This window comes from Hydra viridissima, unplaced genomic scaffold (assembly GCF_058129835.1).
Source record: "Hydra viridissima isolate aposymbiotic clone 2 unplaced genomic scaffold, HvirCarnegie_v1 scaffold_1, whole genome shotgun sequence".
In the NCBI taxonomy this organism is placed as follows: Eukaryota; Metazoa; Cnidaria; class Hydrozoa; order Anthoathecata; family Hydridae; genus Hydra; species Hydra viridissima.
The window spans coordinates 36040115-36112203 of NW_028324300.1; the positions used below are offsets into that span (position 1 = coordinate 36040115).

Below are 72089 nucleotides of genomic sequence, written 5' to 3' on the forward strand. Positions count from 1 at the left end.
AAAAGCACACTCCAAGTTCTTTCTGTTACTATATAAAATGCTTTGACGATACAGTATATAAAGGAAAGACTGTCACTTTCACGGCAACAAGTGAAACAGACGACGTTGCTGGTAAATTTGTAGAGATGTTAGAAAAAGACATTATAGAAATTTACGAAATGACAAAATTTCGAAAAAAGATGGTTATGACTGATGAGGATAGAAATAATTTTGATGCTGCAACCGTGTGTCACATTTGTAAAGAAGGTCTAGGAAAAGAATACAAAGTGCGAGATCATTTTCATTTGACTTGAAAGTACTGAGGTGCCGCTCTCGACAAATGCAATATGAAATATCAAATCCCTAAATTCTTCCCTGTCATTTTCCATATTCTATTTGGATAAGACAGCCACTTGTTCATCAAGAAATTATCAGATGGAAAATTAAATTGCATCCTAAAAAATGAAGAACAGTACATTAGCTTTTCGAAAGAAATCAAAGTGGGAAAGTTTAATGGTAAAGATGGAAAACCACGTGAAGTGAAACGAGAAATAAGATTTATTGACAGTTACAGATTTATGGGTTCCAGTTTAGACGCTCTGTCCAAAAATCTGACCAAAGAACAATGCAAAAACGTTGTCAAATATTACTCAGGTTAGCAGATTGATTTATTGAGAAAAAAAGGAGTGTACCCTTACGACTGGGAAAACTTAAGATTATCATCATGTAATAACATTATGCTATACAATATTTTTCGCTAACTAATTCCCTGTTTCAGTATATTCCGATAACATATGAAATACTGAAATAGGCTTTCAAATAGCTATGAATCAAAATGCTACTAAATTAAACTTACATATTGCAAAGACTACTTACAACTCTTATGAGGAAATAAAAACAAAGGTTTGTAATTTTATATGTATTAAGGATTTGAGAAAAAATCTTATTAGCACTAGCTATCAGTTCTTTGTCTTTTTTTAAACTCTTTTACTTGATCTTTTCTTACAGAACCTGTATTTTCTTTTTGTAAATTATTATAAAAAATATTAATGACAATTCGAGATCCATATTTAATTCCCCATTCTGTGTGTTTCTCGCATGTAAAATCAACACTGCTATAATAAATCTTAAATATTTGTTCTGCAAAACTTTTAATTGATAAAGAATAACTGCAATGTTTGATTAGAATAGGAGAAATAATATCTAGAATACTAAAAAGATGACAAATAAAATCAGACAAGGATTGACTTGGACATATAAGTCCACCTCTGGATAATATTTTCAGATATTCGTTATTAAGAACATCTTGGTCTGTAGAAACCATTTTTTGACCACAAGATAGACTTTTAAATCTTTTTTTCAATTTTTTAGCAATGTAGCCTGCTATAGTAACAGCAACTTCCGTGCTATCTTCAGAAAGCTGACACTCAAATGTCTCTGAAGACAACAATGCAATATCTTGCATAATGTTTTCTAAAGTAGAGTATTCAAATGTTTGATAAATATTTTCATCCCAGAAATTAATATCTTCCTTTAGAAGACTTCTTACTGCCAAAATTTTTTCACTGTTGCAAACTTCTAAAAGACTTACAAGAAATCGACCACCGCTCATTTGTCTATACTTACTAAAGCGTAGCTCCAAAGGATCACTTTGTAACCTGGAAGTAAGAACAAATGTGTAGCTTTCTTCAAGCAAATCATCAATAAGAGATGCAGTTGCACGTAATGTTGTGATAAGAGCATGAGAAGTTTGTTTGGTTAAATTAAAATATTCACATGTTGACCAAATTTCAATCCAATTTGCAATTTCTCTATAAAATGTGGGTTTTTTATCTCCTTTTACAGCAGCATTGCCGAGCTGATTGGATGTATTAAACATCTGCTTTGAATTAAGTGTGATAAATAACTTATGAAACAATGACAAAAATTGTGCTGCATCATTTCTTTCAGGAAAATAACTTAGTATCGCAGCTGTAGTTGTTTCATCAAGAATCGCTAATGCAAGGTTAACATCTTGTTTATTGTTTCCAGGATGAGTGACCTGATAATTGATTTTCCTCGCTTTTTTCAAGTTTCCATTTAATAATTGGTCTTTTTCATAAACTTTATGAAATAAATCCCAAGTAATAAAACCAGCTGGAACTTCAACTTTGTCTCTGAAGAAATCAAACGAAAAAGAAGGAAAAACAAATTTTTTTCCATTCAACAAGTTATTCCTAACATTTTTTATTAAATGGATTATATCATATAATAGATATGTTTTTAAAACTCCATTATAAGCTGGATGATAAATAAATAGTTTTCCATCTCCAGTATAAGATTTATGTAACTCTGAAAATGCATTAACGTTGGTAGAATGATTATCTGTAACAATAGCTCTTACTTTAAAACCTGATTGGTGCAATGAGGTAATGCACTCATCAATTTCTTTTTTCAACCATGGTCCTGTTGTGCAAACTTCAGGTGATGATCTCACAACATAAGGAATAGCTTTTTGAAGCCCTACAATCATAAAAACAACAACACCTTTGTAAAGATTACTTTCTGAATCTTCACCAATATATTTTCCACTTTGATATTGGGCTGCTTTCTGCAGATACATTTCATCCACAAGAAGCACACAATCACTTGATACACAATCTTTTTGTAACAAAACTGTTATAGCTTTATACGCATTTATATCACCACTTTGGATTTTTCTAAGTAAACTAAAAGATGGTAAAGGTAGTTGTTCTAACAATAACTTATAAGACTGTGCTGAAGTGTGACGTAAAATTAGTGCATAGCGTATAATGGATGCAGAATATGGAGGTCTGCCTTGAGGAAAATAGTATCTAATTTCATTTAACTCTGTCAAAATTGAATTCATATCATTGGCTTTATTTCTAATATAGACAGGAAAATTTTCTAACATACTACAGTTTGTTAATTTGCAAGTATGACCACTACGAAACCATTCAGGTAAAGAAATATGATAGCCTTTATATGACAATGAAACATAAAGATCTTTATTTACAGTTATTGACTCAAAAACAATTGGTATGCCTGATTTTTCATCAAAACATAGTTTATAATAAACAACACTATCATGCATTTTTTTAAATGTAAAGCCTGGTGGAGAATGTTGTTCTGTCAAAGAATCAAGATTAATTATTTTATCAACACTTTGAAAATCTTCAAACTCATCTTTTCCTAAATATCTCAAAGTTGGTTTTTCTCGGGGCAACTTTGGAACCCTTAGAGTTGATGATCCACTTATTTCATCAGTTTGAATAGTTGGAACTGGAAGAAGATTCCATTTTAAGGTGCATCTTTTTCCATAATTAATAAATTTGTCATCAAAATGATTAACACAAATAGCTGAATATTTTGATGGAACCCAATCTTTTCTATTAACAAAGTATATCCATCGTTTTCGCAAATCAGATTCTTCAGGAAAATGAAATGTTGACTTTTTTGGACCATTAGAGTAACCAGTTTTACAGTTTGTAACAACACATTTATTAACCATTTTATTACTAAAACGAATCAAAAAAGTGTAACAGTTATTTTTAAATATAAAGTTCACTTACATTTATTATTGGAATTATCTCCACTTAAACAACATCGCATAAAAAAGCAGTTCGACTATATACAGTAATAATAATAGACTGTCTGTGTGTCTATTTCATTATTCCACTCTCTAATGGAATATAATGAAACAGGCAATTAGTCAGAATACATTCACATATTAATCAGTTCAGAATACATTACATATTAAATGACTATAAAAGCATAAACCGATGCATGCAAACAAATATTTATATAGTAATTGTTAAAATATTATAATTCAATATTTTATTCAACACCTTTGTATAATATTCACTGGTAAATATATTGTTATTGTTGTTGTTGTTAATAAAACCTTTCATTCATAGTTTAAAATTTAAAATAAGCCGTAAAAAAACTGGCCTCTTAATTTTTTCCGGAAAATGCAACAAATCAGGCCGTGTAATTACAGTAGGCCATGGGTGGACTCGATTGAAAATTTTTCTGAAACGAAAATTGCCCCCCCCCCCCCCACAGAGTCGTTCTTTTCTAAGCTTAATGACGAAGGAATAAGCAACAATGATTATTTGCACGCCAAAGAGGTCTGGAAAGAGTTTAATTGCAAAACGTTCAGAGACTACCATGATTTGTACAATGTTTCTGACGTGTTGATTCTGGCGGATGTCTTTGAAAATTTCAGGGACGTGTGCAATGAAAATTAAAAGCTCGATCCTGCTCATTATTACATTTCCCCAGGATTAGCATGGAACGCCGCGCTCAAAATGACAAAAATAAATTTGGAATTGTTGAGCGATTTTGACATGGTACTGATGATCAAAAAAGGAATTCGCGGAGGAATAAGCATGATTTCAAACCGGTTGGGAACTTCGAATAGTAAATACATGGAAGATTCGTTTGATCCGAAAAAAGAATCGTCTTTCATCCAGTACTTGGACGCTAATAATTTGTACGGATGGGCCATGAGCAAACCGCTTCCAACGCACGGGTTTGAATGGATGAGTAAAAGCGATCTGGAAATATGGGAATCGATGCCGTGCATTTTAGAAGTCGATTTGGATTATCCTGAAATTTTGCACGACGAGCACAACGATTACCCTTTGGCGCCTGAAAGTATGACCATCAAGAGGACAAACTCGTTTCCAATTTAAAACAAAAAGAAATATGTCCTTCATTGCGAAAATCTAAAATTATACAAGCGGTTGGGATTGGAAATTACAAAGGTGTATCTAGGCATCAAATTTGAGGAAAGCGATTGGTTGAAAAAATACATCGATCTCAACACCAATTTAATAACAAAAGCCACCACCGACTTTGAAAAAGACTTCTTCAAACTCATGAACAATTCAGTGTTTGGAAAAACAATGGAAAACATTGAAAATCGTGTGGACGTAAGGTTTGTAACGAAAAGTGAAGAAGCCACAAAGTTTTCTAAAAAACCGAATTTTGAAAGTCGCATGATATTTGATGAAAACTTGATTGCCGTGCACATGAAGAGAACAAAGTTGGTTTACAAAAATCCCATTTATTTTGGAATGTTCATCTTGGATTTGAGCAAAACTTTAATGTTTGAATTCCACTACGACTACATCAAAAAAATGTATTCAGATCGCGCAAAGTTATTGATGACAGACACAGACTCGTTAATTTACGAAATCAAGACGGATGATTTTTATAATGACATTTCAGAAGATGTAGAAAACAAATTTGACTCGAGCGAATTCGATAAAAATCATCCTGCCATTCAAAGCGTTGGATTCAAAGTTGGTGCAAACAAAAAAGTCATTGGCATGTTTAAAGACGAAACCGCTGGTAAACAGATTGAAGAATTTGTCGGTCTACGGTCGAAATTATACTCTTACAAACTTCATGAAAAAGAACACAAAAGATGCAAAGGAGTTAAAAGAAACTTTGTCCAAAAATACATCACGCACGAAGATTACAAAAACTTTCTCGAAACTAAAAATCAACAACTCAGAAAAATGAACGTCATCCGTTCCCATTTGCATGACATTTACACAGAAGAAATTAACAAAGTCGCACTCAGCGCAGACGACGATAAAAGATTCATCTTAGAAGACGGAACTCACACTTTGGCACACGGTCATTACAGATTAAAAAATAAAGAAGCGGAATCCCAAAGGATAATCAAAGAGTGCAGAAGATTGATTGCAGAAAACAAAGAAATTTTGATAAAGTTTAACGCGACACTCAAAGAAGCATAAAAACTGATCATTATACCCAAAGTCACTTTCGATTTTGGAGTCCCTCTTTAGGTAAGTATTTAAATATTATTGACGCAGAAACAGCATTTATTTTATAAAAAAAACGAAATTCATAGTACAAATGATTAAATTATTGCAAAAAATGGAATTGGCGCAGAACTCTCATTTCTCTACTACTGTTGCCACTAAAGGCAGTGGTTCAACGCAATAAAAAAAAAAAGTGCGGCCGGTGCTAGACTGGAGAAAAACCAATAGGTTCAATAAGGCATTACAAGAGATTCGGACGTCTGTGCTGAAAAGTTTAGGCAGTGGAGACAAATGGGTAACAATCCAGCAATTATCGACCTGCAAAAAAAATATCTCCAGCTGAAAGCGGATGAGACACTATGGCCGTATCAAACGATGATGTTTAAGAGCAAACGGTATTGTCTGACGCGTCTTGGTTTTGGACTTAATGTGGCACCGATGATCATAAAATCAGTAGTGAACGCCATCGTTGAACAAGATGAAAAAGTGAAAAAAGAGACATCTACATACGTGGATGATATTTTTGTTGATGAGAATGTGGTTGACATGGAATACGTTATAAAAATTTTTTCCAAATATCGCTTGGAAAGTAAGGATGGAGAAAGGAGCGATGATAGTGGGACTCGAATACTCAGATTGCCCGTGAAGAAGGTTGGCGACACACTAATGTAGTCGAGAGGCAATCGGCTGGAGGAAATTCTGCAGGCTTTGTCGAGGAGGACGGTCTTCTCCATTTGTGGGCAGTTCGCGATTCACTTACTGGTGTGCGGTTGGTTGCGTGTTGCTTGCAGCCTTATTAAGAGGAAGGTGGTTTTTTTGACAAATGGGTGGGATGATGAGATCCACGACGTGGGGGTGAGGTGTATGCTGGAAGAAGTATTAAAGAGGGTGGGGGAAAATGACCCTGCTCGTGTAGAATGGGAAGTGCGCTGTGATAAGGGCAAAGTATGGGTTGATACTAGCTCTTTGGCATAAGGAGCTCTTGTCCGAATTGGAGGAGTCACTGTTAAAGATGCAACATGGCTGCGTAAAGACAGATCTAAAGTTCACATAAACATGGCAGAGCTTGACGTCGTTTACACGGTGTTAGCATGGCTTTGGCTTGGAAGCTCAATAAACTCTAGTTGTTCACAGACTCTGTAACAGTTTTCACTGGATTTCTGATGCTGTAACCGGAAAGTCCAGACTGATATCAAAAGCGTCAGCTGAACTGCTTATACGGCGAAAAGTGAGCTTGTTCCGGGAGTTGATTGACGACTACATCTTGGATGTCAACGTGAATTTGATATCGTTGAAGGACATTTTGGCCGACTCATTAACTAGAATACCCGGTCGGTGGATGAGAATGTTAAAACTTTAAGATGTTAAGAATTGTGCGGGAATGGCGTTGATAAATGGAGAATCAATTTTAGAAGAACACAAGCGGAATGGATATTTTGGAGTCAGTAGAACTTTGCACTTTGTTTGGAAAAAGTTCCAGACTGCAACAAAAGAAGATGCACAAAAAGTGATTCGGGAGTGCGAACCATGCCAACCCATAGGCCACGCACCCGTAGCGTGGTCGCACGGGAAGTTAAAAGTCAAAGAAAATTGGAAAAGGTTAGGCATGGATGTAACTCATTACAGAGGGGAAAGTTATCTGAGCTTGATTGACTGTTGGCCTTCAAGATTCGCACTGTGGCGTCATTTGCCACACTCGCAGGGAAGCATCGCAGTAATTCGGCAGTTGGAGTCCATATTTTGCGAAAGGGATGCACCAAAAGAAATATTGACGGACAATGACACTGCATTCAGAAGTGAGGAGTCTAGAAAATTTCTATGAAGTTGAGGGGTGCGTTTGAAGCTTAGAGCCGCTTACTGTCCTTCGGGGAATGACATCATTGAAAGAAACCACCGAACTGTCAAGAGAGTTGCAGAGCGATCAAATATTTCCATATCGGAGGCCATTTATTGGTACAACGTCTCAATTGGCAAAGAGGGAGTTAGTACGATCAATAAACTGCACGCTTTTGCTGAAAGGACCAAAGGATTGGACGGAAAAATTGAGCTGTCAATGAATGTGCCTGGAAACTCACAAGTTGGCAAGAGTGTATGGCTAAAGCCACCCAAAGTACGATGTATGACGAAATGGCGTCCAGGTACCATTACTCATGATGTATTGGAAGAAGTGGTCGATGTCGACGGAATGCTGCACCTCGTAAAGTAAATCAGACCGAGAAGCAGAATGCAGCAAACTCGTATAAACAATTTGACAGATGTAGAAATAGATGTTAGCAATAATAGTGCAAGTTGTGGCGAAAACATGGAGACCACGCCGGCAAGCGAGGACAAGAATCATCTGGAGACTGGCGACGAGGTCCGGAAAACCGAAGTGCCCCTGCGGAGGAGCAATCAAAAACGACGGATATCCCTAAGATACTCTGAAGGTTGTTCTTGGTTGTGATCCTTGAGGATCAAGGAGGAGTGTAATTAAATTGCGTGGGAGAAATTATGTACGGCGGATTTGACTGATGTAAGACATCTGCCCAACTTTTAAGCCAATTTTTCCAAAAAAAAGAAACAGATGTTTATTAAAGTCATCAATTAAATTCCATATCTTTTGAACCTTTATATGCTTGAAGTACACAATAAAATAGTAAAAATATAAACTGCCTCACTTGTGCCATGCCATATTGTTTCACGAAAAAACCCATCCTAGGGATATCAACATAATAGTCAATATACGTTGTGCTATATCAGAGGTAAATTCAAGCATTGCTTATATAATACTTGCTTCTTATCCTAACTTTCAAGATGTCGTTTTCAAATTTAGTTAATAATATTTTGCTACAAATCAAGCTTTGTTCTTTGTAATTTCAAAACTTAACTTGCACATACGAGTTTCACCTTTAATAAAACTTCTATAAAAACATCAAATAAATATTTACTATATCAAGATTTCGTTTGTATAAGGTAAGTATGGGTATTAAGGCCCGGCGGATAATAAGGCCCACTAATCCAAAGTTAGGGAAAAAATAAATTGTGAAACTTTTTTTCGACATTAAAATATTAGAGTTATCTGGTTTTATCACTGGCAGCAAAAAAAAATCAGCATTTCTTTACCGCGCGTTCGACAAAGCAAGATTACTTTGTTAGTTTCGTCAAAAATTGCTTAAGTCTAATTTTTAAGATACGTGTTTTTACATTTTAAAATATTTTATTAAGCTTCTATTTTTTTCAATTGCATTTATTTGCATTAAGTACTTATTCGTTATCATTACTCATCATGTAATATTTATGCAAGTGTTGAAACAAAAGAATGCATTATCGATAAACGTAACAGGTTCAAAGCGGGTAATAAGCCCCAAACACGAGGTCAGCGGTAATAATAAAAGAAATGCGCTAAACTTTAGTTTAGCGTTACAAAAGAAATTATTAAGAAAAGTAATTAAAACAAACAACTTGAAACTGACTTTAAGCGTAAATAAAAGAAAATGTGACTGTGGTTGGCTGTGCCAATGCTATGGGAAGTGCTATACCTCCAATGGTGCTTTTCAAAGGTATTCGCCTGAAGAGTGAATTCAGTGATGATTTGCCTCCAGGTTCAACTACATTAATGACGGAGAAGGGGTCGATGACCATCGAATCCTTTCTTATATGGCTTGACCACTTCAATAAATATAAAACAAGTGGAGAGACTCTGTTAATTATTGATGGTGCTGCTTCCCATATTGATATTCGAATAGTTGAAAAGGCGGAAAGCTTTGGGATTCACATCTTTGGCTTACCAAGCAATACTACCCATGAACTGCAGCCCATGGACAAATCTGTCTTTAAAGCTTTCGAGTCCTATTGGGATGAAGAAGTCATGAAATATTTGAGGACACATCCAGATAGAAGAATAACCAAATCTCTATTTGGCAAACTTTTTACACCAGCATAGAACAAGTGCATGTCAACTGGGAATATTACAAGTGGTTTCAGGGCTACTGGGATTTATCCTTTTAACCCAAATGCCATTTCAGATACTGCTTTTTTGCCAAGTACTTTGACAGAAATTGATAGTGCATCTTTTAACACGTGCCTTACTGAATCTGGTCCTTCACCAGCTTCAGTCACCCAACCCAGTCCCTCAACAGTTTCAGTCGATCAACCTGAAATTAATTGTAATGCAAGTTTCAATGATTTAATGCCGAGTCCTGCTAAAAAGAAAAATATGGCTATGGTCGGTCGCGAAAAAAGTTTTAACTATGTTGCTAAAGCCCTAACGAAAGAAGATTTTCAATCTTCTACTTCTAAAGCTATTAATAATAAGAATAAGGGCAAAGGAAAAGCAAATGTTTCTAAAGATCTGAAAAAAGATTATTTTCAATCTTCCACTTCTAAAGCTGTTAATAAAAAGAATAAAGGCAAAGGAAAACCAAGTGCAAAGAAAAGTAAGTCTGTAAGTGTGGATGTGAATGATTTGTTTTGTTTGTTATGCCAGCAAAAGTCTGTAGAAAGTATGCGACAATGTTGTAAATGTAAAGTATGGTATCACGAGGCGTGCATGGGGTATAATTCTGAAGATGAGGAAGAATTAGTATGTCCATTCTGCGAAGAATAATGTTTTTCTTTGTAACATTTCTTTATTGAATTTTTTAATTTTCTGTTGTTATTCACTGTTGTATAAAAAATTGATTCTTTTAAAGTGTATAAATATGCAAGATTACTTATTATTTTATAAATGTGAGATAAACTATGCATTAAGAGAATGTTTCCAAACTTTTTTCTGGTTTTTCTTTATTTATTTTTTGTATTTTTTACATGGGCCTTATTACCCCCATAAGGGGGTAATAAGGCCCAATTAAGGTATGCTACAAAAACATGAATAACTTTTGTTATAATTATTTCCTCAATATGCAGATAAGATTTTTACATCAAGGAATGATTAATCTTAAGCAGCAATCGAAAATATTTTTTTAAACTTAATTTTTAAAGCCTAAATGACCAAAAGTCTGTTAGGTGGGCCTTAATACCCATACTTACCTTATACATCCTAAACAAAGTGCATTGGAACGAGGGTAGTAAATTGGCTCCCTTTATAGCCCTGTTTAGCAAATCATTTTAAATGTTCAGTATTAAAATGTTTTATAAAAACCTTACCCTTTACTTTTAGCAGTGGATCACTAATTTTTGATAAAATAAAAAACAGCTCGTAGATTTATAATCAAATAATTTATTTTTGAAGTTGTAATAGACTTGTTTCACCGTTTCGTTTTGTAAAATCAAGCTTAAGATACTAAGCTAGGGATTCTCGAAACGTTTCGGGAAAAAATCAATCGAGAAAATTGCTACGTTACGATACGAGAGGTTTCGATCAGTTACGAGAGCAACTTTGAAAAATCATCTAAATTCTCGTAACATTTCGGTTACGTTACGGGAAATTCCCGGTAGTTACGAGAATCATTACGAGAATGGTTTGGAGTTTCCCAAAACAGATTTTTCCTAAATTTTCATTGTCTCATTTCCAGAATTATTTGTGTTTCGGGATATTTCGGGATATTTCGAGTTTCCAAAATGATTTGTAAAATTTTATGACAATCGAGCTGTCTGAGGCGTGACATAACCAAAAGCTCGTAAGATCGATTCCTGCCTCCTCCAAAAAAATAGTCCAAATCGCGAAACGTCATCGATTGTTTGTGAGAAAAATGAAAAATTGAAAATCTGAATGGACTGAATCTCAATTGAGTGACGCAGTTTAAAAAAGTGTTACATATTGGCCTAAATAGGATGTTGATTGCCAATGTTAACCCAAGATGGCCATTGAAACAGTGTTTTGTTAATTTTTTAAAAAATAAATGTACTGTGTGTAATTTAAATAATGTATTTTTTTAAATTTTATTACACTGTTTATTTACAATGATCGAGCGGTCTGAGGCATGAGTCCCGTTATCAGAAGGTCGTGAGTTCGATCCCGAACAATCTATGACGTTTTGCGATTTGACTATTTCTTTAACTTCATCACTTCTTCAAACTACGTCACATTGCAAAATCAAACCATCCTCAAAGCAAATTATGACCATTTAAACATTTATTATTATTATTTTTTTCATTTTCTCGATATGTATCGAAATGTTTCAGGAAAAAATGGTTTCGAGATAGATTTTTATTTTTCCCGAAAATCAATTGGTACTCTCGAAACTTCCGGGACCCAATCGAAATAAATTTCCCGAAAGTTTAAAAACCTTACTCTTGTAACTCAAAAGCATTTCGAGAAGCATTTCGGGAAACGTTACGAGACTTGTAACGTTTAAGAGTTTCGTAACGTATCGAAACAAAAATAGTTAGGAGAATTCCATGCTTATAAGATACACCCCTCCACACATTCTGTACAGCATTTACATCTACTTTCTTCAAACAATACTTGATCCGTTGTTTTAATTCATCAACTAAAGTAGCATGCCAATTGTTCTTATAGACCATTCACTTCAAAATTGACCAAAAGTTCTCAACTGGACAAAGTTCAGGAACTGTAAGAGAATTCTCGGTTTTTTGTACTAAAGTGATTTTTTGAGATCAAGTAGCTTGTCACTGATTTAGCATAATGGGCCGAAGCCAAGTCAGGCCAAAACACAAAATTACCCTTAGGATGATGTTTTTTAATAAAAGGCATCAGTCTTTTGATAATGAATAACACTCTTTCAAATACACATTTTGTTAAACAGCAAAGCCCGAAGGAACAAAATAGGGTGTTGAGATGCCTCGAGGTGAAATTGCTAAACATACCAGCATTTTCTTTTCAAACTTTGCCTTGAACTTGTATTTCACGCCACAAGGAACTGCTTTTGGATTGCTTGACCAATACCCAACGTTTGAGTTCTTATCAGATTGAGAAAATGTGAAGTATGATTCATCATCAATTATGAAATCACACCCATAAAATTTTGTACACAATCTGCCACAACATGTTTGTAACTTGGACACTTGCTCAGGAGTACTGGCTGGAATGGTCTGTTTTTTTCGGTAAACAATATTTGTGTCATGCTGAATTGTATACACAAAGTGAGATTGGCTGCACTTGAGCTTTTGAGAAACTTTTTTGGGTGGAAATGCCAGAACGACCATCAATCATGCTTTTCAACTTGTTAATATTGGTTTTCATCATTATTTTAGCTTTTCAACCAGAACCAACAACACGATGTTTTGATTTGCCACACTGAAATGTATCTGTAAATGATTGCTCTTGCGTGATTTACTTTCAAAAAATAATCCACGACGACCTTGTATAAAAACTATGGACATTTTGCTATCTGACTAAAATAACTCCCTTTTTCAAACATAATTACCTTCACTGAGGACGTTGATTAATCTTAAAATGCAATTCTTCTAAGGTATGGCATAAAATACAATGCAAACTTGAACTTTAATTGCTTACCTCACGTGCCGCTCGCCATAAAGATTTTGATGAAACTTTGCGTTAACTGACTGATACCTTCAACTGCCCTGTCTCTTTCAAACTTTTTCTTAATGTGAGTAATGATGATTGCTGCAGCTGAATCTATCTTGGTAAGTTCTAAACCATCCAGCTTTATTGTCACTTTTTGATGGTGCAGTTAAAGGTGACTTGCAAGTGTTAGCAGCGAAACTGGTGTCAATAGAGTTTTTTCTAAGCACTTCGGTATAACTTTTATCATCAAACTCAGAAGAGTCATATTATTTTTCTTTACTGCATTTATTAATATAAAATAAAATTAGTTATTGTTGGAATAGGTAAGGAGTCACTATTTTAGGTTATGTATAAACTCCTTTCTAACTCATCGCACTTTCACTATGTTTTCACATTTACGGTATCTTTTGAAAAAAGTTTACATTTTTATATATTTAGTCTAATATCAGTCCTTTATTTAATGCGTTAGAAGTTTAAATGAAAAAAGAAATTATAAAGAATTAGTTATTAGAATGTGTATACATATTTTGATGTCATTCCCAATTTTAATGTGTTCATTTTTGTAATCTATTTTTCTAAATATACACCTAATAGGGTAGAACGGGGCAAGTTGGCCCGCTTTTTTTCTTTGATTCCAAACTTTTTTGCATTTCGTGTTTTGTTTTGTTTCTTTATAGGAGAAGGTTGCTAAAGCAATATACAATAAAAAAATTTATTATTAAAAGCTTATATTAGAAAAATGTGAAAAAAAAAATTGAATTTTTTTAAAATGCTTTATTTAAGGTGATGTTCCTTGGGCTAATGTGCTCCTCACTTTAAGTAAGTTGACACAAAGGTTGAGGCAGATCGCCCCTCAAAATGATTTCTAGTTATATTTGAGGTAAGAAAGATGAATACCATGAAAACAATTATATATAAATGGGACTAAAAGATCATTACAGTATAAACATTCATAAAATTATTCTTTGAGTTTTTTTTCTACGCAAGTCATATGTTCACACTGATAGCAGATTGAACACTGAATCCACTCTGCACCTGGACGACTGTTTGAGAAAAGTTTGAGGCATCTAAAACACAAATCATTTTCGTTCTCATCTTCAATGTCATCTTCCTCATATTTCTTGTTTGGTTTTTTCTCTTAGCTGGACAAGATTAAATCTTGTGAATTATTTGTATCATCTTCTTTGGTAGAGAATAGTTTAGTAACATCTGTTTTACTTTTTGTTTCAAACCCCTTTTTTTTTTTTCTTTTGATGTCTTCTGTTCATGTTTCAAGGCTATCTTAACTGGGGTATCTGTTAATATAGCAGAAACTCGTTTCCGATTTTTAGGTCTATTTATTCTTTGTTTTCTGGGCTTAGCTTTTTCAAAAGGCCTTACTTCTTCAAAATATGGTAAAAGGTTTAGGAGTGGCACCTGGTATTTCATTAGGGAACAGAGACCCGAACTCGGATCCGGGTAGTTAGGTATTACACGAATTTAAATATTCGGGTAAATGCTCGCTTCTTCTTATATTGAGTACTACCCGATTGTTTTTAATACCCGATACTTAATACCCGTAGAATTCTCGTAGATAATACCCATAGAATACCCGTAGAAATACACGAAGAAATAAAAATACCCAAAACAGTTCAACTCAATTCAATTATCACATTCAATTACAAATAGCAAAAAAAAATTGAAATATGAATATTTGTACTGAAGGAGTTCAAGTTTAAGGATTAGCAAAAAATTAAAAGTAGCCAGGCCATTTTAAATCTGAAATTTCATCCAGTAATTTACTGTTCTCTTTCATGAACACTAGCTGGTTCATTTTGCTAACACTTAAGTTTGTTCTCCTTACAGTACAAATGTTTCCCGCACTTAAAAATACTCTTTCAGAAGAAGCAGATAAGGCTGGGGAAGCCATAAACTGTCTAGCAAGCCTTGCAAGCCTTGCAAGCCTTGCAAGCATAGGGTATTTGCTTGCATTGACCCTCCAAAAGTCCAAAGTGTCCACTGTTTTCTCGGCTGGTGCATAACCAAGGTATTTGTCTACCTCCTTTATAACTTTTTATGCAGTTGATTTCCCTCCTTTGTGCGTATATGTTGCTCCATACCATCGTGTGTGGTGATTGTCCAACGAACTAGCCACCAAGCTGTCGGCATCCAAAAAGTCCGTGGCCTCTATGTTTTGGGATGAGGTTTCATGTGGTGTGGGTTGCAGTGTAGGGTCTCAGTTAACAAGATTCTTCAGTGTTTTCACAAGGGAAATCCTTCCAAGGTTAAAACGTTCTAAACTTTCTGTCATTGCTCCTTTTGCTTGGGTATGCAAGAAATGGGCAAATGTCAGATTTGTCTGGCATCAATATTTTCAATTCTGAGCCTAATGTGTCACCATCAGGCCCAACAATTAGTTCCATGGCTGGAAGAAGCGCAATTATTAATTCCAGCTTGGCTAAGTCTGAATTCCAGCGCGTCGGATAAATCTGTATCAACTTAGCTGTTTTCATTTTAAGGGCCTTTGCTTTGTTGACAAGATCGATTGCCCTCTTCCTTGAGTTGTGAAAATAGTTTACCAAACCCGTCATCTTTTTGTGAAGTTGATTCCATTGTGGACTTACAGTGGCAACAATATAAATAGCACACTTTCATGACCAGTTAGTTTTAGTTTTTGATGTCAACTTTTTTGTATTTATAGCAATTGCTCTTATTTTTTATAGCATCAACAATGTTCACCTTTTGGAACGGAAATACTCATTTGACATTTATAGCTGTCAAAATTGCTTGTTTTGAGCATTTAAGTGGTCGTGTTTACCTTTTGGCGGTCATTTTAAATAGCACACATTTACTTTTTATTTAAAAAAAACTTAAATTCTTTTATTATATCAAAAGATAATCATTCTATTCAGTATTTAAAGAATATTCTTGTAATTCGTTTGGCAAAAAAATTATCTATCAACTATGGGACGAGGTAAACATGGAACAGATGTCTTTTGAGGACAAGTGCAGACATTTCGAGATCTGGGATTGGTCAATTCTGAAATAGCTCGAAGATTAGGTTGTTCTCGTAAGAAAGTTATCAATGCTATTAATTGATTTAACGATACTGGTTCATTAAGCAACAAAAAATGCAAGTCTCGCGAACGAAAGACAACCCCCAGAGAAGACGCAGCCATTGTCCGTATCGCTAAACTGAATCCTATTGTTAGCGCACCAAAATTTAAAAAACAAATTGCTCAAAATTTAAAACTCGATCTGTCTGTCAACACTGCTAAAAGTCGCTTATGCGAAAATAAGCTATTTGGAAGGGTTGCCGAAAAAAAACCATTGGTCACAAAACGTAATCTCGTTAGCCGTTTGAAGTTTGCAAAACAGCACGTACACAAAGATTTAAGTTTTTGACAAAATGTGCTTTGGACTGACGAGTTTAATCGCTTTGGATCCGACGGAAAACAGTATGTTCGTCGTCCCCAAAACCAAGAACTCAGCCCTCGCTATACTCTTAAGACCGTAAAACATGGTGGTTGCAATTTGATAGTTTGGGGCAGTTTTCATGGTGTGGTGTGGGCCCATTACATAGAATTCAAGGGACAATTGATCAGCACAAGTACAAAGAAATACTTGAAAACGTCATGTTGCCATATCCCGAGGAAAATCTCCCTTTGGTTTGGAAATTCCAACAAGACAACGACCCTAAGCACACCCCAAACGTGTTAAAATGTGGTTTAACGCTAAGAAGATTAATGTATTGGAGTGGCCCGCACTGTCACCAGACCTAAATCCCATAGAATATTTGTGGGAGGAAGTTGAGAGAAACATAAACCGGTTAAATGCAACAAATTTAGACCGACTTTGCAGCTAGTAAACCCCTGATATCAAGTGGATCTTGTGGTCGACGCCCCACATGTTGGGTTCAGTGTCACTACTTGTTTTTGATCCCTTTTGAATGTTTGCAGCGCTGTCTGTAATAATGGTGATCCACCTCACTGTTTTGGGAATCAACTCTATTTCTTGAACCTTATCTGTTATCTTGGCACTGGTACTATTTGCCGTATGGCCCTCTGGAAAATACTTCATTGCGAAAAAGAATCTTCACATGCGGAATTTTTTGTCTAGGTAGTGTCCTGTCAAGGTTATGTAAGAATAATTTGTTCTGGCACTCCAGATATCTGAAGTTAAAGCGATTCCTTCAACTCCATCTTTTTCTGCATTTAATAAGTCAATAACTATGTTTTTCATGAACTTATAGACTTTAGGATTTGCTCTGCAACTCAGTGTATGTGCTGAAATTTCATTGTATTAGCCTATGGTAGCACTTTTAAGCATGCGAATGAATGCTTTAGCTTCCACTACTGAAAAAGGTTTCATCTCTTCTACCACCCACCTAGTGATGTCTGTGATCAGCCTTACTTGATGAATATTTTCCTCATCCCAGACCTTTTTACTCTGGGCTTTCCTCTTCTCCAGCTCTTCTCTTGGCATTTTGGTGGGTGGTTGCTGTGGTTTAGATGGTCCAATTAGTGATTGCGATTGAGAATCATCAGAAATAAACACAAAAGAGTCATCAGCCCTCATTCTATCGGCCACGTTTTCTTTCCATTTGTGTGAACAGATCTGCATGTTTTCCTTTGAGGTGTTAGCGCAAAACACTTGACATCTCTGCGTGGCTGTAAATTTTTTATGACACTCTTTGTGGCTTTGTTGTTATTGGTGAAAATTTTAGTGAAATTTAGGGAAATATTCCCATATTTTTGATGGTTTATTCATCTGAAAAGAAAAGAAAAATGTTTATGAAAAGAAAAGAAAAAAATACAAATTACCGGAGTTTTTTAAAAAATTATCCGACAAGCGGGTAGTTCCGTATTTTCGGGTAATTCCGATGATCGCGTATTAAAATCAGGTGGCATATTAAAACATGCTACCCAATTTAACTACCCGACTAGTAAAAAAAATGAATGAAATAAGATCGTAAAGAGAAGGCCTTATTTTGAGGCTTCCCTTTATTTTATAAAATAGTCATAAATAAATAAAAACCGTCAAAATACGCATAAGTAAAAATATAAAAACATTTATTTTATATATATATATATATATATATATATATATATATAAATGTATATATATATAAATGTATATTAATAAAATAATAATAGAAATATGAAAATAAAACTTATAAATGCATACATGCATACATACATGCATGCATACATAATTACAACAAACAACTGGACTACATTCAAACAGAAAACATTTATTTAATTACTACTATTTTAATAGAATATATATAATATAAAATTATATATATATATATATATAACTTTATGGGAAGAATTTAAAATAGTCATAATTAAATTAATAAAAAGAAGACAATAAAGTAGTCATAAAAAAAGTTTTAAAAAAATATAAAACTATTTTACATATTTTGTTTGGAAAAAAAGTAGGAGATATCCAATTTTATTACCCGACTAGCGAGTATTTCCGAAATACCGGTAGTTCCGAGGACCGGGTAACAAAAGCGGGTAGCGTATTGAATAAAAAAGTAAATAAATTACAAAAAAAAAAAATTTTTACTTACTTTTATGTTTAAAAGATGATAGCATAATGGTTAAAAATAACTGTGAAGAATTGAGTATTAAATCCACCTATTCCACATAAGTATCAATAGGTGGATTTAAGAGTTGGTGGAATTAATACTTACATGGAGTATTAGCTCCACCCACTTAATGTAAGTATTAACTTTTAATTAGTTAAAAATTAATACTTACACGGACTGAGTGGAACTAATAAATAGAAATTAATGTGATATTAAAAGAATTGCAGTAAAGTTAAATTTAAAAAAACGCAGTAATAAAAAAATATATACAAATAAAAAATGAGCAAAAATCCCCAATTGCGCGAAAATTTCGGTTCGAGGATCTTATTACCGATTTATCAGGTAATCTTATTACCCGATTTTCGGGTAAAGATATTGGGTAATAAAGTTACCCGATAATTAGGTACTACTACGGGTATTATTCGGGTAGCTTAATTCGGGTGATACCCGACTTGAAGGCTTGGACATTGGGTAATTGAAGTTATTAAAATTACCCGTCAACGGGTACCAATCTGATGTATACGACGGCAAAAAGTCACTTTCTGAAAAAATATCTCTGTCCAAAATTCCATTCGTATCCAGTGAAAAGGAAAAAAGATATGACGAAAACACTAGAAGATTTTAGCCGTTTATAAACTTTTACATGCTACTGTATATATATATATATATATATATACCCATCAACAGATACTGAGTAACATTGTATTTTAAAATACTCCTCAGAACTTAAGCTTCAAACAAGATATTTACCTATAGCACAAATTTCGAAGACAAGTGAACACAAACACATCAAACAAACTGTTCAAAATGCACTTTAACTTATCCAAAATCAATAAAAAGGCACAAAACTGGTAACTGCACTTAGACGTCTGTGATACTTCTGAGGTATGAGGGGAGGAATGCTACCAACCTTCCCTAGATTTCTAGCGCGCCGAAGCGCATAGTCACAGAGCTAACTCAAAAGGGCCATTCTGCCCCTAGGACCAACGTCCCCCGGTCTATCCAACCATTATGGTTACTACTATGACTTGCCGATTCTGAGCCATTGATACTTTTCTATAGTTAAGGAACTCAAGATGGCGTCGTGTTTTTAATTTTCTGCAATCATGAATTGTGCATTCTGGCTCATTGTGATTTGCTATAGTTAATGTTTTTAGTATGACATCATGTTTTGAGTTTATATTTAATCATCATGCCTGAAGAGTTGATCATAGTCCATAAATGTAAAGCACGGTTTTAGTTTGTAGTGTCCAATGGCTAAGGTGTGAATTCCGTCTTGCAAGATGTGTCTTTTGTCATCGTTAGCGCTGAGAGCGACTTTGTTGATCTCTTCGGTGTAAATGTTATGCTGATGTGATCGAATAACATTCATAGCTGCAAGCTTTTCATTTCTACTGAATAAGCAGTCTTTATAATCTTGATGAGTGATGCGTTTATCAACGACTTTCTTTTTAACCCCTTTGCATCTTTTCTCTTCTTTTTCATAGGTTTTGTAAGAGTAGAGCTTAGGACGAAGCCCAACAAACTCTTTAATTATTTTTCCACCGGCCTCGTCTTTGAACATACCGATAATCTTATTATTTAACCCTACTTTGAATCCAACGTTTTCAATAGCAGGATGGTCTTTAGAAAAGTTGCTCGTGTCAAATTTGGTTTCAAGATCGTCAGAAATGTCTTGATAAAAATCTTTCGTTTCGATTTCATAGATGAGCGAGTCAGTGTCAGTCATGAGTAGTTTCGCGCGATCTCCGTATTTAGGTTTGATATAGTTGTAATTGAAATCAAACATCAAAGTTTTGCTTATGTCTAGAACGCTCAGTCCTAAGTAAACAGGCTTGTTGTAAAAGAGTTTTGTTCTTTTCATGTGAACCGCAGCAAGGTTTTCATCAAAAATGGTATTTCTATCATAATAAGACTTTCTTGACAATTTTAAGACTTCTTTTTTAGTGGTGACCAGTTTAATATCAACATGCTTTCGAATATTCTCCATGGTTTTTCCAAAGACAGAGTTGTTCATGAGTTTAAAAAATTCTTTTTCAAACTCGTTTTTAGCTTTTGCTCTTAATCCAGTGTTGAGATCGATGTATTGTTTCATGAAGGGTTCTTCTTCAAAGGTGACACCTCGATGAATTTTAGTAGTGATCAATCCAAGTCGTTCATAGAGTTTTAGGTTTTCATGATGAATGACGTATTTTTCTTTGTTGTTTAAATTGGGAACCAGCTTGTCCACTTTATTAATTTTTAGTCTTTCAGGAGCTAAAGGATAGTCGTTGTGTAAATCGTGTAGGCTTTCGGGATAGGTTAAATCGACTTCGAGAATACAAGGCATGGATTTCCAATGAGCAAGCTCCTCTTCAGTCATCCATCTGAATCCTCTAAAAGGAAGAGGCTTACACATTGCCCATCCATATAAATTATTTGCATCTAAATACTGAATGAATTTCGAAGGTTGTGAAGGATCATAATCACTCATGTATTTGTTGTTTGCAGTTCCATGTCGTTTGCTGATCATGCAAATTCCACCGCGTATCCCTTTTTCTATCATATTAAGCATATCAATATCAGACAGAAGCTCTAACCGAATTCCAGTGAGTTTTAACATGGCATCCCAAGCCAAACCAGGTGAGGTGTAATACCAAGCAGGATCAAGCTTGTAATAGGTACGGCACACGTCTCTGAAATTTTCAAAGATATCAGCAAGTATCAGAACGTCTGACTTGTTGTACAGTTCTTGATAATCTTTAAACGTTTTACATCCAAATACATTCCAAACGTTTTGAGCATGCGCATAGTCTTCACAGCTTATTCCCTCATCATTCAGTTTGGAATAGAATGCTTCAATAGGAGGCAATTGCGTTTCGGAGAACTTTTCAATCGAGTCCACCCAGTCATAAGGGTAAACACCTTTTTTTCTTAATAAATCAAACTTTTCTCCAGAGTAATATTGAGCAACGTTTTTGCATTGGTTGTTGTTTAGATTTTTAGCTAGATCTTCTAACTTGAAACTCATGAACCTGTAGCTGTCGATAAACCTTAGCTCTTTCCATACTTCCTGAAGTTTACCTTTCTTATTAATAAATTCTCTCACTTTGATTTGTTTAGAGAAGCTGATATATTTTTCTTCATTGTTGGGTATGCAATTGAGCTTTCCACCTAATTTCCTGATGAACAAATGACTGTCATAGCCAGACAAATTATGTAAAATGATGGGTATGAATTTTGGAAGTTTATAATTCAAGTTGCATTTGTTATGAGCAGCTCCTCGATACTTTCCAGTTAAATGACAGTGATCCCACACTTTGTCACTGTTAAGATCATCTTCGCAAATATGACACAGGGTTGCAGCCTCAAAATTCTTTTTATCCTCATCCGTTACCACTTTCTTTTTTACTATATCAATCTTGTCGAGAATCTTTATAAGGTCGGCTTCAAGCATGGTTATAAACTTTTGAGCTACGTCATCCTCTTCGCTTTCAGCTGTGTACATGACTGGTTCTACTTTGTAAAGGCTATCGTCAAAGCATTTGATATAATAGCAGAAGGAGCTTGGTACGTGCTTTTGATATTGTTTGGTGTACGACTCTTTATGATTATATTCAGTGTTATCCTCGATGGGTTTGATGAAACTTTCAAAGTCAGCATAGACAACGTATGGAACTCTCATACCCCTTTGATAGTTTTTAAAATGAACGGTCGTTCCTTCTTTAGGAAGTTCGATTCTTACTGCATCGTTGTCATAGCAATAAGGTTGATGCTGTTGAAGCTTTTCTTCCTGGTCATAACCTTGTAAGCAATTTCTGCAATAATACATTTTGTGCTGATGATTTGATGTTTGTGTAGATAATAACCGACTCAAACTTTTAATGAGACAGTAATGGTCAGTGTCTTCGTTTGAAATATGCAACAAATCAACACAGTGCTTTCGATCTGTAAAATCAGATATTCGCAAAGGGTAAAGTTTTTTATTTTCATATCCAAAGACGTTCATGCTAATCGTTAGGTTATTCTTTTCAAACTTATCGATTTTATTAAGCTTGACAGGAAACTCTATTCCATCCCAATTCAGCTCTTCTGATTTTAGAACCAAGTCTTCATCAATTCTTCCGTTATGCATATTTTTTAAATTCAACGCTCGAGCGACTGACCATTTAAAGCATTGATCGTCCTTGCTTTCCATGTTGATGATCGCCTTTTTGTCTTTCAGCTCTTTAGACAGTTCAATATAGGAAGAACCGCTGATAGGTTCGTAATCAGTAAAGTTAATGTCCATCCTTATAATCTTAGACAGGATACTATTAGATCCTAAAGCATTGTATTTAACACTATTTTCCAAGATTTTTCCTTCCATTTCACCCATGAGCTCTTTTACATCCGTAGTCGCTAGAACAATCTCTGATCTTGATGAAAAGCTTGCTTCCCGAGTCACTTCTTCACCAGTCATCATGCTTACAGATTTCATTTCACACGTTAAAATAATTCTTACTCTGGTGTTTCTTTCCCCTTCCATGGTTTGAATAGCAGACTCTCTTACCAAAGTAAAAAAGGATGCAAGGTCTTGATATCGAGAAGAAGGTCTATAAGAAAATTGTCTCACAGAACCCTCCGCTGAATGTTCAGTCATTTTAAACTTTACTTTAATTGGCTTTGGCAAGGGCTGTTTGTATACTGTTTTTGATACAAGCGATTTGATGGACTTTATCTTTTCATCGATTTTGGTCGCTGCTTTGCTTACCTGATTCTTGACTACTTCAGGAACGTAAGGCTCCACCCATTCTTTAACATCATTTAACTTAGTTTTAACATAGGACGCCACACTTTTTGTAGTTGCCTTCAGACTTGAAAAAAATGAAGGTCTAGATGGAATGACTGGTTTTGGTGTTATAGCAGGTGTTAAATCTGAAACAGGTTCGTCAAGGATAGGCCTTTGCAAATGAGCTGGTTTTGGAGCAATAGGAGGCTTTTGTACTGTAGAAGAAACAATCCTTACTTTTGTCGGCTTTACAGAAACTTTTACAGCTGGTCGAACAAACCTTACCACAGTAGGTCTACGAAAAGCAGCAGGAGCAGAGACTACTCTAGGAGGTTGTAAAACCATTATAAGTTCTCCTTTTCTCATTTTAGAGTATCCTCTTATTTTTTGCTCTTTAGCAATTTCTTTTAATTCTTTCACCGTTTTGTTTTCCATTTTATTAACACAAGATTTTTTATTTATATCATTTTCAATTTTTTAAATTCAATAAAGAATTTAAAAAGTTCTTGTTCCAGAAATCTCATACTTGTATCCATCTATTACTTTCCCATTTCTATATTCAAAGTACTGCCATCCATGACCCGTCTTTTTCTGTGACTCGTAAGCAGACTTGTATTCCACCACCTCACCTGTATCAACATGAGTTATTCTCAAACTTAAAGGATTATTTCTAATTAAACCAAGTCTCGCATATTTAGGATCAAGAGGCTTCTTTTCTTTTTTATCATTTTTTCTTGGCCTTCCCACTGGTCTCACCTCTTTTGAGTTTTCCAAAATGACATCTTTATCAATCAAGTTGTTCTCAACAGCAATCATCATGAGCGACATTTTATTGTTTGACGTTTTGGAAACATTATTTTCTTTTAACAAATTTTTCAAAAACTTTCTTGTGTATGACATTTTTTTTATTATATCAAGATTTTTATTTAAATCAAATTTAATTTTTCATTTCTAACATCTGAAGAGGTTTCATGAATACAAAGTATTCTAAAGTTTTCATACACAATGTCATTGGAACCAAGCGAATGATTTAAAATTGCGCTTTTTAGATTTCCAGAAATCTTTTTCTTCTCCTCGAAATCACAATCCAAACCAAGCACATACTTGTCAATCATTCTTAGCTTTTCATTTTTAGGCAAGACTTTCCAAGTACTGAGATGCTCTTTGATTTTCTTTTCCATTCGTGAATATTCAGTCTCACCACTCCATACAAGTAGGTAAAGCTTGTCTCTCTCTTCATCACTGTACTCTTTTGGAATATTAAAATTTCCGTTTTCAGTGACGTAAACAGATTCGCGAAACACACCTATTTTTCCAAATGCAAGAAGCTCAAGATGTCTTTTTTTATTTATGTCAGTCTCTTTGATACTACATTCTAGAAAAAATGGAAAAAACTGTATCATTTTATTCTTCTTTTAATAGATTTAAATCCTTTTTCGGTCTACCCACAGGTCGATCTTCCTTCACGTCTTTAATCAATATGTTTTTATCAATCAAGTTGTTTTCAATCGCAAGCATTAATAATGACATTTTATTGTTTGACGTTTTGGAAATTCCGTTTTCTTTCAGTAATTTTTTCAAATCCTTTTTCGTATATCTCATTTTTTATTTAAAAAATATTATTTTTGAAAAACATTTCAATAAACAACATTCATTCTGCTTCCATCTGATTTAAGTCTAAGCATCTTATCGGAAATGAGAACAGCAAAGGCTTGAGTGTTTGCAGGAACGTTTGCATTGAATGTAGCTTTTATTTGTACATCTACCACTGAAGTTTTCAACCTCTCTGCTTGCTTGCTTACATCAAAAACAAAAAGAGGACAAATGCTCTTATAATTTAATGTAGTCAAATTAGGTTGGGATATAATTTCGTTAGTTCCATAAACTTTATTGTCAAACTTAGAGGCATCTCTATAAGCTCTTGAAAATCTATTGTTATTAAAGTCCAAATTGTAATCCACAGCAGGATATCTTTCACTGTTTAAAGTGACATACATGTTTTTCAAGTCACAGTGATTAAAGACTGAAGGATTCTCTAGTTGATTCCCAGATTTATTGGTTTGAAATCCAACAATGATATACCTCGGTCTTTCACTAGCAGATCTCGCGCTCAGTCTCCAACTAAAGTTATTGGATACAGGAACAGCGATGGTGTCACATTGTCTAGATCTGAAAGCAAATGGAACATCTACTTTTGATTCAATGATTTTGTAAAGATTGTTACTACTAGCGACAGAGGGTGTAACATGAGGTATAAACAAGGATAATTTGCTAAGATCTATTTTTCCTGCAGCTGCTGCTTCTGCTCTAAAAATAGCATCACTATCGCTCTTTCTCACAAGAGTAAGTGTATGCTTAAATCCATAGAGCACTTTATCGTAATCATCGCAAAATCCAAAAATGTGTTTTAAAGGAATGCAAAACGAAAACGATCCTTTTTCTTCACTTTGCTTGATGATGTAATCTCGTCTGCTAATAAATCCAGTGTTGGCTTCATTTGCTATAGCTGATACGTCTCTTTGCCACAGCTGGTTCATTCCTTCTGAAATTTGGAACTCTACTGGATATTTGAGGAAACCAATCATGGTAGTAGCTTGTCCAGGTTCGTAAATGGTTTCTACCTCTTGATTCGACAACTGATAAGAAATCTGGCTGAACATATGCATGATACCGTTATTTGCAAGAGCAACGAGGTCTGCATCAGCGTAGGAAGTTCCATCCGCTTTTAAAAGTCTTCCTTCAACCAAAAGGTAAGCCTCAGATGGAAGCGTGAACAAATCTTGCTGTTCAATATTGATTCTTATTTCTCCATCCACGTTTAGATTCTTATTCCCTGGCTCGTATTCATGAAACTCGAATCTCTCAATTGCTTCATCCACAGTAATCTCTTCTGTAAAATTTAAAACATCGGAATTTGCCATTTTTATACATCAAAGAAAAAAATTTTATTACATCCTCATGCAATCAAAAGTCCATTTCCTCTTTTTACCAAGTCTTGTATTCTAATCGCGTTGTTCTTTGACAATCCCGATCCAAACATAGAATATTCATCTATAACTGGTGGTGCTGCTGCTGCCGCTGCTTTGTTAACAATGCTTGAAATAATTTCCTTGCTTTTAAGACTGAGATCATTCTTTGCAGCTGGCTTTGGAGTTCCAGTCTTGGCATACAATTTTTCAATGGTTCTTTTACCTTTGTCAATAGCAACATCTTTAGCAGTGGAAATGGCTGTTGAAGCAAGCTCTTTTCCTGCAGATTTAGTAGCCATTATGGCTTCTCTTCCTAGTTCAGTTTTTGCAATTTTATTAGCCAAAGTAGATGCCGCTCTTGAAGCGCTTGAAGATGCTGCTCTTCTCAAGAAATTCTTAAGCGTGTCCATGATCCCTCTTCCACCTACAATATGTCTCTTAACATATCTATTTCTATAAACGATCATTTTTTTATTTACAAAGATTTTTTTATTTCATATCGATATACGCTATCATAGCCTTGTACTCGTCTTTATTAATCCTATTCTGTCTCAACAGCTCGTCGCAAATAGAAACAGCCACATTTCTAGATCCTTTATTTCCAGCATGCCATGCAGCGATGCTCAAGTTGAGATTTTCCACAAGAGCATTTGGATCGCTTGGAAGAATAATCACACCATTGCCTTTTTTGACTTTGGTTTCACTTTTAATTTCTTCCCAAACAGGCTTTATAAGTTCTGTGTATTTTGGACTTCTAGAAGCTTTTATCTTGTTTGGATTTGATTCTGAAAAAATAGATCTACTTTGGAAAAGAATTTTTGTATAGTTATCCTTATCTTCTCTGCTTATAACGCTGCTGTTCAAAAACTCTTTTGAAATGTTCGGATTGGTTAGCAACTCCCAAAGACCTTGTGTTCCTTCATACTTTTCTCCTCCAACAATGATATCATTTCCATCCACCTCCAACCCCATTTTTCCAATGTGCATTTGATTACCATCTCTACTAATTTCGTAAGGTTTTTTTTTAGGACTTTTTACAAAACGCTTATTATACTTATTTAAATAGACGGATGAAATGTCTCCTAAATGATTTGTCTCATCAAAACTAGGAGGTACTTGTTCATTGCGTCTTTCTTCGATGCTCTTGATCATCTTTTCATTGCTTTCAATCAGAGGCTTGTAAAGCTTGCTCAAATCCGTCTGAAGATTAGCATCATAAATATTCTCATTCAAACTATCTTGATAGATTCTTTTTCTTCTTTCAACAAGTTCTTTCACCAGTTCATCCCTATTGTTAGGGTCTAGTATTTTAAAAAAGGACATTTTTTAAAACGCAAGAAAAAAACTTAAACGTAAACTTATCTACGTTTTTTAAATTAATTTTTTAGATCTGAATGCAGATCCGTGGAAAAATCTTTAATTTTTCTTAAACATGTTGTTGAACGCTTTTATCGCGTCTTCTCTTCCTTTTTGGATCAACGACTCTTTAGTTATCTCGTCAATGTTGATTTTTGTTTTAGTTCTTATTTCTTTCATCAGACTCTTAAACTTTTGAAGCTCGTCTAAAATCAATTCATACTCTGAATCGCTCACAATGTTGTCTACTAATGCCTTTGAAATGTGACTGTTGATGGTGTTCAATTTCGACTCGGCCAACACTTTAATCTTTTCATGCTTCTCTGCTTTTAATGATAGTTTTTTGTTGACTTGTCCTCCTACAATGGATAAAAACCCCATTCCAATAGCCACACCTTCACACGCAATCGCAATAGGAGCAGCAGCGATGGTGCTCAAAGTTCCAATTCCAACAACTCCAAGTGCAACACCACCTGCTTGCAACGTAGAGTCTACAAAAGAAATGATTCTGAAAGCGCGATGATACTTTTTGCTGAGATGCACTCGCTTTTTCCTCTCGTTGTCCATCTCTTTTTGAACCTCGCTTATTTTTTGAAGACGGTAAATGTGTCCATCATCTGCAGGAGCTGTTGGAAGACCTGGATAAAGTTTAGATTTAGCATCGTAATTGTATTCCATTTTTATTACAAAAAAAATATTTTTTTTCACTCATTAATGAAATTGACAAAGCCTAAACTTTCTCCTTTTTTAATAATAACATCTGACTTGCTGTTACTATAAATATCCATAATCACATTATCCACCGGCTCTGATATAATCCTGATGTTATTGAAATAATCCAATTTAGATTTTATGCTTTCTTTCAAATTCACTAAAGCTAATCCGCTTTTAAGTTTTATTCCAAACATAAAATCTAATTTCTGATAACTCAGACGAAGTAGTGTGATGTCTTTTTGAGCAAATATTTCATACTTACTTCCCACTTTTACAGGAGGATGCTTCAAATACTTGTCGAAAAAAAGATATGATTTATGACGAGCCTTTCGCTCGTTATTAAATAATTTTTTATACACACTATTTTCCATTTTATTATCACAAAAAAATTATTTTTAATACACCATTTTATTCTCCACATGTAAAGAATAAAATGATTTTTTTTTTAAGCAGCAGAAGCACACACTCTCTCTTCATCCTTTTTAAAACCTTCAATCAACGCTTCAATCTTTAATCTATTTCTTTTCTCCTCCTCATTAATGTATTCTACGCTTTGATTACGCATATCTTCTAAAAATTCATTATATATATAATCATCATATTCATTTTGTTCTTCAACACTCATCGAATTGTAATCTAAAACTATAGTATCATTGTAATGCAAATCTTCAGGGTCATCATCATCTTCATAGTCAACTAACACAAGTCTATTGCGAGGACGTATTCTGTTAGGTATATCCTCTGGATCATCATCTTCAGGGTCAACCAACATATACCAATTGCTAGGTCTATCCTCAGCAACAGAACTATCATCGTCTTCGCTTTCATAGAGATCTTCTAAAAATTCATTATCTGACATACTCATTGTTATTTTTTATATGAAAAGAAATTTATTTAACTCATTTTCAATTTTTTCTTTTATCTGTACATTAGGCTCATGGAAATCACTAGTGATTTTTAAGCGTAATAATAGGCTTGTCCTAGAAGAAGGTAAAAGCTTCCGGATTGACCGACTTGAGCATCACCGGAGTTGAGCGTGACAACGAGTCTTCTACCAGCTGCGACAGTAGGCATAGAATCTGCTTCTCCGAAATTTCTGTAAAAAGAAATGGTGGTGGTGGAACCGATGGATGCGGTGGATTGATACAGCAGTCCAGTCGATTTGTTGTTGAATGAAGTTAAATTTGAGCCGTTCCATGACGACAAATAAAAATCTTCTAATCCAGAAGAGGAAAAGAAGCATGTGCTGTCACCGTCATATCCTGGAAAATACGTGTAATTGTTGGTGTTGTACGGTGTCCAAGGAGTGAGAACAGTGCCGTTACCTGGAGGTAAATTCCCATCGTACATTCTAACTCTTGATTCCCACCAGTTTCCAGAGGCGCCAATGATGTGCATCCTGATGTATTTCAACGACACACCATTTCCTTTTCCGTTGGTGTTCAGCAAAACGTATTCGCTGCCGTAAGTGGTATTCAAATATCGAAACGTTCTGCAGTACAGCTTGTAAAGAGGGATGGTCGCAGGAATGGAAGCAAGTGTGGAAATGAACGGTTGAATCCAATACGTGATGGCTGTAGCATTTTTGTTGACCAGTTGAATGGAGACGTCGTTTCTGAAAGGCATGTCCAATGTGAAATATCCTCCCAAGGAAGTGGTGTTAAACATGTTGCATCCCTGTAAAGAGTTGGCGTAAAAGGCTCCTCCCAATGGTGAAAAAAGCAAATCAGTAGCAAGTCCTGTTTGATCCACTCCAACTCCTTCCGTGGTTTCTGCATAATTTCCTACATTGATTTCTCCGTCAGTAAAGATTCGAATAAAAACTTGACCGGGAATATTAGTGCCAGAGGTGCTGTATAAAGCCAGCCACAATCTTCTCAACACTCCAGATTTTCCGGAAAACGCAAACACTGGCGAAGTGGTTAATGCTGCTACCGTCTGGGACTTGAATCCCAAACTGGTAAAACTAGATCCTGGAACGACACTGGTCAGACTTGATTTTTGCAACAGCAAATCTACATAATTCTTTGTAGTTCCATCTTGCGCGTTGGTTGGATCAGTCACATTAATTAATTTGTGCGAGTTCAAATCCAAATCTGCTGCACCTACAGTTGTTCCACCTGAAGCATGCGTGTCTACATAATTTTTCGTAGCTGAATCTGAAGCTGATGTAGGTTCAGCTAAATTGGTCAATTTGTGCAACGTCATGTTAATGTCGGTGTATGAAATAGTGTTGTAAGAGACCTTGGTGTCTACATACCCTTTTGTCGCTGCGTCTTTTAAAGCGGTAGGGTCGGAAACGTTGATCAACTTGTGTGAGTTCATGTCAATGATTCCAGTGATGGTGCTAGATCCATCTGTTTTAACACACAGACTCGAGCTGACATCAACGTAATTTTTTGTGGCGGCGTCATGAAGATTAGTCGGTTCGTTCAAATTGATCGCCTTGTGAAAATTTAAATCCAAATCTGCAGTTCCCACTACAGTTCCAGTACCACCTGTCACGTGATTGTCTACGTAATTTTTCGTAGCGGCATCGTGTGCGTTGGTGGGTTCACCCAAATTGATGATTTTATGAGAGTTGTAATCTAAATCTGCAGTGATGGTGCTGTTTCCATCTGTTCTGACATAGAGATCACCTGTTATAGCTGTTGCTGAATAAGGATCATAAAAATACCTCCCTAATTCAGTTCTTCCAAATTTGTCAATCATTTTTTAATGATGGAAAAAATTTTTCACCAAAGGGTATTGACAACACTTTGAAAGTCATCTCCTTCCTGTAATTTTTTCAAGACGTAAAGACACAAGTGACCACAATAAGACGTGTTTCCAAATTGAACCCTTTCACTGTTGTAAAAGACAGGGCTTTTCAAATAGTCAACGAGCTCGACGAGAGGGGGTTGAGCGTAAGAGTCAAAGCTGAACTTTTCGTCTCCGTCTTTGAACCAACACACCCAATGAAACCCATCTGTGCTAGAATCTCCCGTGTTGGTAATTCCACATTCTTTTTTTCTTATCTTTTTAGGTAATTCATCCCTCACAAAAACACCTCTAAAGTTTTTAATTTTGAGCATTTTCACAGCATCTATTAATTGAAAGTTGGTAAGAGGTTTATTCGGTAGTACAATTCCTTCAACGTTGATCATTTTTTTAAAATTCAGAAAAATTTTAAAAAATCGTAGATTTTTCATGGATTCGAAGATCTAAAAAGGGTTTTTACATTTCATCATCCTGCTCTATTTCATCTTCTTTCGCCTCTAAATTCATGTCTTCACACATCATGATGCTATGAGGTAAAGATGCATTTTTTACGATGACAGCTTCGACTAGTTTAACTTGAATAGACGCAATCGAAGGACCAATATACACCCCCTCAATTCTAAGTCCTCCAATAGCATAACATCGTTTGTTGATAAAATCATGTCCAGAAGATCTAACCAAATTTTTATTACCACGTTCCCCTTTGACTCCATTTTTTATATCAAGAGCTGTTTTCCTTCTATGAAATACAGAAGTAATGAATATTTCGTCTTGCACATTTTTAGATCTTTTAGTAAACGTCTTTGCATAAAAGACTGGTGCAGATTCAACATTATCATCTTTATATTTTAAAATACTCAATTCTTCTGAATTAATTTGCTTTTTTCTTCCTCCTTTTTTAAGTTTGGCTGACAATTTATCTACTTCACCTCTAATAAACAAAGTAATCTTTTCCATTGTACTAATAAAATTTGCTTCTTCTTCAGTTTTACCCTTTTTAGCATCAAAGCAAACAAAGGACATGGAATACCCAGTCAATTTTTGTGTTGTTGGATCTTTATTCTCACACACACCATACGAAAATAATATAGGTGTTCGTAATACAAGAGGACCATCTCCACTTGGATAAGAATATTTTACTGACACTTTTTGATAGACTACTGGTTTGGTTGCTGCGTAAATTTCTCCAACTGATAATTTACTCTCATCAAAACTTTCAATTGTAATAAAACTCATTTCTTTTCTATATACAAGATTTTTATTTAACTCAAAATAAAAATTTTTTTCATTGTATTATTTTTTGAGATTCTTTTTAACACCTAATCCGAATTTAGCTTTGGCTTTGATGATAGGAGTGATGAGTTTTCTTTCGTTTATCTCTTTTTGAGTAGGGTTTGGAATGGAGTTCATTTCTTCAATCATCATTTGATCTGCTACATTTCTGCTTTGAACATCGTTTAAATATTTATATGCTAAATCGTGATGGTATGCTGCATTGTCTACTCTATCCACCGGTTTGCTCCACTCTTGATACATGTCTGTGGATGTGAGTCTTTTGTCCAAGTTTGTGCCAGGTCCTGCAAAATTCATCCCTGGAATGTGCATTTCTCCTGGAAACTTTGCCCATGGAAGCTTTATTTTTTTCGAAAAATTGTTGATCGATTCCACCAAGTCTCCTCCATTGACTTCATTCACAGAAACAAACTTGCATTTGCCTCTTCCGCAGACAGCACAAGTTCCTTTAAGCATATTTCTATTGCTTTTACTTATAGAATGGTACAAGTTGTTCGTTTCTGTTATTTTTTTACATTTGACACAATACATTTTTTTTATATTCAACATAATAAAAAAAATGGAAGTGATTGATTTGTCATGGAATGCAAATAAAAGCAAAAGGAAAAACAACAAGCTTTTACCTAAAAGTATACGCGGAATCATTATTGGGAAATCAGGATGTGGAAAAACAACGTTGCTACTCAATTTACTTTTAAGACCTGGATGGTTAGATTACAACCATTTGCAAGTGTTTGGCAAATCTCTTTTTCAGCCAGAATACAAAATACTCAAAAGCTCGTTCGAGAAGAAATTGCCAAAGGAGGTTATTCTTGATTTGTTTAACATTCAAAGCAAAATTGAGGAATTAAACGTAAGCCCTGAATGCGTTATTAATGAAATTTCAAAAAAATGGGATAACACAGAGGATATGGAATGTCAATTTTTCGAAACAGCTGACGATGTGCCTGAACCTGAAGATCTTGATTCATCCAAAAACAATTTAATGATCTTTGACGATTTGCAATTGACTAAACAAAACAAATGTGAAAAATATTACATCCGAGGAAGACACTCTAACGTCGACTGCTTTTACCTCGCTCAAAACTATTTTATGCTACCTAGACAAACCATTCGAGAAAATGCTAATTTCTTTTGCTTGTTTCCTCAAGACTCGAAAAACATCAACCACATTTACCGAGATCATGTATCTATCGATATGAAGATAGAAGAATTTAAAAAGTTTTGTAAATATTGTTGGTCACAACCTCACGGATTCGCCGTCATTGATTTATCCTCTAAAAAGGATTGTGGGAAATATCGAAGCGGATTTGACAATTTTTATTTTCCCAACTCTATATAAAAAGATGAGCGGATTTTATCTCCTTGCAAAAGCAAAAAAAGAAACTCCAACCATAAGAAACAGCGTCATCCAAACCGAGTTTGACAACCCTATTGAATTTAATCCTAATAAAAAGTATGAAATGGCTCTTGTTGGCTTTGACACTATTCACAGCTACACCAACATCAATTCGACAAATAATGTTTTCAGATACAGTCCTAACGCTGGTTCAAACAGCTACACCATTTACATCGAAGAAGGAGCGTATGAAATTAGCGAGATTAATGATTATCTTCAGAGGGAAATGGAAAAACAAGTTGGAACCTTGTATAGAAAGGATGGTGTTGTTATCGGTGGAAACCTAATGACTTTAAGATCTACACTGACATTTGGAAAACCTGGAGCTACAACAAAATATTGGGTGGATTTCAACGTGAATAATAGTTTAGCTTCTGTTCTCGGATTTAATAAAGCAGAATATACCTATGTAGAGAAAAAAGAAGATCCAGCTAATCCAGATAAAGTCACAAGTTATATTAACTATTATGAGTCTGAATCACTTTCAAGAGTAGACGAAGTGAGCATCATCAGAATCACAAACGATACTATCGGAGCATCTTATGATGACGGAAAAAGATCATCTGACATTTACTCTTTTCATCCTGACTCTCCTCCAGGTTACAAAATTAGCGAAAAACCCTTCCACTTGATATACTTACCCATAGTAGTAGGTAGAATTTCAAGAATGGAAACAAGAATTGTAGATCAAAACAATAACTTGATCGACTTTAGAGGTGAAGACATTATCCTCAGATTTCACGTGAGAGAAAGAATATCCTCTGTGCTTCAAGATCTTTTTACGAGCAGCGCTGTTCAACGATAATTTTTTTTTCTTTTATTTTAAAAATGAGTTACCAAAAAGTAAAATTAAACATTTCACAAAGTCAATCTGATAAAATTAAAAAAGCGATTCAAGACAAGACTGATGTCATTATAAGACTATCTCATCAAGACTTGAACGGTGAACATATTCTCGCTATCACCCATGCGCAATTGAACAAAATTACAAAAGCGTATGAATCTGGTAAAGGAGTCACACTCAAACTGAGCAAAAGACAACTTGCATACAACTCAACCATTGAAGGTGGATTTATCGGAGCTCTTCTACCGTTACTAGGTATGTTAGGCAGCACTCTTGCAACAAGAGTAGTTCCTGCTCTCGCCACTGGATTGTTAGCAGGTGTAGGTTCTTCTGCAGGCTCCGCTATGGTTGATAAAATTGCAGGAAGAGGAATCGTTTATTTGAAAAAGAATGGAAGTGGAATGAAAATGACTGCTGCAGGATCAGGAATGTTTTTAAGACCTTGGGTAAAACCTACTATTGGTGAAGGACTCTTTGTTAAAAATGGAAAAGACTATCAATCTATTGGATCTGGATTATTGCTCGGACCTAACTCACCCTTTAATAGCATTCCCTTTTTAGGTGCTATTCTATGAAAAATGTAAATTTTATATATAAAGATATATAAAATTATTCTTTACTTGTATCTAAATTTGCTTTCGCATTACCAACAATTTCTCCATTATAATGCCGATAAATTCTTTTTACCGAGAAAGCATTCGATAACCCTTTAACCTTTGTTTTTCTCATTTCAATACGATTATGTGTATCAAAAGAATTTTTTAAGAGTATTAAAATTTCTTCTAATGGTATTGTTTTAATCATTTCTATAAACGATATTTTAACACACTTTGGAAGCTTTCGAACGTTTTTTTCGAATTTAATATATTGACTAGATTTATCAGTAGAACATTTCACCTCTTCACCACTAAGCATACTAATAAGATCATCTTTATTTATCGCATTCATTTCTTTTCTATATACAAGATTTTTATTTAACTCAAAATTAAAAATTTTTTTTCATCTGTATATCTTACAAGACGTTACATTTATGAGCTATGATAAACTCTTTCCTATAGAATAAATTATAAAAAAATGAGCATTGTCTTATTGAACACGAGAATTATGGAAAAGTTTGACAAGGATAACATTGACGATATAGCACACTTAAAATCCATATCTCTTCTTTTAGAAAACAAACGCGAACTGTCAGATGAAGCTCTTAAACATCTGTTAGAGACTAAAGAAGAATTGGATAAACGCAAGACTGAAAAAATAACGTTTATCACCAAGACAAACCATCTCATCCAGCGATATCAAGACATTTTACAAACACAGCTTTCGTTTGAAGATCGCGCTAAATTCGACGATGAAAAAAACCAACTTCAAAGTCATTATTTTACCATCGCAGAAGAAACGCTTTCTCAACGACAGTGGACCGATATTAAAATTGCTCAAAAACTAGTCTTGCATACCAAATGTAAATTTTGCATCAACGACGATCCGAGTCAGTTTGAAATGGACGACAGCAATAAAAAATACTGTCTCTTGTGTTCTGGTCAGCAAGAAATGTTAGAAACGGGTATACCGTATAAAGATTACGACCGATCCAATTCAGTAAACAAATATACCTATTCTCGCATCATGCATTTTCAAGAATGCATAAAACAATATCAAGGCAAACAAAACTGCAAGATTCCTGAAGAAGTCTTTGAAAAATTAGAGAAAAAATTCAAGGCGTTAAACTTATTAGTTCATTCTGAAAATACGCATGTGAAATATTCTCGCATTACCAAAGAACACATTTTAATCTTTTTAAAACAACTCAATTATACAAACCATTATGAAAATGCCAACTATATCTATTACGTGCTTGTCGGTAAGCGAGACGATATAGAATACCTCGAAGAACAGCTCATCAAAGATTTCAAGGATTTGTCTTTCTTATACGATCTGGTGTACGGAAAAGACAAACCGAAAGAATTAAAAAGAAAAAGTTTTATGAATGTCCAGTACATTTTGTTTCAACTGCTCCAAAATAGAGGTCATCCTTGTCGTGCAGAAGATTTTTCAGTTTTAAAAACCATTGACAAGAAAAGATTTTACGACGACATTTGCTCCCATCTGTTTGCAAAACTCGGATGGAATTTTACCCCGACCTTTTAATTATAAAACCGTGCTTTACATTTATGGACTATGATCAACTCTTCAGGCATGATGATTAAATATAAACTCAAAACATGATGTCATACTAAAAACATTAACTATAGCAAATCACAATGAGCCAGAATGCACAATTCATGATTGCAGAAAATTAAAAACACGACGCCATCTTGAGTTCCTTAACTATAGAAAAGTATCAATGGCTCAGAATCGGCAAGTCATAGTAGTATGGTTACCAACTTTTTTTATTTTACATCTCAGTTTTTCATATTGAAGCAACGTTGATGGTTTTTATAGTTACATTGAAATATTCATTACCTTTACAATGACTTTAAAACTATATAGTTTACAAACAATATATTGTTTTACAACATTTCAACGACTTTGAAATGCAAAGAGTGTTTGTACAGAATATTTACACCAAAGTAAGGTTTTGAAAAAATTTGATAAATATAAGGAAATACGAATTCATTAAAACAGGTTCACCGCTTTTACATATATTTCATATACTTGTTCATTTATTTTGCATATATTGCAGGTTAGAACATATAATAATAGATAAGTAGGAAAGGGTAAAATGCATGACGTGACAATATGCGTGTATCTTCTTATATCTTTTATGTTAATTTTTTTTTAATGATACTACAATTAAAATAGAAATATGTAGCTGAGCTGAAAATATGCAACCGAAGATTAAGCAAAACTATATTTTCTTATGTTAGCATGTGCATTCTGAAAAACTCCCACCAAGGTGAGCACCGATGTAAGTCTTGATTTTATTTAGTCCTGCTATTAGTAACACTAACATAGAACTCAAATAAGCAATTATTAGGTTTGGAAATCTAAAATGGTAGAAAACATTTTATGAAAAAAAATATCCCTTATTTGACTTTTACCCTGATATAAACAATCTTGTTTCTCAGGCTAAAATTCTTATTGATAAATTGTGCTACAAAAAAACTAAAAAATGATTTTTATTATCATACTATTACTTAAGCAGGATAGAAATTATAAAAATAGTCAGATATATTTAGCATAACATACTTAGCATGATAATGCTAAGTATGTAAGTATGGCAACAACCTTAACACTTCTACACAACTGAATTTCTACACCAGCCCTATTTAGACTGACTAAGCTGTTTGAAAACTTATTCACCAGTTGACCAATAAAATTTAATAAAATGCAATGAAGCATTAACACGTTGAGCCTTTGAGAAAGTGCGTCGATGTCCTTTTCTTAATCCGTATGCGAACAACTTTTTACCCATGCTGGATTGTTCAAGAGAATCTATAAAGCTTATATGCAAAACTAAATGTTAAAAAAAACTAAGTGTCTCAATTGTTACAACATTACCAATTAGAAGATAAAAAATAGAGCGAAAAAAATTTAGAATAGTTTATGCGCCACCAGTTTTTCATCGTCAGAGGATGTTTTAAACAGAATTATGATCCAACCAACCTTGCTATAAAACTAAATCAATTGTCATTCGCAAATAAAATACACTAATGTTGAGCTGAGTTGCATAAAATGTAGAAGAAAAAGACGTCTTATTTTTCTCCGAGGTCAAAGCATGCCACTAGCAAAAGAGTCGGGAAAGATACCATAGTTGAGGCTACTTTGTCATTTTTCCTGAACGTTTGAGTAACACGCCTATCCCAGACAAGATATAACCCTAATTGAATGAACAGAAGAAACACTCTTGGATGGTGATTTTACACTCTAAACTTATAATCTAGGTGCAAAAACTGAAATTTTGGTGTCCGAGAGCGAAAATTTCATTCAAAAGTTTTCTTATAATATAGGAGAAACTGCCGCATAAAAATGCCAGAATAAATAGAATGAGATATAAAGATGACACTTTCTGATTTTGCTAAAGAGAATGTCTTTGGCATGTATAAATAATTTTAAATTCAATAACACATTCTTTAAATAATGTTTTCTAGAAAACAAAATTCCTTTAAAGAACGTAAACTCTTTTGTTGTTGTAATCAACAATGCAGGTTTTCAAAAATTGTCCATATAGTACATTATGCTTGGAATGTCTGTAACGTTTCTAATGCTCATAAAAAGTGTGGTGAATGGCCTTAGTTGCCTGTTCACTATAAATGCCAAGAGAGCACATCTTCCGATTGATGAAGTGTTCAATATGATAAGATTCTGTGTGAAATTTTGGCGTTAATGCTGCAATAAGACGGAGGTAGCTGTCCTTAAATTGTCGAAAGAGAGTCTTAAAACTCTTTCCTAGACTATTACCGAAGCAACATTCAACTCATTGAACTTCTTCGATATCAACCATTAAAATAGTCTGGAAGGCATACTGGTTTTCTGCTTGCTGTTGAATAAGGTCCAGACTTATCAAAATCTTTCTAAACACTGGGCCAGCATAATATATTCATCAAGATAGGATCACGTGCTCTTGATAATCTTCAAAAGGTGAAATCCAAACAAAAGATGATGCTTTAAGAGTGGAATGAGATGAAGCACTAGAGATTCATCTGAATGAAAGAGAAATATCTCATGAACCACATTTCCAAATTCCTTTGTCTGTTTCATATCCCCACCAGATGCAACAAACTCTTTCTGTTCAGCTTTCAAAGAGCCAAAGGTACGAGTTGAACAGTGATGAAGTTTTTGAGCGCCAATATTGCACAATGTGCATGAATGTGTGCTCAAATGTGAAGCTTCAAGATAATGTTTGCAACATTCATGTCACAGAAGACAACTAAAGAGACATGAATCAGCCTCAGCAGTGTCTTAATTTTGTGATAGGTCTTAGATCCTTACAAATGGAAACAATCAGTTGTGTCTGAGATCCAGAATTGTTTGAGAACCGATGTATGAAAAGTATTTTCGATTGTGGCGAGGCCTCGCGGGTTGAAACTTCAGTGGCCATAACTCAAATGCACGCCTTGAGAAAACCTCCACCCCCATTGATGCCATGGTTGATGGTGTAGTCATTGATGTGTAGACTTTGTTAAATGATTGTTGCAATCATGTCTTACAAATCAGTATAATGAACAATATATCTTCTCATAACTGTTTTTCCAATAAATGGAAAGTCTTACTGTAAAGCTGCCAGAGTGGCTTTGGCCTAGGTGATTAACAGTTCTTTTAATCAATTTTCTAAGAGGCAATAGAATTGAGTTGATGTCAGATTTTTCATTCCAGCATTTGACAGCCCAGTATTTAACTGTACCGTGATCAGGTCTTGGGTACATAGACTGGTTGCTTGAAATCCAGATTCTTTAGAACTTGAAGCATCCACAAAATTAAAAAAGTTAACGTAGTAGACAATATCATTTTAATCCCTTGGTTTTTTTCAGTAAATTTATCACCCCTGTGTTTCATATAATACACAAGAACAACTTACAAATGAAGAAATACATACCTTTTGTATTTGGAAGCCTTCTGCAACCATTGGCTTGCTGAAGCCTAATTGTCCCTTTAGGAGAGGCTGGTGAGCTTGCAATGACTGCAGATCCAATATCTTAGATGCTGTTTCGTCCTTTTTTGCCACTTCAAGCAGATTTTATAAAAAGCACTCTTTGCGCATTTCTACGGAATTCATTCCCAAGGGAGAATTTGTCAAAGTGATATTGAACTTTTTAAATTAGATAACAAAGTATATGCAATTCTCTCTTTCCTTTTTTCTTTTTTTTTTTTTTTGAGAGATTTTTTTTATATAAAATATATGTAGGTGAATCTTCTTTGGAGGAACCATTTTAAGGATAAGTTTGGACTAGTCCTCATCCATATGACCACTTTTAGTATTCTAGAAATAATATTTAAATGACTAAATTTTAAAACAACTTTGGTTTGTTGCTTGTGTTAGGATTTTTTAATGTTTTAATTAGGTTATTGACAATATTTGGCATTGAATATAACGGTAGGAATGAAGTTTAATGTAAACAAAAATGGAGTTATTTTAAAAGTCATGCTATTTTCTGACCAAATATAGTTTATGCTTTGTACAACAATCGACTAAAACAGACCTAAAAAAATTAATCTGATATTTGTTTTGCTTTGCTACGAAAATCTGTGAATCATAATTGGTCTACGTGCCCTTACAGTAACAAGGTACTTTTTTTACAATAAATCTGAAAACTAGCGAAAAATACGATAAAAAATAGGGTATTGCTGAAAATTTGAGAAACGATTAAACCCTAAGTGAAAATAAAAAATATTTAAAGAATATAAATATTAATAAATAATAATATTAACTAACTAAAAATTTTGCTTACAAAAAAATAAAATAAAATAAAAAAAAAAAAGTTTTAAAAAATTAAGAATTTAATAAAAAAAGATATAAAAGTAGAAATGTATTCCTAAATGTATTAATATAAACAAAGCAACAAAATATCCACCAAGTTGTTTATTAATTAACGTGAAAATGGCATCAGTAAAAGAATTTTTTAGCTAAACGTACTAACGCAGTTACAAAGTAATACGAAGTTTCAAACTGTATCCAGGTGCCCATGATTAAGCAATTAAAAACAATTCTTTAAAGATGGCTGTTGAACAAGAAGCAACATGGCACTAAAGTTTTTTTTGAACTGCAGGTTTTTTAGGTAAACAATATGGACAGTTAAAAAATATCAAACAAAGTAATTTTTTCTATTATTATTAAAAATGTTCTATAAAAAATTGATAACTGATATTTCTTTTATTAAACTGTTTTTGAAAATTGCCAATCATTCGTCGCATGATTCATTTTATAAAAAAGATTTTAATTGAAATTTAGCTAAGCTTTCCGTATTGGACGGTGCCTTTTTTCAAACTGACGTCACGCACAGACACTCACCTCATGAGACTTATCATCAAAAAGAACCATAGTGTTAACATTTTGTGCTTTTTGACAAAAACGTTCTCTTTCGCTCCTCGCAATGAAATGAGAGAACAAATGAGTTCGCACTTCCAAAGTACTATTTTCTCACATAAAAAATAAATGACGTCTTCAGTTAAATTTTTAGTTTTGAGAAATACGTTGTGATTTAAACAAATAATGATCTCCCTCTGTTTTTTTGTTATTTTTTTTAACTTCTTGCATCACTTTGTTCCTAGGTGTTAATTTAATAACTTACAATACTTCTCGTTTTCTGTTAATTGTGTTATTAAACTCATGTTTATTTTCAAAAATTTTCAGCTGATACATTTTTATAATCTCACTGTCATAAAAGAAGTTGAGAATTTCAAGACGTAGTTATTCTTACTGCTACTAAAGTAACGCTCTTTGGCGCATAGTTCACGAAAATATATTACTGTGGGCAGAAAATATCGGGAAAACTGTATTTTTTTTTTTTTTTTGTAATTTCGATAGGGACAAATGTTTTTATTTTTACGCTGGGACTACTGTCACCAACACTTGTTCAAAATTACTCGTCAAAATACTCTTTAGTGTTTGAGATACGTGTCCTTTTGTAATCAGCTAAAAGAGAATTTGTCTTTTTTATGTCTGACACTATTCAACAACGCAGTTCCATTAACTATTTTTCTGCTGCCAAAACGTTATTGCAGGAGGCCTTCGGTGAGCAAGCTATCGAAGACAAGAGTTTATGAGCGGTACAAAATTTTCAAAGAGATTCGGGAAAAGCGTTGAAAAAGAGACACGGCAAGGGTGAACATCAACATTACCTGAAGAGCTACACGTCAACAAAATCAAAAAATTAGTTCTCCAAATTTGTCAATTGACAGTCCGATACCTTAATGACCTTGTTGGAATGTTGGAAGGATCAGTGAAACCTCTTTGTCACCATGTGACTTCTAGCTATTCGCTAAACTCAAAAGACCGCTCCGTGGACACCGTTTTGTGCTGTTGTGACCAAAACTAAAAATAGTAACTAACTTAACTAAAAAAAGCGTAACTAAAATTAGCCGACTAACTTTTTAGTCTAACTAAATTTAGTCCACTAACTTTTTAGTCTAACTAAAACTAGTCTAATAACTTTTTAGTCTAAATTTAGTCGACTTAATTTTTAAGTCTAACTAAAATTAGTTGACTAACTTTTTAGTCTAACTAAATTTAGTCGGCGAAAAATATATTGTTACTTTTACCCAAAAAATATTTTTTTAAAATCTTGTTATGTGTAAGTTGTGAAGTGGTTTAAGCGCCATTTTTTTAATAACAAATTGCTGTAAGTTACAATTTACATCTCCAGGGTATCTTTTTCAAGGTCGGTTTTCAGAGTTTTTCAAGTTTTTGGAAAAAGGTTTGCGACATATACACCTGGAACTTTGTAATAATACTTGTGTTAAATTTCAATAAAAATCTGGATTTTTCAATTTCTAATTAAAGTGAATTATAAATTTTAAAACATGTAAAATCATTTAATAAAAAAAAAAATGGTGCCATGTTTTTGAAAGGTGTGTTATGTGCAGAAGCATTTTCGGATTTACTTTATATAATACCTGCAATGATTTTTTAAAGTAATAATACCTAATTTATTTCGTTCTACACTCATAAAAACGCAGATATTTACAATGACAACAATGAGATTGAAACAGTTAGACAATTAATGGTTTTTATTATTTCTATATTGTGTAATTGAACATAGTTATTTTGTTCAACTCTCAATTTTATTTTTCTTTAAAAATCATTATTAAAATGCTAATAACTAATTATATTATCGGTATAAAATATCATCTGTTTATGACGGAGTTGTTTTGCTAACAAACCAATTTTTATTTGATTCAATAAAAGAAAATTTGGGGCAACACTAGGTACAAACAAAACATTTTTATTACCTAATTGTCACAAATTATATTACATACAAAACAATAAATTTTGATGAATATCTTTAAATTGATTTATTTTTCATAATTCATATTAAGTTCATATAATGTCATGGTATTGGTTATTCAGTTTCTTTTTTGGAACTACATCCTGTTTTAGTCAACTAATTTTAGTTAGACTAAAAAGTTAGTCGACTAATTTTAGTTAGACTAAAGTTAACCTTAACTCCCACCCCTACCGTTTTGAAGCGATATAAACGGAAACGAAGAAGGAATTTAAGGCTATACCGGAAAAAACTTTGCAGCATGTTAAGAAAATTGGAAAGACGTCGGCACAAGTCTTTTGCCTCCGGGGTGGAACAAATTTGATGGAGATGAAATGCATTTAAAATAACGATTTTTTGAATTATAAACAAATTCCAAGCATTTTTTGCCCACAAACTCCCGTTATTTTTTGCCTACATTCATGAGAAAATAAAACTTTCACATCAAATCTGAAATAATCTATTACTCCAAAACATTTATTCAAAAGCAAATAATTGATATCAATAATTTATTAAAAAGTGGTCACGAAATAAAGTGGCCTTAAAAAAGCCGTTGGCGACTTGATTTCATATTTAATTTCTTTACTCTTTTTTTACTCTCTTGAGAAAAAAAAAAAAAGTTTGTATGGAGTATATGGTCATGGTTTTAATATAAAAAAATAGAAAACTCGACTGAAAACTCGACTTATGTGAAAAAATTTTGTTTAAAGAAGGTATTTTTTGGTATCAAGTTTTTAGATGAAAGTTGAACTTTCCTAACTAGAATGTTTTAGAACAATTTGGACATAAGTTAGCCAGTAAAAGAACCATAGATAAGGGATTGATATTGCAAAAGCTAAGCAGGATAAATCCCCTGGATTACTCAAGATGCCAGTACTCCATTTGTAAACTTAGTCAAGAAACAAGAAGCCATAAGAAACTAAACTTACCAGAAATCATGGAAAAAAATATTGAGTCTGCAGACCTTGATGAATCACATACCATGGAAACTTAAAAAAGGAAAGACCATCGAAACAAAACATTAATCGAAACCTTCACCACTCTCTCAAAGGCTCCAAAGGTTTCACAGAGAACAGGATTTTCTGTATTGAAGTGTATGGATTTATTTAAGAAAGAAGAAAGTAAAATGTTAAATCTTTAATGTAATAATTTTGTTTGTTCTGCATTTTTTGCATTACATTAATTTTAGGGTAAGAGGATAGTGTGTTCCTAGGACAAAATTTGTAGAGAATTTCTATAAAAAAAATCAATCCTTTTTTTTATAGACTATAAGAACATATTGCCTATAGAAATTCAGCTACTAAAAGTCTGTAGAATATGCAATTGAAAGTCTGTAGAAGTTTCTATAAAAAAGATCAATACTATTTTCTATAGGCTTTTAAAACATGGCCTATAGAAATTTAATTACAGAAAGTCTATGGAATTTTCTGTAGATCATATTTTTCGAGAGTGTATAGAAAATATTTTCTAAGGAAAATAAGAAAAAGTGCATTTATAAACTTTTTAAAACAAATGACTATATATTAAATCAAAAAAGACAGAAATACACTATGTACATTCTTATAACATCTTTCATAATTTAACTCTTCTTAACTTTCAATGCAATATTTAATTTCCTTTTGATTGCTGTTCGCACATCCTTTGACAACAGACCCAGTATCTGACAGGCAAAGGCTAAAATACAAAAGAGCTCTATTATTTATTGATTTCTTTTGTTTAATAAAGGAATTTAAATTGCTATAACTATTTACCAACAACACCATCAACAAGGTCTTGACAAATTTTGGGTTTTGCTTCTAAGTCAGAGTGAGCATTACTTTGCTTGCTAGAAAAACTGACACTTCTTAGATAGTTTGTGTTTCCCACCAATGACACCAAAAGATCATTTACAAATCTATTTGTACCATGCGATTTGTTAAATTTGCTAAATTTTACATGGTCAATGTATATTTTATGACCTGGCACTAATTGTTTCTAAATTACAAAGTAAAAAGTACTAAGAATATAATTCATAAATTAAGTATATAAATAAAAATAGATAAATTTTGCAACATGAAAATTCTTACCCTACTAAATCTGTCTGGGTAGTTAGGTTGTTTCCAGATTGGAATGCGTTTCAGTAAGATTATATTTAGAAACAAGACTGTCATTTAGGGCATTACTATTTTTTATGCTAAATGAATGATTAAATTGATCAGACATATCAGAAGAGTTGAGAGTGTGAGAGGTTGCTCTACTAGTCCCATGTAAATTGCTGGGTGCCTTCCACTTCTGAAAAGATGAATGAAAACTTTGAGTTACATTGAAGTCATGGCGCTACTCGACTTTCTCCCCCCCCCCCCCCCCCAATTTGATGATTGATTCTGATAGAGAATTTTATGCTGATTAAGAATCGTATAAAAACATGGGTCTCAAAATTAATGGAAAGTGCTCTAATTCGAAGTTAAAGTTGTAAAAAATCCCACTAAAAACCCTAATATTCGCCATTTTGAAAATACTAAGTTAATGATCTTTTAGCTGACAAAAGCAAAACATAAATAGCATGGTTTTTACGTTAAAAAATTCGTTAAAGTATGTTTATCTTGCGCAATTTTTTATGCAATGAAAATAGCCGTTTTTTGATTTATTAGAGAATAAACTATATTGGAAGTAATGTACTTTTGTAATAAATTTTAAAAAAGAATTCAAAAGTTTTTTTTCCTAAAAGAAGAACTTTTGAAACTTAGTTCATAGTTGTTCTATCACATGTAAAATTTAGAAAATGTAACCATCAAACCGTTTTTTTTTTAATAAAAAAAAACCAGCGTACGATACAATAATAATTATTCATCAATTTTTCTACATTCTCATATTCTACGTTCAACCTTTATTTGAAATCTTCTATTAATTTCATTTCGTTATAACACTTTCGTTACAATACTTTAAAATAATAATGCTAAGGCTTATGGAAACCAGATCTGTTAATTGCGCAATGTAACGGTAATTAAATTTCGTTAAAAATGAAAGCGTTTTGAAAAAAAATGGCAAATATTAGGGTTTTTAGTGGGATTTTTTACAACTTTGACTTCGAATTAGAGCACTTTCCATTGATTTTGAGACCCATGTTTTTATACGATTCTTAATCAGCATAAAATTCTCTATCAGAATCAATCATAAAATTAGGGGAGGGAGAAAGTCGATTAGCCCCGAAGTCATTTGCATTTTCTAATTCAACAAAGTCATTTAATAAATCTGAATATTTATTGAATTAAAGGAAAGACTTTTTGTCAATTTTGGTATATGATGTGTAAAGGAAGATAAATCATGGGGCTTGTTTAACTGCAAAAACTCTATTGGATAAGTCCTGGGTTGATGTTCCTAGTGAACTTAACACACAAATAACTCCTACAAAAGTCATTAAAAGAAAAAGATTAAAACAACTAAAATTAATACTATTAAATCCAATAAATTTAAGAAATATATAGGCAAATATAAAACAAAACATTCACTTTTTCATAGTGCTCTTTCATGGATGTCTCCATTGTAGTGAGAAGTTGAGCAGTTCCTAATTAATTAATCATTTAAAATTTTTCAACGATGCATAAATTATTTTTAAATGCATTTCAAAGATTTACTAACTATTTTAAAAATCTCCTTAAATACAATACAGCTATATTATTTTTATATACACCCACCTATTTTTATTACAGATTATAAAAGATCGTCGTCTAAAAGTAATAAAACGTATAGGAAACAATACTTTTAGACCAATTTAACGTTCTCTAAACTCAATCTGAAGAAGTTAAAAACTTTTACGAAAACGTTAAAATTCGCCATTTTTTGATGAAGAATTTTAAAAAATTGTTAGTTATAAACCTGGTTTTTATTGCTTGGTAGTTGTATCATAATTTCCGCAATGATTAGCATTCGGATGAACCATTTTAATTTTAAAAATTTAAAAAGCGGTGAAAACCATGTTTAATTTCCAAATAGTTACTTTCACTTTTTAAACTCGTCATTGTGTTGAAAAAATGGCGAATACTCACGTTTTTGTATGAGTTTTTAACTTTTTCAGATTGAGTTTAGAGAATATAAAGTTGGTCTAAAAGTATTGTTTTCTATACGTTTTCTTACTTTTGTAAAGAAATAAGCTACTAAAATTGAAAAGGAAAATTTCCTAGATATTGGGATGCTTCAGCTATACTATTATTTATTTAAAAAGATAAAATTAGCCTTTTTTTACCTATATATATATATATATATATATATATATATATATATATATATATATATATATATATATATATATATATATATATATATATATATATATATATATATATATATATATATATATATATATATATATATATATATATATATATATATATATATATATTAGGGTGGGTCGAATTTTTTTATCTTTCCTGTACATGAATAAAAAGTTGTCTTGGCATCAGTACAGTATGAAAATAATATTTAAAGATTTTTTATGAAACGTTTAGGGGTCCCAACTTTTGATTAAAGCCTTACCTTATTTGATGTATTTTAACCATTTCCTTGGTACAGTCTAAATACGAACCAACTATAAATCATGGACTAAAATGCGTTGGCAAATGGTTTAGCACCTAACTACAAGTGCTAAAAAAGAAATGGAATAAATTTTATAACGTTATTTACATGTGACGTCACCAACATTAGCAACAAACCATTTGCTGGATTTTTTAGAAACAAGCAAAATATCTAATATATTATTTTGTAATTTTATTTTCTTCTTTGCAATAATAGATCTATAGTAAAATTCAAGTAGGCTAATATAGATGTATACTACAGTAGGCTATAGTTTAGACTGTAGAAATATCACTTCGTTTAACATGTAGGCCTATTTATGAGAGGGCTAAACATATTATAGCCTGTATAAATATTGGAATATTTATTGACTAAATTCTTATGAAAAATTGTTTTAACAGCTTTTATTTATTGTAACCATAACTTGTTGTAGTTTTTTTTATTATTTTAGACAAATATGTTAAATATCTATATTTATGTGTACACGAAGTGCAACTAAGCATCCATTGTTTGGACAGTTAGTTGATCTTCCTGAAAATCAAATCCCATCATATGAAGACGTTATTAAGGCGTTCTATTATAATCAGAAAACAGTATTAGAAATTAGCTTGCAAGAAAGATATTCAATTTTAGCAGACAGAGTGAAATGTATTTATTCAAAAGCAAGTATTCCCACAATAGAAGTGAATAGCACAATCATTAGGATTATAAGACTTATGGATAAAGTACATACACTTGAAAAGTATTCAGATGCAAAAAGAAAATCAGACACGTTCACTGAGAAGTTGAATTCTTTTAAGCAGTTATTTGACATTTGTACCTGCAAATGCTTTGATTCGGGCATTAGAGATAGGAACTTATGCACGTGCCCACTGCCAAATAAAATTCCATTGATAGAGTGGGATTTCTGGGTTGACCAGAAAACTGTTAGAAATATGATAGTTGGTGGAGTAGACAAAGAAACGACAGCAACACTGGAAAAGAGACAAAAATGCAAGTTTATGAAATTAGTGTGTGATGAAGCACAGTCAAAAGAGGTTGAATATGAAACTGAGGAAGATATTGATGAGGATGAGCGTAACACATCTGAAAGTAATTATACATCAGAGGAAGAGACAGTATCAGTGCAGAACAGAAACAAGTACAAGGAATTATGTAAAGCAGTTGATCGATGCAAAATTAGCAACAGAGATACATGTCTTATTGTTAATGTTGTTTTAAAAGACCTCAGTATGTTGTCTTCAGCAACAATTCTTGATCCTTCAAAGCTACGTTGACAAAGGAATTTCTGGAGAGATACTCTGGTTGAAGAACATATGCAGAGCAATAAGGAATTGTGCTGTGTAGGCTTTGATGGAAAACAAGACGTTACTTTAATTGAGAGTTTTGGTTGTAGAAGAAGTAAAAAAGAAGAACACTATAGTATTGTCTTGTATCCAGGAAACATATACATCGACCATGTAGTTCCTGAAAGTAGTAAAGCTGCTGATATAACAAAGGAGTTAATGTCAGTTATTATAGAGACAAACTCCGTAGAAAGCATTCAAGGTGTTGTGTGTGATGGCACCAATAATAATACAGGTAAAAGCAACGGAATCATAAGAAAATTGGAGGAGAACTTAGGTAGACCATTACAGTGGTTGGTATGCCTTCTACACTGTAACGAGCTGCCATTTAGAAGGTTTTTGGCAGGCGTGGATTTTGCTCGAACTACAGGACCTTCCACATCGACAGGTACAATTAGCTCAGCTCTAGAATATGATCCGAATGAATTGCCTGTCATTAATTATTTGCCCATTACTGGTAAGGTGACTGATTGTGATGAAGCTGTCAAGAAGGATCTTAGCACAGACCAACTGTACTTTTTGAAAGCATGTCTAGCAGTACAGCGTGGACGTCAGGCTTCTACAGATATTGATTTCCTCGAGAAAAGTTTACCTGGAAATATAAGTCATGCTCGGTGGTTGACGAAAGCCAACAGGATTTTGCGTCTCTACATGTCTAGAGAGGTGGCATCTGAACCTCTCAGAAGAGTAACGCATTTCATTTTGAAATTTTACGGACCCTCTTGGTTCAAAATCAAATCAAATTCTTCTTGCCAAAATGGTGCTAACAACTTCTTTTACTTAGTTCAGTTGTTTCAGGAGCTTGATGCATTTGATCAGGCTGTGGTTCGTCCTGTTCTCGAAAATAACTGCTACTTTGCAAATGCTGAAAACATTCTGTTAGCTGCAGTTAGTGATAGTGATATGGAAGTCCGTCATTTTTCAGTCGAACAAATAATAAGAGCAAGAGAGAAGCAGACTAATAGTAACATACCGGTTCGCGTCTTTGATAAGAAGGATATAACATTAAATTTGGCTGCGACATCGTTCATTAACATGATTGACTGGGACCAGAGTAATGTTACATCTCCTCCGATGCTATCACATCTTTCAAATGATCAACTTACTTACACACATCCAATACTACTGCCCGATGTTCCATGTCATTCACAGACAGTAGAGAGAACAATTAAAGACGTTAGCGCTGCGAGCTGTAAAGTTTATGGGAGAAAGTCCCGTCATGGCATGATGTTACAGAGTAAGAAATCCAGATTAGAGATACCAAAAATAGACAGCAAGAAAGATTTTATTAACAGTTAGGTTAAACAACTTTGTATTGTTGCTGTTTTACATTGATTCGTTACAGTTTACATTATTTTTAATTTGTAATACATTACAATACATTACACTTACATTGGGTATTTATGTAGTCTTTCTAGTCAGAGTTGGGACCTGTAGACACTGTCCATAAAATAAAAAGTGAGGTTTTTTCAAACGAGTACATCAAAAAGCAACTTTTTAGACATGTACAGGATCTCCAACTTAATATTTTTTACATTTCGACCCACCTTAATATATATATATATATATATATATATATATATATATATATATATATATATATATATATATATATATATATATATATATATATAGATAGATAGATAGATAGATAGATAGATAGATAGATAGATAGATAGATAGATAGATAGATAGATAGATAGATAGATAGATAGATAGATAGATAGATATATGATTTATAAAAAAGTTTATTGTAACATTATATGTTACAACAATTTTTTATGTATAAATCCACAATGTAAAGTTCAATAGACGTTATTTTCTCAAGACGCATGTTCTTTTGTAGAATATTTCTATGATCTAATATTAGATCAATTTTACAGACAATATACTATAAGCCCACGACAAAAAAGCTCTATATATTTTCTATAAAACCATTTCATTTCTATAGGAGTTCTATAAAAATAATTGAGCTCTATAAAATTTCTATAGACAATTTCTTGAAGTCTATAGAAATTCAAAATATATTTTGAAGTCTATTGAAATTTCTATAGACTTTAAGAAATTGTCAATAGAAATTTTATAGAACTCAATTATTTTTATAGAACTCCAATAGAGTTAAAATAGTTTTATAGAAAATCTATAGAACTTTTTTGTTCTGGGTTAGTGGTTTTTATGATTGAATTTGTAAAGGTGTGGGGATGCCCCCTGGTTCTGTATAATGGTAGAACTCTAACTTAATTATACAACGTGCGTGCTTTTTTTTTTCGTGCAATATTCTTTAAAATCCAATAATAACAATCCTTTTTTTAGTTCTTTCCAGACTAACAATCAATAATAACAATCCCACATTTTTAGTTCTTTCCAGACCTTCTCCTACTCTAACTCTTAACTTCTCTCCTTTTCCGCAAAACCCTTCCTTTTCTGATTGAAATCAATATTGTTCAGATTAGGTTTCAGATTACAATTTTGAGTTGGGGGGAAGTTTGAAGCACTCAAAAAAAAAAATTTGAAGACGTCATTTTCTGGACTCAACTATGGAACCTAAAAAAGCTCAAAAAAACACAATAAAGCCATAAAAATAAAAATCTGCCTTTGATTATTTAAAAACTACGTTTAACATCAAAAAGAAAACAGACCTTCAAACGACCAAGTACCACGACCATGTTTTCATGGTTCTAACGACCAACACTTTGAACAATAGATGTAGAGAAGCAGAAAAAAGATGAACTAATTTCTAAATTTTCAACATTGAAAAAAATTTCTGCTCTTAAAAGTAGTACTGTTATCGACTTTGACTAAACTGACTAAAAGTCGACAAGTAGAAAGTTGAAATTAGTCGACTTTGAAAATTCGAATAGTCGATTTAATCGACTGAGTCTCTTACTAATCGACTAAAAGTCGATTTAGTCGGGTAATTATCCTAAAATCCTTATTTCTATTTTTTCACTTGATTTAATTTTATCAATCTCTAATATTGTTATGATGCTGATCAATTAGTAAAGAGATATCTTAATAAGTAGATTATCTTGTAAATATAAATTATTTATAAAGATTGAGTCATGCGTAAGAATATCATTCATAGCAGTTTTTTTAATTCAAACAAAAAATCTGAACATTGAACCTAATTTGTTGTATTACATAAACATAACTCTTAGTTTACTGTATGTACCAGGACTTCATTGATGTTTCCTTTTTTTCTTATTATAGTAACCAGTTGATGCTTTTTAAAACAAAATGTTAAGTAACGTGTTATTTTACTCAGTTAAAAAACGCGAAAAAGTTTTATAAATCAGCCACCCCAAAAGATGTTTAGCCACCCCTATCTGCCCCCACCTATCTAGGCGACCGTTTTTTTGTTTTAATTGTTGTAAAAAAAAAGTTATAAACTCGTGTTTTTTTTCTTTACTTTTTGATAGTAATTTCCGTTTTATTTCTTTTGTTTATTCAATTTTAATTCATCTAATAAATTTGATGAATTAAAATTGAACAAAGAAAATTCTCTTGATAAAACAACAGCATACGTTATTATAATAGTAATGTATACCACCTAGTTTTTTTTGTTTACTCTCTTAATGTTCTATTTGTTTAATAGCATCTAAAAGATAAATTGTCAAGCAACATTAAAGTATATGGCTATAATAAAAATTTTTATTCAAATATTTTGACTAAATTGACTTTTAGTCGACTTTGGAAAACACATTAATCGATTTAGTCGACAGTCGAACAATTTCAAAGTCGTAACAACACTACTTAAAAGTGATGAAGTTTTAATGTTTATATATCGCTTTTATTTATTTATCACTTTTATTTATTTATCACTTATTATTTATCTCTCGTTATTGGCTCTTACAAAGTTTTGTCACACCTTTTTAAATATCGTTAAAAATTAAGTTTTTAATAATTCAATACTTTGAGATCGGTACCACCGGAATTGTGCCAGAAATTAGGAATGATGTGGATCATATAGGCATGATAATTTTCTTTCTTATTGACATTTTTTTCTTGTGTTAAATTACAATAACTTCATTCAGTTTGGTGTTGATTGAAAATGAACTTAATCTATTTAAAACTATTAGGAACCAGCCATTTGCTTTGACAAGTTATATCAAAGAGCAAGCTTCAACACAAAAGTTAGTCATATGATCTTAAAAAATGCAATTCATTAAAACAAGAACGAACTGAAGCATGTAAATTTTTAATGCTGTATGATTTAAGTTGGAAACAGCAAATTTGTAAAGATTTCAAAGAACAGTTTTATTTTGTTCAATTGAATCATCAGGCTGATTATAGATTGTGGCTAAGGTTTTCTGAAAACTGTATTTGATTCAAAGATTTGTTGAAATGAAAAACAAAGTTACACTATCAGCGATTGAATGCGAAGTACAAGGGAGTAACCGTTAGTTGATATTTTAACGCCTCCTAATCTGTATTTGTTTGAGTATAAAGGTTCTCAGGTAAAATTAACTTTGATGTGGTAAAGTAACTCAGGTAAGAACAAATTTTTAAGACAAAGATGTTTACTTAAATTTACTCACTAGTAAAAGAAAAAAACTAGGGTAAAACAGTAGCCAGAGAGTAAAGGAGATGGCTATGATGGACCAAACTATTGAAAGATTCTCTTGTGCTTAGGTGAGCTCAGCGAATTATCTCCTTGATATTAAATCATCTATTGATACATTAAGGAAGTTTTTGAAAAGGTTTATACTGTTGTTCCCAACTTCCTGAGTTCTTTTGTAAGTGTTTTGAAATATTTTATGAAAACTACACATAAATGTTTTAATAACGCCTTTAAAATAACTTCTCTAACGCAATTGCCTAAAAATAACTAAAAACAAAATTCGGATTATAATTAATCAACAAAAAGTTACATATTAAAAAACGAATGCCTAAAAAAAAGTAGCCACTTTTTACAACATAACAGGTTCTAACGTGTTTTCGCACTGATCTTATTAACATCTTATAGATTTCTTTCGGAATTTCGCACCGAATTCTCTCCCACTTTTGATTAAGATGTTCCACGGACATCTTGACATCTCATCTTATCTTGATTGTTATCATTTTGGTACCCATACATGACTAAATGCTCTTAATTGGATTCAGGTCTTGAAGTCTAGCGTACCATGATAAGATCTCAATATGCTGCTCTTTGAACCAGTCTTGGACTGATAACACCGTAAGACCCTTACAACGCCGCACAATGCTTCTATAAGCTATAGACATAGATTTGGTCTCCGGCTTTTAACATTAATACTTTTGGTAAAATTCAATTATCATTCAAATAAAGAATTGAAAAATAAAAGTAACGTATATAAATAGGTGATAAAAAAAAACTGTATTAAGATAAATTAAAATTAGTCTTTCATCTTCTTTCGTTTTCGTTTAAATTTTAAAAAAAGTTAGCTATCTGTATAAAAATTATACTTAGTCTATATAAGCATCTTTAATTAATTCAATTCATTACAAAATATGTTACGTAAAGGGAATTCATTCCCGGAACATCAATTATGACATAACTTCATGTTTGGCATAATTTGCACTGACTTTAATAGGCAGTTACTCGAATTTATGTGAAATCTTATACCAATTTGCTAAATTCACTCTCAAAAAAAAATGGCTTCGGATTTGTATTTTAACTTCATTGCAAATGGCTTGAATTCTTAATATCATGCCTTTGATATAAATTATATCTTATAACTTAATCTAATATATTATTGAAACTCGACGTAACGAATACCGAAACGTAATCTCTAAATCAGTCTGTCCGAATTTTTTAATTCATTGCAAATGAAATTCAATGGTTTTATTGTTAAACACTTCGGCTCAAAATCTTTTTTCTTCATTTTTACTCTACAATTATGCAAATAGAGATTGCTTTTAGTTACTTAGATGTAAAAAAAGTAAATTAGTTTTCAATGCATGTTAAATTTTATGAAATTCAATAAGGAAACTGACATCTATATGTAAAAAGTAAAATCATTTTGAAAAGTTGTTTAAAACAAAAGAAAAATGCTTCAGGATCTTACATGTTACCTAGATACGTAAAAAAAACAAAGTGGCTTAAGAAAATTAATTTTCACAAGTAACAAACATAAAAAAATAACACATTTAAGTAAAAAAATTCATCTTCATATGTAAAAACAAATGGATTTTAAAAGAAATTCATTTTCACATGAAAATGTTTTCTTTTATATTAAAGATTTAAATAAATGAATTTAGGTAAATACTTTTAAAAAAATTAAAAAAGTTAAAAAGCGACCCCAAAGAATAAGTTAAAATTTTTTTTTCAAGTTTTTAAAGAGATTAAACATTTGACGTAAAACCTATTGAGATTTCGAGCATTTTAATCTTTATAATTGATCTATTTATCTAACAATGATCGAGCATTTTAATCTTTATCGAGCATTTTAATCTTTATAATTGATCTATTTATCTAACAATGAACTCGAAAAGCAGGTTTTTTGATCTGGGTACCAGCTAGATCTGGGCACTAATGTGTAATCAAAAGAAAAAAACTCTTTAAATTGGCGTTCAAATTTTAAATTGTCTTTTATGTTCAGTCTGTGCAGTTAAGGCAACAATGAATGCTATATTGAACATATTTGTAACTGTTCTGCTTTCGTTAAGCGCGAATGCCCAAATCGAACAACAATGGTGGTACGTTGATACTAATATGAATCAACAATATTTCGGAGATCTTCGTAACATTTATGTTGACACTAACGAAGTCATTTGTTCGTCTGATAAAATAGTGTTTGGTATTACATTCAGACAGAAAAAAAACAGACTAGCACCTATTATTACATGTGCAAGGCCAGATAAAACAAATTTGAATGATGTTTACAACGATCAATGGAATAATCAATATTTTGGCCCTTTGGGAGATTTATATGTTGATACTTCACCTATATTTGTGCCACCTAACAGAGTTTGGAAGGGTTTTAGATTCGTTAAGAAAAGCAATCGAGTTGCACCATCCATCTATAGTGTAAAGGTCGATGGCACGGGTGGCCTATGGATACAAAATCTGGATAACAATAACTTTTATTTTCCGAAAGAACCAGGGTTAAAAATTGCCTACGCTGACAAAAATGCGGTAATAACTCCAACTCTACCAGTAGCATTTATGATACATACAAAAAACAATCGCATTGCTCCCATGTTACTTGCACCTTTCTCTGAAAAGACTTCGTTAACTCGATTTCCATATCACGCTGGTCATGCCATGATGGCGAGTCAAGTATTATCAAACAAGTACTACGATGTTACATGGATCCACCACTATGTTAAGCCATGGGCATTAACTGCGACGTGGATATCATGCGTAGCTGCAGATCTCCTAGTAGATCTCATTAAACAAACAGGCTCAAACAGCAGAGTTGCTGATTCCAGTGGTGCAAATGATTTACTAAGCATTGTTAAGCAAGACGTACTAGATCTTCCTTTAATTAGTGGACTATCAGGTACTGATGACTGGGAATGGTATGTTATTGCTTGTCTAAACGCAAGAAGCTTTGATATCAGATATTTTGATAGTGCTCTGAGTAAATATCAATCTAAGGTTTTACCTTACTGGGACGATACAAAATGCGGAGGAGGGGCTTGGTGGGACGAAGCGAGAACATACAAAAACGCAATTACTAACGAATTGCTTCTTTACATAAATACCGAGTTTTATTTTGCAACCAATGATAATCGTTATTTGGATATGGCAAAAAAAGTATGGCAATGGTTTCTTAACTCTGGAATGATTAATTCTTTAAATCTGATTAATGATGGTTTGACTTCCAATTGCCAAAATAATCAACAAACACCTTGGAGCTATAATCAAGGAGTTATTTTGGCTGGACTTGCCAATCTATACAAAATTACCAAGGATAAAAGTTATCTTGATCAAGCTTGGTCCTTAGCTTCGTCTAGCATGTCAAGATTAAGCACAAACAACATTATGAACGGATACGGATATATTGATAACCAAGACAGAAGAGTGTTCAACGGTATTTACATCCATTATTTGGCTAAATATGCTAAAATTGAAACGGATTTATCTAAACGTAGAAAAATTGCAAAATTTATTTTTGATAACGCTGAATATGCACTTATAAACTCGATTAACAAGGAAGGTGTCATAAAAGCTTACTGGGGTGATGGTTCTAGTAGTGTGTATACCAGTGAAGGAGAAATTTCCGCTCTTGCGTTGTTTAATGCTGCCGCAAATGTTCAGTATATTTTAGGCTAGATGTAAATAATTGTATTTATTGATGTTTTACCAGAGGTCAGATTATTTTTTATAGATCAACTTCATTTGAGGTGTTGGGTTTTTTTGTTGCTGTTTCTTGTTCATTTATTTTTCGTTTTTAATTTTGTACAATCTAATCACGTTTTGGCTTTATTTCACTTAGACGGGAGATGCACTTACAAACTTACCATAAATTTGACTTTTTAAAGACATAAGAGAGTTTATATTTTATTTACAGCTGAAGTTTAAACCAAACTTAAAATGAAATTTTTTTCTTTCTCTATTGTCGCAATTGACTTATACGATGTAATTTTGAGTGCAATTGGTTTAGTTTAAAATGTATTTGGCGCGTAACAGCTATAAAAACCTTTTCTTATCTTGCTGAACCTTTGTCGGGTAATATTAAAATATTTTTAAATAGGTTAACTGAATCGATTTTCTTAGTTAAACCTGCAATATGTGTTGACTTTTTAAGAGAGTTTAACTTCTAATTTATATCCTTAAGTTCGAGCCCATGCTGTGTGTTGGCATGCAAAAAAAACAGGCTTTGTGAAAAAAATTTTCGGCGACATCGTTTTTTTATTCAATACCTTTTCTGGTGAAAAACGGTTTGGTGTTAAGCTCGAAAAAATGATGGAGTGTTTTTTTTTTTAAATGTTCCGCCGGAAATTACTTAAATCAAATAATCTGCTGAATTAAGTTTTAAAAAGCTATTGTGTGAACTAGAAAATTGTTTTGTCTTTTTTTTTGTGTTATGCCGATCCTATTTTGAACAAATGATTTAAACTGTAAGCATCGAGCCCAACCTTTAACAAACAGCTAATAATTTAACAGTTTAATATATAGTTTTAGAAAACACGTGGCTCATCGTCGATTCACGCACTTGATTACCAAATGAGAAATATTTCATTTCAAGTTAACAAGCAAAAACATCAAAACAAAAGTTTTCTGATATATAACAGAGGTTCATACACGTACGTATTTGGAACAAGTAAGGTTCTGCGCCTGCTACTTTTTTTATTTCGAACGATCCCGATCATATATTTTGTTTCAGAAATTTTATTCCAAACAATCGCGAACGGACACTTTTGACATCAAAATTTTTTTCGATTGATTCCGATTCCGATCGCGATCGTTAGCGCGCTAACGAACTTTAACGAATTTTTAACAAACTTTTAAAAAATTTCGAACGAGCAGTAACAATCTAAAATTTATTTAACTAAAATAAGTGTTTCAAATGAAATCTATTTGTTTTTAGTCAAATTAGTATTCATAAACTTAAATTAGAAAGCTTGGTATCATGAAGAAGATTTAATTCGGTAGAAAGTTTTAAGTTTCTCATAAGAATTTACTTGAATGGTAGCGACGTGAAGTGTTTATGAACTTCAACAAAGATTGGCGTAGAGCCGAGCCAGTTGGGCCAGTTGTTGGTCTGGTTGATTTCCAGAACCAACCGGACGAGGATTTGTTGCTGGACCTGTTGCTTGCGATTGAGTTGTAGCTGCATTTGAGCAGCATTAGAATCGTCTTCAAACTTCATTAAAAAGCTCCACAAGAACAAATTTCAAGCTTGTTGCGTGTTTAGCAGTCATCAGAAAAGTTTTTCCAACAGAAATTTGTAAACTAAATATTTTTGACTGGAGCTTAATTTTTCGTTTTTTCAAAAGTTGTTAAAATCTAAAAGTTGATGCTCTTTCCCGAAAAAACCGTAAAAATAAATATATAACAGTTTAAATTGTTAATCTGCAAACTTTGTTGTAATTACTAGTTTTTACTAGTTATTAAAACAAAGTTAGCAATAATTAACAATGGCAGTAATAGTTTTACTAGTAATTATAGCTAACTACTTCTAGAAAGTCTACAATCATAGTTAAAGGTAAGTGTTGTCTTAGTAATAACTGATTAACACTCATGGTTCTGAAAAAGTTTTATGTAAATCAGGTTTGAGAAAAAATAAAAACAAGATATGAAAGATTCACAAGAATAAAAGCAAAGAAGTTCGTTAAAATTCGGAAAGTTCCGCAATAGCTTACTAAACCTCGCTAAATCTTTGGAAAAATCACATAAGTTCGTTAAGTTTGTTAGAGTTCCTTAAAAATGCTCGTTTGCTTAAACTCGAATTATAACAAACTTAACAAATTTTTGATCGTATGATTCAAAACAATCGCGATCAAAGTCCAAAACTTAGCGGACGCATTTCAAACGATTTTATCGCAATAGCTCGTTTGCTATTCTCGTTAAATTTGTGGTCGTTTTAACCAAACGCATGTCCTTAGTAACAAAGTATAAACATTATAGGTTCATAAAAAAATTAAACCCATTTGGCACTTTGCAGTTGAATTTATTCAACAACAATAATGAAAAACAGTTTGAGGAATTTTTTTATCATAAAAAAATAAGCATACTAAAAATAAAGATTCTTTTTTTCCTCTTTAAATAATAAAATTAAAGCCAAAGTCCTAAAACTGCATAAAACTTGTGAAAGTTAACCTTTCACTTGCGACTTTGTTTTCAATAATTCCCATAATGAACTCTTTCTTTTTCTCAAAAAATATTTTTCGTAGGAGTTTTTGATGCTAAGCATTAATCTGATTTGTAAATGTTCTAAAGTTGGACATAAAAGAGATTGTAATTTTTCGAATAAGTTTAGCAGCTCTCATATCAAATGCTTTTAGAAGTAAAAATTTAAAAACCAGAACTTTAAGGGGATCTTTAACTAAGATTAAAAAAAAAATCAATAAGAAATAAAAACCATACAGTCACTTGGGACTAAATGGAATTAAAGTTAAATTACTGTAAAACAAAGTTTTGCTTTTTACAAAATAATTCAGTTGACTAAAGTCGTCAATATAACTAACCGACATATGGATCGTCTCAATCGAATGATATTGAATTGAAAAAGAATGAAATGAAACGAATGAAAAGAATTCAAAAAAAATCCTATACTTGGGTAAACGAAGGTTTTGCGTATGGTTTTGTGTAAATAGTTGTATTTAAACACCTTGAGCATGGTTCAAGGTGCCAAAAAAAACTCTATTATTGGGTTTTAGGTAAAGTTATTGTTTTGAATTTATATACCTATTGTTAGTTTGGTCTAATGCAAAAATCCTTAAAAAAGATTTATTGGAATAGCATAACTCAGGAGGAAAAAGGGGCAGCCTTTTGTGATTTTAAGCTAATCGATTTTTAAAGCTGAGCTACGATTGCCGGTCAAATGTTTATGTTATTTCTCACTAAGTTTTCTTTTGAAAGAAAGTCGTTTTTTTTGTTTTTTTTTTGTAGTCCAAATAGACGTTGCCGTTTGTATCCAATATGTATTAGTCTAATAATTTGAGGACTGCGTTTTTAACAAATAATGTAAAAAGGTAAATGTGGAGGTTAGGATTGAGGTTAAACTACTTGGTTAGGAAAGCGCAAGTTTTGGGGATAGTTTGGTTTGTGTTGGGCATAGTTTAATCGTAAAGAGGTTAGAGTTGTGTATACCGTCCTTATTATTTTCTATTATTCAATATATCTCAATAAACGTTTTAGTGTGTAATGGTTAGCACTCTTTTACTTGTAACCTTTATAAAATACAAATAATACTCTCTTACTCTACTTGTAGACTTTATTACTGTTTTTATCAGCTACTCGTTGTTTTATTCTTCTTCTTTAAACGATTATCTCTTCTCCTTCTTTATTTGAAACGGCAAAAACTTCCGTTTAATCTCATCAATATTTCTTCAAACTTCAGTTTAATTCTTTACTTCTTCTGGTTATTAAAAAGTTCTGTCTCTTTAAAATTCTTCTTAAAAATATTTTCAAAACTCTCTTTTGCTTCTCTTTAAAAATCCATCTTGTTATCCCTCTAAGTCCTTTTATCTTTTGTCTGTAAGACCCCATTTTTTAAAGCTTTTAAAGTTTTTGCTTGTTTTCGGTTGCAATACCTATCCATCATTTATTTATATGGCAGGTGGATGAGACTACGTCTTTTCCCAGTTGTTTTTAACTTTTCTTCTTTTCGCTTTATTTTTTTACATGATAGGTTGATGAATCATCGCGTTTGCATTTTTCGATTGTTGTTTTCAATATAATTTTCCCTCCTCACATTTGTGAACGCAAGTTACCCATGTAAAGAGTACAACCTAAAATTGAAGTATTGGACTACGACCCAACAAAAGAATACAAACACAAGCACAATATAATCTGAAAAATTGATAACATCTGAAAATTTAGCAACGCGAAAAAATTTAGTAGAGAAATACCAGGATTCTGTTATATGACAGGAAAAATTCGATTACTACCACTGGAAGCAGGAATTTCTACATTACATGACTGGGAAAACTCCAGAATCAAAGCACTTTCTTCGAAATATAAAAGCGTACAATCCTTGCTTCCACATGACTTCTTTCGATCAACACTAATAGTGTTGAATATAATTTTTTTTTTTTTCAAACCAAGGGTCTATCAGAAAATGGGATCATTACTGCCACTACCCAATGAAGACTATAAATTTTTGCAAGTGCATAAAGCAAGACCAAAAATTTTATCGAAAATGAAGAGAAACTGATCAGCGATGCACAAATATCAATGGACTGAGATGAGAAACAATCCAAGATGTATTGAGGATTTTACATAGATATCAACGCATTGCAGACACACACCTTTCATTTGATGCCCTCAAATATCCATTCCCATTTCTGCGAGTAGAGGACAGGTATGATATTAATGTAAGACAAATACAACCTTAAACAGATGTAGAAACAAAAAAGTCACTTCCAAGAAGTTCTATGCTTACCATTTAATAATTGGAAACAATTAACGTTAAATTACGTAAAATTCGATGTTTGTTTCAATAATTTCTGGTAGATGTATATGAAAAAATAGAAGGGAGTGGGGGCAGGGGTAAGGGGTAAGGAATGCTTTACATTAGACTAAATCAGAAAGAACTACGCACTGAAGAATACATTCACCTTAAATACGTATTCATAAATAATGGCAACATTGATCACATTGGAACAATCTAAACCCTCATCATATGTAGTAACTCCAAGACACATGCACGAACTCACTTAAGATGCCATGACCAATGTTAGAAAACATGTATAACCTGGTTTTGTCACAACATTCTCATCCAACTCATTGAGGTCAGAAAATAAGTATCAACTAAGATACGAATAAGTCTCCACGGATCGATAAGACATGTTAAGCCGAGTCTTCCGATATAAACAAATGAGATTTATTGTAGTCATCAGAAATTAGCACATCTTTGGAACCGTTAGATGCCAAATGTACAAAACCAAATGGTAAAAATAAGAACTGCCTCACCAGTACATACTCACCATAATCATATGACTATCAGACAGATCTCATACCGACGTAATCATCAATATTAGAAAATTAGTGGTGCATTCAAGCATGGCTTAATAATACTTCCTTTTTCCTCTCAAATTTCAAGTCATTATTTCCAAATTTAACCAATAAAATTTCTTGGCACAAATTGCGTACTTTTAGTTTCAAAACATAATGTGGTTACACAAGTTTTATTTCTAAATTAAACTTCTTAGCTCAACACAAACAATTTTTTATTAATTGGAATTTGATTTGGAAAAGTGTATTGGGGAAGAACCTTTTTCTTTGGTTCTGGATAACATCTTACTATAACCCACTGGTACTTGGATCTAACTAATATACACTCTATGTCAAGGTTGGAAGCAAAAGACGTTTCATAATAATTCTTAACTTTCTTTTTAACTCCAATTTAAAAAATATATATTCATAAATTACAAAAGTATTTTAAATAAATAAAGCCGATAATAATACTGTAACAATTTTCTTTTGAGAAGAAATGCAGAAACAAAGTCTTATGTGCCAACACAGTTTACAGAACCCAGTTTAATGTACCAAAACCTTTCAATTTAGCAATGGTTTTGGTTTTAAGTAATTTCTCTACCTTCGGAAGATGTAATCCTATCTTTTTGCATACAAACATGGCTTTTAATAGATAACTTTTAATATTTTCTAAATCCTCTTCAAATAAAGAGTTTCTTTATACGGAAATTAATTCAAACGTATCTATTTAAATTAAATAATTTGCGGGACCTTCTTTCGTTTTTGTAGAACGGAAGCAATTCTTTCGCTTGTTCAAATTGCTGTTGTTGTTTTTTACTGAACTTCTTAAAACAAGTTTAACTTCAAAAGTTTATGGACGACTGAATTGTATAGTCTTGCATCATGTTATTTGTTCCATAGCCTGCAATTAATGCAGAATATGTATAAAGAATATGTAATTGAGAGTGCACTTTATAAATATTATTGCATCTTTATATACATTACATGTAATCTAATGTGCAGTATAACTTATTTGTGTGTCATTTCCATTAGTTGTAAATCTTACCATTTGCACATACTTGCTGTGCTCCTGCGCAACTGCCGTCAGTAGGGTACTCGAATGTTTGTGAATACAATCCACTGGAGGGAGAAGAGCAGCTATATGAAGATGATATTGTTACATTCGGGGTATTACAGGTAGCATTAAATGTAATAGGTTGACGCAAAACTTCGTATTCTTGGGTGTTCTAGTAAAATTAAAGTTAATAAAGAAAGGTTGGGTACATTTATAAACGGTGAGTCACGTTGTTATCTAAAGCATATCACGTCTAATAAATCAATTTTTTATAGTCACCTGTGCCATGTGATTTGTGTTTATTCTTTTATCGCTGAACGTTCGAAACACGTTCGGATGGCAGTTAAATGCCAGCGAAGCATTATCGATGCCATTAAAGTTTGTATGCGAATGATGTTGATTTGTAGGGTCATTTATTACATTTAATGTAGCTGAGTTTAGTTGCCATGGAGTGTTGCTTGTGTAATGTAGTGGAGGTCTATTGGATGTTGCCATAAAACCTAGTTTGTCTCCTGTAAATTTAAATTTGAAGAAATCAATAAATACATTCCCAGTGCTTTAAAGCTTTAACAAGTGAAGGAGAATTAGCTTGCTTAAAATAATTGTAACAAAAAATCAGAACTGGAAAACAAATTAAATACCTTCTAAAATCATTCTATTGATAGGCAAGTATAGGCTTTCTGTTTGTTGTTGTTGATACACGTGGGCTTTTGTTAACATCATACTGTACCTTGGGTTAACTTCAGTAGGACTCAGTGAGGAAGCTTCATTTTTTAGCTTTGGCGGAGTACAAACACCTAAAATTATTACGAAGTTACTTTTGTCTTTTTAATTTTTTATTCATTATTTAATTTAATAATATAGTTATATGCTTGGTAAAGAAACCTCTCTACGCATGCCTCGACCAAAAAAACTTAAGCTTGCTTGTACAATTTAGAAACAAGCTGACACTTAGAAGTGACAATATTAAAATATTGTGGTATAAAACTTATTTTTTCTTTTTTCCTTTTTTTTTTTTTTTTTTTTTTTAGCATTAGTCATTTTAAAAAATTACCAGAGTCGGTGTCACTGTAACTAGCTCCGTCTCCTTCGTACATTATTAACTTGTTGTCAGTTGCGTTCGACCTTTGGTATTGATATGGGTGAACTCTCTGAGTGCATCTAATATTAACGTGTTGAGAGAGTTGAAGCTGACGTGAATATAACGGCGAAGGGATATCTAAGAACAAGTACAAATTCAACTCTTAGTCTTAAGAACATTGCGTTTATAACTGATTTTGAAGTCATTCAAATAAAATAATATGTTTTGTTACAAACCTGATATGTTATTATACTGATCAAAGTCACTTTCTGAGATGACACCGGATAATAACATGTTTGGTCCGGTAGTTGGATCTATAAATAATAACGGTTAAAAACAAGTGGAAGTAAAATACCTGAGACCAAAACATTTTTTTAAAAAAATTATTGATTACATTTTTTAATGTGGATCTTATATTTGTAAAAAAATTTTAATAGAAATATTCCTTACCAGCTTGATACAAGTTCTTAGAAATAAAAAGATCTAATTCTTTAGCTACAACCCCAATATGGGACGGATTGACACATAGCGACGGTTCTTTACATTTCGGAATTTTGCTAAGTCTCTCTCCATCCGTACTTTCAAGAGGTGCAGCATGAAATAGTATCATCATTACCAAATCCAATCTTAAAAGAAAGTTGCATATTGGATCCAAGTGGCGCAAATATCAGAGACGGAGTGTATTATTTAAAAACTCATTGAGTTTAGTTACTTTTACTCCATCTCAGATATTACGCTATTAATTGAGCCGTTGGTGATTATTTGAGAGAACGAACAATCAGATTCACTCAACTTAGTCGCTTGTTAATCAAGTCGTTTGAATCAGTACCCTGAAGGTATACAACGCTTTGCTGCGTTTTACTTTTTTACAACAGAGCAAACAGAAGTTATTGTTTAAAATTTTTATTTATTTACAAATCAAAAGTTTATATCACTAATTTATGTAATTACAAAGAAGAAGACATAGTCTTGTACCACTGGAAAAACTTTAAAAGTTATGTAAAGTTTATTAAAAAACCTGGGTAAAATGTTTTATACCTTCGGGTTACTGAACTAAAAAAGCTGAAATCATTATTTGTTAGTAAAATATGAATGAATTTATTTAAACTAATATTCATATAAGGAACTATAATCGTAAAGTTTATTCATAAAATTTTGCTTTAAAAAATACGCAGTTAGTTACCTCCAAACTTTATCTGCCTGCCGAAGGCAATCTATCCTTCGCATTTTCTGCTTTTGATCAGGATTTGATATAACACAGTCACTGTCAAAGCCTTTCATGGCTTTTATAAACTCATCGCTAATAAGACAAAAATAAGTAAGGAAAAAGTTTTATTCGAATAATTTTTGAGAATAAATGGATAAAGAGGACGGAGAGACAGCTTTATAACAATTACTGCGTTTTAACAGCAAAAATAAAACGGGGGGAGTTCAATTTTAGGTGATTGGAAGTTACCAAAAATTTTTTTTGTTTGCCTAAAAATAAATCATTAAGGCTAAAAAGATTTACATTAAATTTTTTCATCAAGGAACTTTAGTGTAATACGAAGGAAGAATCGTGTAGCAATTATAAAATTTAAGTTCGGGGCACGTGTTTGTTTAATTTGCGAATTATAGTATGCAGCGGAAGACATTATTCACCAAATTACAGCACTAAATATTGCTTTGATATTTCAAGAATGAAATACTACTAAATATTATTTACTACATATAATTTGATATATATTAATATCCAATATTCATCCAATAAACATTATGTTCATTAACGCCTCCTAATTATTGTGCACTCCTCGTAATTTTTGAGTACTTGGTTTTTGAGTATTACATTTAGTCGACCTATTTTGAGTATTTGTTAAGAAAAGAAAGAGACGTTGGAAAATAAAAGTAAAATAATAATAATAATAATAATAATAATAATAATAATAATAATAATAATAATAATAATAATAATAATAATAATAATAATAATAATAATAATGATGATGATGATGATAATAATGAGTAAGAATAAATACTACAGGCAAAACAATAAGAGTAAGTATATATACATTAGGCAAGATATTTTTGTTAAATGCAAAACAGAATTTTGCATTATTGGTTAGAAGTAGATAACATTTTTTAGGAGATCAAATTGTTAAGTAAATTGAAATATTGCGAAAATAAGCCCAAAAATTTAATTAATTTTGAATTAACCCACAGCGGATTTTCAAAAATAAAAATTCATTAACTGTTTATGTAAATTAAGAAAAGAAAAAATGTCGGAAGCTTTCTTCTTCTATTTTATCTCCGAAAAAATTTAATATAACATCTTTTTTAATTTACAAAGTTTTAATCCGGGTATTTGAACAATGATGTGCCAGAAAAATAGTCCTAATTCCTGCGCAATCCAATTAAAAAATTTGTTAAACGAAAGTGGAGGGCTCTTTATTATGAAAGTTTTTTTCTCAATCTCCTCAAATCGCCGCCAATTTTTTATGAAGATTTTATTGGACAAATGATTAAAATTTTTGAGTAAATTTATGTACTGAATTTATGTACTTGAACCAACTCAAAGCTGATAATAAACCCTTTTTATGACGAACTATCCCTGCTCTGATTACTGACAAATATTATCTGCTGCCGATCTTTAAAATCCTTCTTTTTTTAAATTTTAATTTAAGATCAAAGATTTTTGTAGTTGACTGTCTTTTCGTATTAAACCTCTAAAATTTATCAAAATGTTGATATTTAGAACTTTAAAAAAAAATGTCCTGATTATTCTAAAGGCCACTAGAAGGTACTAGATGATACGGAACACAGATATCCGATAATTAAAATTCTTACCGATATTCAGGTTTGATGTCTTTCTTCAGCTTTTTGAGAAGATTGTGAGCCCATCTTTGTTTTTCTTCGATCGGCTGATCTTCTATTTCTCTCCTCATTTTATACATCTCATCCATCCTCATCGATCTTTCGTTTTTTTTAATAAACCGTCTTTTTCTTGCTTGGTAGTGCAACCAGAAATATGCAAATTGAAGTTTTACTTTAGGGAAACAAGCTTCCACAAAAGGATGAAATTCTTCCTAAGAGGCAATTCATAATACTTCAAACACGAAAGTATAAAATCAACCAAAAGATTAAAGAGGAATGTCTGTTGTATTTCTCCTCATGCTAAATTTAAAAACTAAAGCCTTCATACTTAATTGAAAGCTAGTGTAGTATTTACCGCTGTGTTAGTATGTGAAAACTTATTAGTGTTACCTGAGAAGCAAAGGCTGGATACATTGGGTACATTTTGAGTGTGCTAACAAATTACTAACTCTTTCTTTAACGAAGCTTCTTTTTCCAAAACACTTTTTGTCTGATTTGACCGCAAACCCATGTAATGTAATGACTTTAATTGCTCAGCTTATACATGCGGGATTCCTAATTAATTTTTTGTGTCAAATTTCTAATCATTTTTTTTTTTTTTTTTTTTTTTTTTTTACGTGACGCGTAGGATCAGGCGCCTTAATGCGATCTTACTATAGTTTGCAACATTAGAATTAACACGAGGTTTTAATACACTTTATCTAGACATGTGCCTTTTTTGTGAGTCGGAGTAATGACCGGAAGATATTTTTAATGAAGCAATTTATTATTTTCGCCTCTAAATTGTAATAATATTAATCAAAAAATCTATTTTAAGTTGATGTTTTTTTTTTCTCTCTAAAAGTTTAGGCTTGAGATTGTAATAAGCTTCATGAAACAAAATTGGTACTTTATGATTTTTTACTAGGAACAAAATTACAACTTTTTTCAGAACAGCTGCAGGGCGAAATTTTACGCGCCTGATAAGTCTAAAACTAAGTTTTATAATGAATAACGCTGATCTAAGCAATGATCTAAAGCCTTTTCACAAGGAAAATGGTACTGCCTTAAACGGCTGTTTATTCATTCTATTGTAAATTATTACCATATAATTTTAAAAAAAGTTGAAATAGCCATCGTTGAACGGCCTTAGCATAAAAACTGAATTCAAAAATAAAAATCTGGATTTAAAACTTTGAATAAGGGTTTTTGTCTAATTACTCGTTTATACGCATCATGTTTTTGTAATGATGTCCTATATGTGATAATGAGGTCATAACGATGTCTCAAAATTAAATATTACATCTCGGTAATATATCATCCTTGGTCACTCGCGGACGTTAAAACAAAGTTTAGACAGGTCTAATTCTCTACTTAATTTTAGTTTTCTCCGCTGCTTATAATAATTCGCAAATTAAATAAGCACGTGCCCCGAACTTATATGTCATAATAGCTACATGATTCATCCTTCTCTGCACGAGTCATTCTACCGTTCTTTTGAAAAATAAAACTAGAGTTTACAAATAATACTTAACAAAAGATAAATGTAAATGGATTCTACTGTAAAACAACACACTAGAATTCACAAAGTAATATTAACAATGATAATATTACAGTAAAAACTGGAAGAAAATAAATGAATAAAAACTTGTTGATGCAATTACCAAAATAAGTTATGGATAAAACAAACTATATGCCACCTAAACTTCTCAAAGTCAGCATCCCATATAAAAGCCAAATAATTACCTGGATGCTACTGAAATCAATTGGCTGATGGTTTCTCAGCTGAAGCTGAAAAAATCCGTCTTTTTAAACGTTATCCCTTCAGCGTTTTATAACTTTCCTATACGCAATACGCGAAAGTATCGCATCATATGAAGACTTTAACATGGTTTCTTGATGGTATCAAAAGTAAATTAGAAGCAGACACTGACTTGAGCGAAGAAACTATCTCTTGGTCCTTAGGTCCAGTTCCATAAATTCTTTTAAAAACTTTCATGACTTTACAAAAATGTAGCTATTATTAAAATAACGTTTGCGTTACAAAAAAACGGACCAATAAATGAAATAAGAACTTCGAAAGGAAAAGGGAATAGAGTTTTATACACATTTTAAGGAAAAGTTGAAAATCCTTGTTGGATTATTTCAGACCACAAAAAAGAACACAGCGCTCACAAAAAAATAAAAAGGTTTTTTTAATTCTTAAAGAATTCTTTTTTGTTTGAATGATTCAGTTAAAAGGTAACGCAGATAACCATTTCATTTCCTTACTTACAATGTAGATTATTTCTAAAATCATGAGTTTATCTCAATATTTCCATGGAAACCATGGAAGTCTGCGATTTAATTTGGTGAAATTTAAAAAGCAGTTGCAATTAACGGAATAACAAAAGAACACAATTTTTTGTTTTGCGAAAGAGTTTTTCTTACAGCCATAAGAGTATTAAAACTTTTAAAAACAGCATAAAATGTTACTTTAATAGAGGTAATTTTTCAGGAACGTCAGAAGATCTTACAGGTTGGAATCGAAAAAAGGACATTTAATCAGACCTAAACTCGGTCGGGCTACTTTTAGTTTTTAAACATAGTAGGTTTCAAAATTCAGATTTGTCAAGCGCAAAGTGATTTGCACATGGCATTAAATAAACGTTTTGTGACAAAAATTTAAAGTTGAACAAAAATAAAAAAGTGCATTTATTTTATTAAAGACTATTGGACGGAATGTGCTCCTATGCCCCCCCCCCGACTTCTTTCTAGTTCTTACAGTCATTATTGTAAAATACTAAAAGGTTGTCATCGCCTTTCAGTATATGAAAAATAGCTTCACTAGCAAATTCGAATAACTATAGATGGCTTTCCGTTTGTAGTTTCAAAATGAAATTTCGAAACGGAAAATGGAAAATGAAAAATTAAAAAAGATTTTTCTAAAAATCTTCACGGTTTTTTAGGAAAACTCTCTTACGTGTTCGCAATAAAAGTCTATTTATAAAGTTCATCTTTTAAAAATTGCGATTAGATTTCACTTTCAAGTGTTCCACTTAAATATTTTGATTATTGTCACAAATTTTTTCTTAACTAACAAGTCGTTACAATTGATTTCAAAATTAGGTTGCCTTTTGCTGTCAAGTAATATTTTACGGTCACTTAACAGTAAAAGATTTTCAGCTTTTATTAAATCGCAGAACCTTAGAATGAATGTCTAATGAAAAAAAAACTTTTAAAATTAAAGATTACGCTAATCACACAATTTCTAATCGTATATAATAACCGGAAAGAAAGCTTTTGTATGACTATTGTAAAGCAGGCTTTGTAAAGCGTGCAATAAATTAAATGATATACAAGCTCGTTTGCTTATACATTTGCCAATAGAAAAACAAATTGTTTTCAAACAGTTTTTTTAAAACACACTTCTACATATTGTTATTCAAGCCTTCTTTTTTTGTGTGTTACGAAAAAACGGAGCAATAAATGAAATAAGAACTTCGAAAGGAATAGGGAATAGAGTTTTATACACATTTTAAGGAAAAGTTGAAAATCCTTGTTGGATTATTTTAGACCACAGAATAATGTGACACTTAAAACATAACAATTTTGCCTAATTTAAAAAAACTTTTATACTTAAACCAATGGATCTTTTTTATAACCTAACTGAAACTAAATGTTAATAGTTTATTTATTTATTTACAAGGTCTGGAACTTATTTTGCAATATACCAAAAGTCTTTCTAATGTCCCCTTTTTCAGATCTTTTTTCCAATTCCAGACGTAATTTGAATTGTTGCGCTATGTTTATAATGCGTCGGTGCTTTTGATATAATCTTTAATTGGTTTTTTAATTTTATGTTAAATAGGTATCTCAGACTTTTATAAAAAGTTAAAATGCTTGTTTACATAGCAAC

General features: G+C 32.5%; 4 protein-coding genes and 1 pseudogene across 6 annotated transcripts; 1 reads left to right on the plus strand and 4 right to left on the minus strand.

The window, feature by feature from the left end:
- Positions 1 to 1855: 1855 nt before the first annotated feature.
- Positions 1856 to 3644, minus strand: LOC149894741 (uncharacterized). Its single transcript, XM_090098869.1, has 2 exons — positions 2363 to 3644; positions 1856 to 2133 (listed from the first exon to the last, which is right to left on the minus strand). Exons 1-2 carry the CDS (start codon positions 3488 to 3490, stop codon positions 2059 to 2061), a joined length of 1203 nt encoding a protein of 400 aa, XP_089954995.1. The 5' UTR covers positions 3491 to 3644; the 3' UTR covers positions 1856 to 2058.
- A 5635-nt stretch (positions 3645 to 9279) lies between these two features.
- Positions 9280 to 9699, plus strand: LOC149894742 (uncharacterized). The gene has a single exon (XM_090079537.1). It carries the CDS (start codon positions 9280 to 9282, stop codon positions 9697 to 9699), a length of 420 nt encoding a protein of 139 aa, XP_089935663.1.
- Positions 9700 to 25147: 15448 nt separating this feature from the next.
- LOC149894743 (uncharacterized) lies at positions 25148 to 26176 on the minus strand. Its single transcript, XM_090079544.1, has one exon. The coding sequence runs from the start codon at positions 26174 to 26176 to the stop codon at positions 25148 to 25150; it is 1029 nt and encodes a 342-aa protein (XP_089935670.1).
- Positions 26177 to 45342: 19166 nt separating this feature from the next.
- On the minus strand, positions 45343 to 47284 carry LOC145192924 (uncharacterized; annotated as a pseudogene).
- A 16429-nt stretch (positions 47285 to 63713) lies between these two features.
- LOC145192222 (uncharacterized) lies at positions 63714 to 70207 on the minus strand. 3 transcript variants are annotated; one of them, XM_090065897.1, is made up of 10 exons: positions 69938 to 70207; positions 68186 to 68424; positions 66546 to 66662; positions 65813 to 65988; positions 65599 to 65676; positions 65336 to 65500; positions 64923 to 65078; positions 64561 to 64793; positions 64273 to 64453; positions 63714 to 64128 (listed from the first exon to the last, which is right to left on the minus strand). In XM_090065897.1, the coding sequence occupies exons 2-10, from the start codon at positions 68305 to 68307 to the stop codon at positions 64070 to 64072; spliced, it is 1287 nt and encodes a 428-aa protein (XP_089922023.1). In that variant the 5' UTR covers positions 68308 to 68424; positions 69938 to 70207; the 3' UTR covers positions 63714 to 64069. The 3 variants fall into 3 exon arrangements, with proteins under 3 accessions (XP_089922023.1, XP_089922019.1, XP_089922027.1); XM_090065893.1 differs by lacking the exon at positions 69938 to 70207 and adding an exon at positions 68603 to 68734; XM_090065901.1 differs by lacking the exon at positions 69938 to 70207 and adding an exon at positions 68603 to 68671 and having other exon boundaries at positions 68186 to 68420.
- Between the last annotated feature and the right edge of the window lie 1882 nt (positions 70208 to 72089).

What these genes read in the sequence shown, in the direction of transcription:
- LOC149894742 (XM_090079537.1), top strand. Translation starts at nt 9,280, where the DNA reads ATGGGAAGTGCTATACCTCCAATGGTGCTTTTCAAAGGTATTCGCCTG.
- LOC145192222 (XM_090065893.1), bottom strand. Translation starts at nt 68,635, where the DNA reads ATGTACCCAATGTATCCAGCCTTTGCTTCTCAG. An exon ending in GACATCAAACCTGAATATCG is followed by an intron (nt 66,663 to 68,185) that starts GTAAGAATTTTA and finishes TTGTCTTATTAG; the next exon opens with CGATGAGTTTATAAAAGCCA. An exon ending in TCAGTATAATAACATATCAG is followed by an intron (nt 65,501 to 65,598) that starts GTTTGTAACAAA and finishes ACTTGTTCTTAG; the next exon opens with ATATCCCTTCGCCGTTATAT.
- LOC149894743 (XM_090079544.1), bottom strand. Translation starts at nt 26,176, where the DNA reads ATGCATATGTTCAGCCAGATTTCTTATCAGTTGTCGAATCAAGAGGTA.
- LOC149894741 (XM_090098869.1), bottom strand. Translation starts at nt 3,490, where the DNA reads ATGGTTAATAAATGTGTTGTTACAAACTGTAAAACTGGTTACTCTAAT. An exon ending in TGCACCAATCAGGTTTTAAA is followed by an intron (nt 2,134 to 2,362) that starts GTAAGAGCTATT and finishes ATTTCTTCAGAG; the next exon opens with ACAAAGTTGAAGTTCCAGCT.